At 39.8% G+C, this 72,089-nt stretch overlaps 3 protein-coding genes across 5 annotated transcripts in view; 1 reads left to right on the top strand and 2 right to left on the bottom strand.

Annotated features, from left to right (window-relative positions):
* Positions 1–16,716: 16,716 nt before the first annotated feature.
* On the bottom strand, positions 16,717–55,726 carry gcgra (glucagon receptor a). Of its 3 annotated transcripts, XM_035996778.1 has the most exons (15): positions 55,391–55,726; positions 30,280–30,510; positions 28,838–28,986; positions 28,256–28,352; positions 26,912–27,019; positions 26,703–26,797; positions 26,430–26,524; positions 25,454–25,643; positions 24,030–24,189; positions 23,784–23,844; positions 23,171–23,240; positions 21,528–21,616; positions 21,286–21,430; positions 20,294–20,335; positions 16,717–19,740 (listed from the first exon to the last, which is right to left on the bottom strand). In XM_035996778.1, the coding sequence occupies exons 3-15, from the start codon at positions 28,889–28,891 to the stop codon at positions 19,375–19,377; spliced, it is 1,572 nt and encodes a 523-aa protein (XP_035852671.1). In that variant the 5' UTR covers positions 28,892–28,986; positions 30,280–30,510; positions 55,391–55,726; the 3' UTR covers positions 16,717–19,374. The 3 variants fall into 3 exon arrangements, with proteins under 3 accessions (XP_035852671.1, XP_031168528.1, XP_031168530.1); XM_031312668.2 differs by lacking the exon at positions 30,280–30,510; XM_031312670.2 differs by lacking the exons at positions 30,280–30,510; positions 55,391–55,726 and adding an exon at positions 29,342–30,252.
* A 13,186-nt stretch (positions 55,727–68,912) lies between these two features.
* On the top strand, positions 68,913–69,899 carry LOC116059633 (G-protein coupled receptor 183-like). Its single transcript, XM_031312855.1, has one exon. It carries the CDS (start codon positions 68,913–68,915, stop codon positions 69,897–69,899), a length of 987 nt encoding a protein of 328 aa, XP_031168715.1.
* A 682-nt stretch (positions 69,900–70,581) lies between these two features.
* LOC116059718 (zinc-binding protein A33) overlaps positions 70,582–72,089 on the bottom strand; it is a 3,403-nt gene continuing 1,895 nt past the window's right edge. The window contains exons 5-6 of the mRNA XM_031312966.2: positions 72,056–72,089; positions 70,582–71,946 (exon numbers count right to left, since the gene is read on the bottom strand). The exon at positions 72,056–72,089 is cut by the window's right edge and continues 85 nt beyond it. Of these exons, the coding sequence (XP_031168826.1) occupies positions 71,405–71,946; positions 72,056–72,089 (576 nt within the window). The 3' untranslated portion in view covers positions 70,582–71,404. The remainder of the gene's footprint in view (positions 71,947–72,055) is intronic.

Here is a 72,089-nt window from a genome sequence, read left to right as displayed (position 1 = left end):
ATACTTAATGCTTTATGATTAAATTTGAAACAACTTTGTTCAAATATTGAAAAATAACCCCCTCTGTTAAGTCTTATCTACAAGATTTCGATTGATAAAATACATTTTTAGCTGTCCCTGTCTTAACAGTTGAATCTCGCTTTTTTAATCATTTTATGTGTTTTTTACTACAGCAAAGAAGGTTATGTTTTTGGTTTGGTTTGTCAAGCATGGGCCAAGCAAATTATTTTTCAGTTTTGTTTAAATTTGTTGTTTACAGAGTTGGGCATTTGTGCTGCATGTGGTGTCGGAAAAATCAGAAAAATTGGTTCCCGACTGGGTAAATTCACCCCGCATTAACATAAAGATAGTGAGCGCCCTTCTAGTTTTTGTGTGTCTGATGTGCAAATACGGAAATAAACTGAACAAAACTAGTTTTACTTTAAAATCTTCTGTCTCCTTCAAAAATGAGACTCTACAGGAGAAACCATCAGGTTAATCTTAAAATCTCTGCTCCAGTTATTCATGTTGCTGATTAGGGCTTTTGAGAGAAATAAAATAACTCATACCACGCAAGATGTTTTCATCCTTGAGGGAAAAAATACATAATGGTGAAGATGATGCAGAAAAATGTGCAAACTAAAAATCTGACAAATGAACCTCAATAGATTTTCCTTATATGACCCTTTTCTGGTGATAATAAGGAAATTCTGTCCCCTCGCAGCACATCCTGACACCCCCCCACATACAAAGACACAAATGCACACACAACCACCCTATTATTGTGTCTAAGCACTCATTTGCTTGGATTTAAATTATTTCCCTGTATCGCAATTAAGGTTTCTGATGCTTTAGTCTTTTCTGCTATATTAAAATGCAATAATGATTTTTCAGAAAATGAGAATTGCAATGGTTCACCATTAATATCTGAGAGCACTGATGATGGTATCTACCCACTGATAACTCTAATTACAATACATTGTGTTAATAGTACATTTGGGATCATTGAGCATATTTAACAGCAAGACTCCCTAAAGCCATTTTAAAGAGTAATTAGCATCACTCTGTCAAACTTTATGAACTCTAACTTAGATACACTGCATTTACTCTTCTTGAATGTTCCTCAACAGTTATGCTAAGCACCTTAGTTACTGTTGCTATGCTTGTTAAACTTTCATGGCACATAACCCTTTTATTACAATGATTAATGGCAGATTTACCTTACTTCCTTACTTTTAGACAGGGTCAAACAAAAGCAGGCTTCTCATTGCTAGACTATTGATTTTGATTTTCAGCTGAAATGACTTTTTGACTGAGCTATAGCTAGCTAATTAAGATAGCCTTAGCTCCGTGAGTTGGTGAAAAACGCTGTCCTTCAGAGCTGACTTACTTTAAAACAAGATCCTGTAAAAGGGGTTTTAAATATTCACTTGATAGCAACAAATTATGTTGTGCTAATAGCCAGTGACAATAAAGAAACTAGGACTAACTAGCACTAGTCCTACTAGCCTTTAATGTAAGATCAGACTGTTTTTTAATCTCATTGTACATGTGTATAATGACAATAAAAGGCATTTTATTCTATTTCTTTCAAATAAAAAATCTGTTTGATTTATAGCTTACTTTGTTCTGTTATCAAAACACTTTTCACATTACATGAGAGGAGATTAGGATTAGGGCTGGATATCGTTCTTTCAATCATTTTCATTACCATTACCGATACAGACACCCTGACTTTGATACCGGTTCCTTTTCAATACCAATTTTATAACATCTATATTACAGTAACAAAAAGAAATTACATCACGGTACAAATCTTTTTATTTTATTTTTTTTTCAGTTCCTTTACACCTACGTATGTGACGCACATTGTAATCAAGCCTCTTAAAATACAACAACACACACACGTGCATAACATTGGGTTTTTCCTGCATCCAATCACAAGCATTATCAGATCTTGGTAGATGCATGCTGCATGCTTATTGGCTCACTGATGCAATTACTCCTTAGGTATTTAAATTTGGTATCTAATGAGAAGGAATTTTTCGATACTCGATTTCATGGAGGCAATTTGGTCAGTGCCTAAAAGTATCGAAGTTCGGAACCAGCCCTACTTACGGTAGGATGAGGACTAACCAATGTGTTACTGTAAATGACGCAGAATCTCAGGTAACATTTTTAAATCGCAATTCTAAAGAACTGGGCATCTGGTATGTGAAGCTTCTTCTATAAGGCTACGTTTGAATTTAATCTGCAAGGCAAACTAGTTTTCATTCTCCTGAGGCAAACTAGCTGATGCTCAAAGTGATAATGTGCTGCTGCTGTGTGTGTGTGTGTGTGTGTGTGTGTGTGTGTGTGTGAATTCATTACTGTCTGTGAGGCTTTTGGGATGCCCCATCACCTTTAAACAGTGCAGATTTATGTATGAAATTACTTCACATTGTGTTTTGCAAAATAAATTATAAATAATAATAATAATAATAATAATAATAATAATAATAATAATAATAATAATAATAATAATAATACAAAATAACAGTGCAGATTGGAAACACTTAACCTCAGGGCAGAACATTAATGCCATACATCCATACACAGATGAAGGTACCCAAAGATAAGAAAGACTGGGAAGGCATAGCTGCCTTATTCTGTCTGCCATCAAGTGGTCTGACTGCGTCATACTGTATCTGAACGTTTCCATTACACTGGCTTGATTCCCATGGCCCTTGATAAAAGCCGCAGGGACCTCTGTAGAGCTGACAGAAACTCCAATTAATAAACGTTTAATTAAATTCTAAAGTAAGCAATTATGCAGATTTATATATTTAACTTTCAATATGATTAGACTTGCAAAATATTCTGTCTAAATGTGACGATAAAGTGAGAAAATAAATGAAATGTAGCTTTACATGTTTACACCATTGTCTGTGGGTGTGGAAGTGGGAAATATTGCAACTGAAGATGTAGTTAAAACCAACACTAAAGCTGCAATGATTATTATTTTTATATTAGCAATGGATCCAATTAGTACAAAGTTATAGGTGTAAAAAGGCCTGCTTGTAGGGACAAACCCACAAAGAAATTGCCATATTTCCCCTCTGCTCTACATTTCGCTTGACTATGTTTATATGCACAAAATATGCCATTTTTTTGCAATATTCCAAAAAAGACAATACTCCTGCTAAGCTGTTTACATGGCTAATGAAAATGAATATTCCACTTATATGCTCCTTTACATACTTTTTACACAATAGGATTTTTCAACGTTTTCCACCAGTGGAGGACCTCCCTCTTTTATTCCTTCAACCACCTTTTAAAAAAAGCTTATTGTTGCCATATTTGCGCATATCCCGAATAATAACGGCATATCCCACGTGTCTCAATCGTTAAATGTTACATTTGGAATATATAAACGGTTTACATAACACAAATCAAATTTGGAATATTTTCATATTTATAATAACAGTGGGATATTAGTGTGCATGTAAACATAGTCATTGTTTTGGTTTGACGACCTGCAGCTTACAGTTTTGATTCACTTTCACCGCTCATGTCATTTTTGTGTTTCCAGCTGCAACAGGCAGCTGTTTTCAGCTCCAAACAGCAGTATCAATAGTATGTTGATACTGCGCTGCCTTCAAATGGCCAGAAAGCAATTAATACAGGTTTGGGTCAGTGGGTACACCACAAGGGTGAGATTGACATCATATAATAGTGTACAAATTCTCTAGAGGGGACTCTTTCATTAAAATAAACAGTCCTCTTTTGTTCTTCACAGGTCAAACTGAACCTTCCTTGAAAGTAAATAAAGTAATAAACAGCCTCCAGGTCGCTGAACTCAACATGCAAGTCATACAGTTACTTACCAGACAGCAACAAGTACATGCTTGCCAGCGCTGCCTCATGGTAAAAGGACTTTCCTTGTATTGGGTTCATTGGTGAGTCTGGAACAAAGATAAACTTATAGTCTTGAAATGAGGAGACATGATGTCTGAGAATCTGTCAGCTGAGACGCAGCGTGATTTGCTTGTTTATTGCCAAGGCGCCTGTCAACGATTGATGAACTCCTAAAAATGCTTTCACAACATCTCCTTCGATAGTCAGCTGGCACTGTTATAGCTACAGCAAGTAAATGCATGTGTGGCTAGAATGAATGTTGCAATCAACACGGTCCTTATGTGAGGTGTGGTCCTTATGTGAGAGGAGACTAGATTACCCTTTTACTCTCAGGGCAAAAACCACCAGATGATGGGTGGTGATGGCGCAGTGGATATGACACATGCCTTTGGTGTGGGAGATCCTGGTTAGATTCCCACTGCGATACATCAACCAATGTGTCCCTGAGCAAGACACTTAACCCCTAATTGCTCCAGAGGTGTGTGACCTCTGATATATAGCAATTGTAAGTCGCTTTGGATAAAAGCGTCAGCTAAATGACATGTAATGTAATGTAACAATGCTCAGCTTTTTTCTCCCATCAGACACATTTGCTTTCTGCCACTTACAGTCTGGCTGCATGCAGGCTTTCTGCCTCTGCTTCACTTCAGGAACATGCTTGTTTTGCTTCTGTAGCTTGGACACATACCGAGATGAAGATAAATGGTGAGGCAGACATGGGTTAAAGGACAAATCCAGCGCAAAATGAACCTAGGGATTAATAACACGTGTACCAAGTCGACCGTTCTCTGGGATATGTTTTCATGCTAATCGAATGTGACCAGTTTTAGCCTAAACCGCTAATTAGCTTATAACGCTAGTCGTCGGGGCACGAGTAAAAAGAAATCGCTATTTCTATACCACTAACAAGGCTCAAAATAGCACCACACTTCCACTGAAGCATAATGAGGGTCCCTACATTTAAACCCAAGCATTGAGAACTTTGTAAGTGTACAGACAGTTTATTAAAAAGATAGATTATAAAGACAGTACCGTTCACATATACAGAGGGACGGCATCTTGGGAAAATAGTTACGACCAGTCGAACAACGAACGCCGTGCTTGAGCTTTGTTACTGGTTACTGGTTGCACGGCGTTCGTCGTTCAACTGGTCGTGACTGTTTCGTGACATATCCCAGAGAACGGTACACGTGTTGTTAACCCCTAGGTTCATTTTGCGCCGGATTTGTCCTTTAAGCGTGGATTCATGGTCATTAACAATGAGATGTGGTACTCAGGATATGCAGTAAGAGATGTGTTCCTGGAGGTTCACAGCTGCTTTCGCTTTGCTTATTATGCTGACTTCCTCACTTACATCCTCAAGCAGTGCTCTTTCCATTAAAGGCTGCGCTGGCAATATTGTTTCAATTATCTGTAAGTTCCCCTAAAAACAATATGTATACTCTTAGATCCATTATTTTACTAATAGAGAGATATAGAGCAGCATCAGTTAGTGTATTAACTATAGTAGTTATAACTATAACTATAGTACTATAGCTGTTAGAATTTTAGCAATGATAGCGGTGTGGCTTTATATATATATATAGCAATGATGGTCATTCGGTCCACCACTTTGGTCCGGACTGAATCATCACGTCAATATTCAAGTTTGTCAAATACTTTGCTTTTTGACTGGTTAACTACGAAACTACTGACATTCCCATCAGCCCCAGCTGTAGTGTGTGTTTAGTGCTAATCAGCAAATGTAAGCATACAAAGATGCTAAACTAAAATGGTAAACTTGGTAAATACACCTGACAAATGTCAGCATGTTAGCATTGTCATTGTGCATGTGTTACCATGCTGATGTTAGCATTTAGTTTAAAGCACTACAGCCTCACAGAGCACTAGCATGGCTAAAGACTTGTTTGCAAATGTGCCATTGTTACATAGGCAAAATGCATCAGAAAAGATAAACACTGGTGATAAGACATGCAAAAATAAAAGCTACAACAACCATTGCCAGTTTATCTATAGACCATGTTTTGCCTGTAAGCTACTTCACCCTCAATTATAACACAAACAACATGGCAAACCAAAACCATTAGACTAACTCATGTCTGGTTATAGCCCATCCATCCCTCCATGTGGTTACATACTAAGCTCTTTAGATGCACGTTCACATGTTTATTTTTTCCACCTGGGCAGACACTAGGACAAAATAATGACATACATCACTGTTAAGGAGCAGTCCTTAGCACTTGGGTGTTCATAATGTGTGATAACAAACAGGCAGAGCAGTTAGGGTTAAGAGAAAGTGAAGTGGTAATGTATCCAGCCGAAATTGCTTGTGGGATCAGGGATAAAAACCTTAGACGTCTCAGATTAGCAGAATAATCTTTCTTATTCCTCTGAATATAGAGGCTTGTAGGCGGACTGCAGATAGGATAGCACAGAGAGGCTGTACATTGAGAGGAGTCTGTGGTCAGAGGATGTGGCTTTGTGGAGAGGGGGTAATAGCTTGTTTTGTAATCAGGGCTTTTATACTAGATGGATTACACAGAAAATAAAATGAATGGCTTAGCGATAAATAATTTTTTCCGTTTTCATAGAACAAGCTCTCTTGATTTCCCTCTTTGGATAAGACTTTTGAACCTGTGTATAGGATGAAACTGTGAGGAAAGAGATACAACTTGTAAAGACTAAATAAACTAGACTGGGTAAACCCAGCCCGATCTGCCGGCGATTTGATTTTGCCCTGCAGCTCAGGCTGGAAACCTGTACGTTTATCCATCCTGCTTCCGTTACAAATTTGCAGGAACCAATCACAAACTGTCTTATCCACCTGGCGCGCTATTGGCAGGTTTAACACGATGACGATAGAGAAGCGACCAAGCAGCTTCTTGTTTACATTCAACATAGCAGCCACAGAAGCGCAGCAACCCGTTGATGCCGCTGTCGTTGCTAAGTCACACGGATCGTTGGTCTGATTGGTTGAAGGACTATTGCGTACAGAGTCATTTGAACTATGCTTGTTGATCACGCCTCTTGTGCAGAGAAAATACAGAGCAGACACCCCAGACTAATGTTCAATCTTAAAAGATTGAGCTTGGTCTGGTGATAACCAGACTATATATAAACAGTTTCACACTCAAATATGATAACCATGAGATTCCACTGATCAACTTTACGAGGAGCTGAGACAGGTTTGGCCTTGATATAGATGGTCCTCTATTTTGACTACAAATCAGGAATAATTTACTTTTTAGTAGTTGTACGACTCTTGCAGCAAGTTTAACTTTTATTACGTTTACTCAGTGAATTCTGCATCACTTCTTCTTTGGCCCTTCCCATCCTGTTTTGTGAATGTGACTGCCACTCAGGAGAGCAGAACATGGATCCTGTTTGACCAGACACTAATGAAACGTCTAATTGAAATACATCGTCTGCAAATGACCTCTCTGTGGAGCGTCTCAGTCAGGCTATCACTGCCTGCAACAGTCCTCTGCCTCGGTGTAGCCAGCGGCACCAGGGATTTTGCGCACTCGTGGGCCCTGGTACATGCGGTGAGGATTAATGAGCAGAATTGAATTCAAAGCAGGCAAGTTTCTGTCTTTTGCTTAAAACCACCTGCTTTGTGGATAAGCAAACAGTCCAACTCCCAACGGGTAATAATTCACTTGTTAGTTTCTTTGTTTACATCTCCCAGGTGGGGTTCAGTGTTGAATCGTGAATCAGTATTCACTCACCAAGCTGCTGGGTAAATGAATGTGCATAGAGCCGGGAGAGAGCTTAAATCTCCTGGCAGCTTCTGTTCACTGGACCTGTTTCTTCAGTGTGAAGCTGCAGCAGGTAGCAGAGCAGCGTGATGCTAAAGCCCAGTATCACAAAATACTAGATGGCCAGACGGAAATGACATATATGTTCTTGCTAACACTTTAGTAAGACCATCAAGGAGGTCATGAAACCGTGAGCAGGAAGTTACATTTGGTCCTTCAGGCAAGAGGTGTATCCACGGATGTGACAATGTAATAAGAAGGTCATAGTCCCATTAATAAGGTCATACAGATGTTAAGCTGTCCACTCTTGGTCACGATCGTGGCTTATTGATTTCAGCAGGCAGGAAAATCTATTTGAGCCGGGGCGTTGCTGCTCAATTTGGGGGGTTTATCTTATAATGATGTACTTCCACCTCCAATACAGAGCTTTTAATGATGTAATCTTTGATTCTGATGAGTTATGATAGAGCTGAAATTCAATACCCAACAATTATGATGATGTCACTTTATTATGTTTTTAAACAGAGTGTTACAGCAACTTACAGGCTGACTTTAAGAGAGTGTCTGCTTTGGCAGTTTCATTTTGTTATACCTCTGATAAATACACACAAAACAAATCTCTGGGTTAAAATTGACACAGCACAGTCACCCAGGTTTTCTGACCAGTACCCATGGCTTTAGAACCATTGGGTCACCAATTAAACCCAAGACAATGTGTTGTTTTGAGCCAGCTCAAGTTTTACCTAAAAACTTCCACAAATGTATTGTTGGATGGACATAATGGTGTGCATGTGACATTCAAAATGGCAAATGATACATATTTTATTGTAAACAATAAGTAACAAATAATTACACATACACAGAGTATAGTATATTATACAGTAACAGTACAACCATAGCATACTATTTTAATTTCGGTGACTAACCCAACAATAGATAGATAGATAGATAGATAGATAGATTGATGTAAAGTGTGAGTGAATAAAATAAAATAAAAGATTTGGTGGTGATTTTTAAATGCTTTAAAAAAAAAAAAAAAAGCAAGACTAAGACAGCGCTACATCCCAAAAGAGGGAGCCAAAACCTTTCCATGCACAAAGTCTTGTGATTTAGTATACTAAAACATAGTCTCGCTTTGCCAGACCTTCCTCCACCGCGCTGCGGAGGAGAGTCTGGCTAGTCCACACAGCATTCCGGGATGGGAGAAAAATGTGCTCTGGTTTATTGACATTTCTTTAAACTAGGGCTGTCAAAATAACGCGTTAATTTCGATTAATTAATCTGAGAAAAAATAACGCGTTAAAAAAAAATAACACAGATTAATCCATTCCATATTGACGTTTGACCCGGAGCTGTTCTAGCCACCATTGGACTGTAAAATGAAGGACGGAGACGAGAATGTGCTGCCTGGATCATTAATTGGAACATTTACTTCTAAAAATTCTTCTTCTTAAATCTTCTTCCTGCCAACCCTGGCTACTGAAAACTGGTGCCACTGATATGTCTGCGCTTCTCTCTGATGCTCTGAAACAGACGATACAGCCAACACAAACACCGCTGCACGTGACGCTAGTTAACACTATACTCAACAGCAGCTAACATTAGCCTACCGCTAGTTAGTAGCTGGATTAAACATGGTTAAAATGCTGACAGCTAATGCTAAACGGTGTAAAGTTTGACTGTGTTTTACTGTAGAGGATTCAACACCGGGATGTAACAATCTGTAGCTGCCGTCGGAAAAACAACACAGACTGTGCGTTCAATGAAACTGGTAAACTACAGCCTCGTGGTGCATTTGAAGTTATTGTAAATGTCCTTTTCCCATCTGGTGGTTGTTTTTGTCGTTCAACAGCAATTTACTAGTGAAATAAGTTATTGTTATTGTTATACATTATTATTAAATCATTTAATATTGACCATATGGCCTTAGCAATAAACAAGCCGTTCTACCAACTGTTGTTTAGTACCCTTTTTTTTCTTTTCTTTTTTTTACTTTCTTAAAAAGTATTGGTTCAGGCACCGTTAATTATGTATGCGATTAATTTCGATTAATTAATCACAGAGTATGTAATTAATTAGATTACATGTTTTAATCGATTGACAGCCCTACTTTAAACCAATCACAATCTTGGGCAGTGCTAAGCACCGGGAAAAGCCGCGGTGCAGCTGCAAAATAGCCTCAGGAAGGAACTTGTTTTGGTGGAACATGTGTACGTTCAAAGTTGTTTTAGTTGTGCAACAGAAAACTCAGATTGGACAGATAGTCCTAGCTAGCTGTCTGGATTTACCCTGCAGAGATTTGAGAAAAGATTAACCATAGTCCTCATAAATCGACCGGAGTTTAAAATGCCAACACAAAGGAAGCCCAAGGCAACGGATGTTCGGCTTAAATTTGTGAAATCCGGCGGAATTTTTGTCGGCAACAGAGCAATCCCGGAAGGGGAATGTCGAGGATGTAGACTAACTAAAACAGGACAAACCAAAAAAAAGAAAAAGAAATGATATACATTTAAGAATCAAGCAAGCATCATTCATACCATTGGGAATGAGGGAAGGTTATGGCTCCCCCTGTTGGGATGTATTTGTTGTGCTGGTTGCAATCATAATTAACCTCACCTGTGTAAATTGATTGCGGAATTGCCAGAATACACTAAAGAAGGGGATCTTGCCCAAAACGTCCGTGTGGCAATATTAAAAAGGTAAATTGGAGTGCTGTTCTGCTTTTTTATTGTCCATATTAAGTATCCAGCACCTGCAGTCTCCAAAATCTAATAGTGAGTTGATCGAGTCTTATTTTTTAAATTATTTCTTGCCATTTCTCTCTCATTTAAATTACATCCTCATCCTTTTCTGCATTGAAATTACATTTTTGACAAGCTTTTATGCTGCTAGTTATGCCCCTCATGAAAGGCTTTGAAGGGGTTTCTTGGAAAAAACACAAAATGGTCGATCTTTTAATCAAGATGAATTTATCACTAACAGGAACTTTCAGCTTTGAAAAAAATGAAATGTCTTTCTCTGAGACTTCATTTCCCTGTCTTTTGAATAGAATGGGTGTTTTTTATGCGTTTAGTTTATCACAGAGTTACTGCAGGTCAAAAGTTTAATACCACATAAATGTAATATTTTATTTGTGGGCATTTGTAGGCGAATGTGACAGCGCAGGAGTAACAACCTGTTTGTATTCCAGGGACACAGATCAGATATGATGTGATTTTTTTTCTCAGCTAAGAGGAAAACGTGTTCTTCCGTAAGCCACCAACACCTCACACTGTCTGCACTCAGACTAATTTCCCTTTATCACCCTCATGGGAATAATTCAGTCATACAAGATACAGCCCGTCTCTGGTTCACTGCTAAGGTCAGGCCAGATGAAGTATACACAAGCCTTTGACGTACAGTAGTTGTACTGGCACTGCTTGGGGTAGTACAAAGCTCTCCAGGAAACTCTGTTCAGTTGCCCAGTCGATTATGATCATTCCCCAGAGAAACCATGAAAAACAGCAGCATAAGTTTGGCTTCCCAAATACTTTGGGATGTTTGCCATACACCATAATTGCTAATTTCCTAGAAGGACGGTTTTGTAAATCAGAGTAAAGCATGTAATAATAACTACCCAAAATTTGTTTAAATTGAAATGTGATGAAATGCTGAGCCACAAGAGATATTTCTTGCCACAGTACTCCACAGTATTTCCCAAGTGTGGACATGTGTACAATAAATTGGACTTTGCTAAAAACAAAAAAGCATGCTGAAAAAAGGTTTTTAACCTAGGGTAAAGATTAAATCAGGAAAAAAGAAAACATGGGGAAACATTCGTCTTTTCTTCCTGACCTCACCTTGCAGCCTCTCTTGAGACTCAGCATGAACAAATCTGACTCCTTTTTGCTGCATGAGTTGCTGCTTTGACTCAGATGAAACACAGCAGATGTGAAGTGGTTTACTGACAAAGAAATGGGTGAGGTTCATTTGGGGCAAAGTTTTGTCAGTGAGTGGTGCTCTCGCAGTATTGTCACTTTGAATTGTTGACACACTTTTCAGCTTCAACCTAAAACAACGCATTCTGTCCTTTTGCAATTTAGGAGTTCCCTACCTGTCTGCACACATCTTCCATGTTGTCTTTTTTTGGTCAAATAGAGTGTTTGGTGTGTTTGTTTCCATTTTGCAGTTCAGAGTTGTCTCTGTGAATAAAATGTCAGGCTAATACAAATCAAATCTCTGGTCCATAGCTTAAATAAAAGATGGTACTGTAAGGCAACTACTGTATCACATTTAAAACCATGCTGCTAACTGACAATATGCATAAAGCAATATTATACTGGATAGATTCTGCATCATTATCCACATTAACGTCAAATTATTTTCCTCACAGTCTTATAACCATGTATTATTATCTTGTCCATCAGAGTAAATGAATCAGGGAGAGGCTCAAAAAGTACTCATGTGTCATCTGCTGTTAATGCACTTCAGTGTCTGTGGAAGTCACAAGCTGTCAAATTTATCAAGTCATTTATCAGTTAACAAGTAGGTCAAACTGTGCGTGGATGGAAAATATAACACAGAATAGAAGATTAGAAAAATAGAGTATTTTAAGTTAGCAGGATGAAAGCAATTGAAGGAATCGTTTTTAGCTTTTGTTAAATTGCTTTTCTGAAGAAGCAGAGTAAGGATTTAAATAATGTAATACCTTAATTTAAACCATAAGTGATGCTTGAGTTTTGACCTCTGTGAAATTGCCTTTCTGTCACTGTCATAGTCATTTTGAGGCCATTACAAAAGCAGTTATATCCTGATTTGAGTAAATTATTGTATTTTTTTAATTTCAATCTCCTTTGGAAACGATACGCAAACAGTGGTCGACAAAAGCATTTCTCACTATTCAGCTGACATGACTGCTTGAATTAGGACTGAAATTTTTGAGATCATTTGGGGAATTCTCTTTCTGCTGGGGTTAGATGAGAAGATTGATACCACTCTCATGTCTGTACGGTAAATATAAAGCTACAGCCAGCAGCTGGTTAGCTTAGCTTAGCAAAAGGAGTGGAGACAAGCAAAAACAGCTGGCTCTGTCCAAAGGTAACAAAATTTGCCTCAAAGCACCTCCAAAGCTCACTAGCAAAGTGTAAAAAAAATAATCATTTCATATAATTTATGTGTCGGGCTGTTTCTTGGCTATGCTTCCGTTGGTTGCCTGGCAACTGCTCAGAGGCAAGTAATAGTCCAGCAGTTAACCCCAATGTAAAATGGCGAATTATCGTTTTTACACCTTGTATTTTGTGACTGTTGGACAGAGCAAGGATGGCTGTTTCCACCTGTGTCCATTCTTGTGCTAATCTAAGCTAACCGGCAGCTGATTTCATATTTAACATGCAGATGTGATAGTGGAATCTATCGTTTCATTTAAAGCTATAGTGTGTAGTTTCTGTCGCCCCCATGAGGAATTCTAAGAAATGACAACAAAACTGTCAGCGCATCCACATAACACAAGCCTTACATGATCGCGCACGTGGCCCCACCTCTCCTCCACGCAGTTGCTAGTAGCCAAAGAGGACACGGAGGATTACAAAAACATGATGTACTCTTCAGAAGAGGTAATTATCTTCACTCGAGCTTCTGCGCGAAAGTCACCGGACGACACAATCTTCTGAACATAGCAATACTGAGAGATACAGAGAGAGTTTTGTGGAGCAACTCATTTGGCAATGGCTTGAATGTAACGGACATTTATTAATATCAAAAAGTTACGCACTAAAGCTTTAACCCCGCCAGTAAGCGAATTTCCTAAAATGTCAAAATTTTCCTTTAAAGGAAAATGTCAACTGCCATTTCTACTGTTGTATATCAGACATTTTATTCCCATGACTATTTTGAGCCACACAGCTGAGCACAGAACAGTCACGTGCACTGAAAGCTCTTCTTTTAATCTTCCTCACTTCCCATCTTCTTTCGGCTCAAAGACTCCCATCCAGGCCTGTGAATTTACCCATAGCCACGTCAGTCACTCTGCCTCAGTGCTTCTGCTCTAACCACCACACTATCTGAGATATTGGATTTATTCAACTTATTCTGTGTTTGATGGCGATAATATGATTGCACATTTATTTGATTTAATTTGGCATGCTTGAGACCAGGCCATGCATGGCTGTTTACAGAGTATTAGGCCATGGTGAGGAGGATCTCTCAGATGAGGCTGTGTGTGTGAGTGGTGAGTGTGTGTGCGTAAACTGAGAGGGTCTTCTTCATATTACATGGGGATGTAGTAGCTTTGGTAGATTGGGTTGCTTCGACCCAGTGTGTGTGTACCCAGGGGACTCTGCTGTGCTTCAGAGGGACGATAACACAACCTCTCAAACACAGCTAATGAGCTCTAACAACCTGACTGATGACGCTCGTGCATTAACCAAAATCAATCAGGGTCTTTCTGTCTCTTTGCTCGCCTCTTCTTTACCTTCTGTAATACAGAGTAAATTATGCTAATTTATCCAAGCAGCAGGAAATGTTTTTGTGTAGGTTAGCAATGCTTTTGTATCAGTCATGTCATGTGCCACACTTGTATAGGCCAAGGTAAAAATGATGTGGGAAACATTTGTAGTTTTGAATTATGAAGGGGAGAATATTTAAATGTACCCACATCTACTTGCTGAGTTTTGCAAATTGTCTGCATCACAGTCCATTTAAAAGAGGCAATTACTTTTAATTGTACAACTTCAAATAGTCCAGAACCTATTCATTTTCAGAATAATTAGCATACACACTTTTTCACATTGTGTGTTAGTATTGGGATATTTTTAATTGACTCCCAGGCCTAAAGGGATCAATTAATATCACCAATTTTTAAAGGAACACACACACATTACTGCTCTTAAACATGCCCAAGGACATGGTAATAAAATATACAAATGCTTTTCCAACACCTTTGGATCTTTTGTTATAATTATTAATATTTCTACTGTTTTCATGTGAACTTAAAATGTGAAGTAAATGCTGTAATGTAGGCACCGGCTAACCTCCAATAAAGGATGAATTGGTTAATGCAAACAAGTCCAGTTTTGCCTTATTTTGTTTGCATGAGCTGCTCCTGAGACTGGCAATGGCCGTGCTCACTCTTTCGGTGTGGGTGGAGTGGTGTGATGAATGGGAGCTGCCTGGTTAGGTGGATTTATACGACAGTAAAAGAGGCTTGCAATTGATGACTCTGTAGAGTTTACAGCTGAACAAAGTTAGAAAAGAACAGTTAAGATAAGCATGCAATGCAACCATTGTTTCCTGTGATTGTTTCCAAACAGCCAAAAGTAGATAACCATTTAGTTTAGGGGGTTGGCTTAAAGAGACAGGCGCTAAAATAAAGCGTTTCAGACATAGGGTGAATATAGGTAGTATGAGAAAAATTATGTGTTTTTTTTAAACATAAATTCATGTAAACATGTTCCAGTAGAAACCGAACATACAAATATGAACCTGAAAATTAGCATAATATGGAACCTTTAGGAAACTTACTTTGTCATTCTTCACTTTGTGCTCTTTTGGACAAACAGATTCAAGTAGCCTACTTTACAGTAGTAATTGCTTTTTAAAACCAAAACACTGATATCCTTTGTAATGTAATAATTTAATAGGACCCAAAGTACATGTCACAGATCACTCATACTTTTAACTAATTTGGTAATACTTGCATGTGGTGCATTTAGACATATAGAATTTAAGTAGCTTGGTGACATGGTGAGATATATGGATGTTAAATTATTTACAAACCTTCTGTGCTCTGTGCCTCTCCAACTGTGCCATACTAAGGATCCTGGGAACTGATGATAGCACAGGAGCCACGCAGCTGCCCTGAAAGCCTGTCAGAGAGAGCTTAGGGTGGAGGTTAACACAGTGGCTTTATAGCCCAATCGCACACAATCTGTATGTCCACATCAGGACACATGCCAAGTTCACAGGCATCAGGGAAAAAACATAAACACCACATCCATTGACCTTTCCCCTAATGTATTTACTCCATGTGCATTATGGAGTGCATACAAGATGCTGTTTCCACCACCTCCTATCTTCTCCTCCTCCTATCTCATACCACAAGGACATTAAATTGTTTCATGCTGAAATAAGCCCATGGGGGTCTTTTATTAAAGGATTTTGCGAAACAACATTCTGTGCATAATTAAGGACATGCCAGTAATTTTAAATAAATATTCTAAGGATTTTGTTGTTGTTGTTGTTGTTGTTGCTAATATCACAAATTTGTCACTGGATGTTTCTCTCATAGCTCCATATACAACTCTGATTTTGGTGTGCAGTAAAATGTTCAACCACATTTCATCAGATTTCATACACCTGCTTTTCAGCCTTTTGAAAGTGAGAATCTTGAACAGGTTGCATGGTCTCAGCAGGTTCAGAGAGTATGACCATGTTAATATCCTGTGGTTAAAATGTGCTTTACATTAATTACATTTATGTAAATGCCAGTGATCTGGGTTGCTCAAGCAGATATTTCTAAACCATAAGGTTTAAGAGCAGCACAGACAATGCAGTGAATGGGACAGGTTTTGCCTGCATCTGTGGTTGACATTAGAAAAACTGCACTCAATTCATTTGCCTATTAAAATTTAGATGCACAAATGAGCAACAAACAACCAGGATAGAACCACTGTTTAATCAATTTCTTAAAAATTGGTGCACCATTGGAAGGTTTGGGAAATTTACAGAAATGGTCGGACACAGCCTCCCTAATTCCAACATAGGAAAGGTGTGGTGAGAGGGGTTTTCCGAAGCTATTCGAACCATCCGACAAGCAGCCCTTAAAGATACTGATAAGTTGAAATTGAGCGCTTTTAATAAGTCTGTGTGAGGTGACCTATCCAGTGGCCACAAAAGGAACAGTGTACTATGAAACAGCACCTGACCCCTGGGTAGAATCAATACTCACATCTCTTCTAGGGCAACCTAGCATACAGCCAGCCAGCAGGTCCAGCTAGCCACTGTGCCTACATCAACAAGCAAAGGAAGTCGATCTGCACATGCTTTCTCTTTTCAATTTTAACATTATGAATGTGCACTAATACAAAAGACATACCACGTATATACCTCTTTCACGTACATTGTAATTTATTCTTTCACTATTTGGACAAAGTTTGATAAGCGGACACAATATATGATAATCTGTATACACCTGGAACCCAGTCAGCTTTTACTGATTGGTTCCTCACAGCAAATATACTGTACATACCCACCTTAAAGAGAAAATTAAAAGGAGCATACTGATTTGGGCCCCTCATAGAATACATTCAGACAGAACCACTTTGGTCCAGAAAGGGGAGTGACCAAAGCCTCTGGCTTCAAAAACATACATGGTTATGGTCACAGCTTAAAATACACATTAGTTTGAAATAAAATTAGAAATATTCTTTGACCATACTTATATACCCTAGTGAATACTATTTTACTGACAACATTCCTTTGTTACTGTGTCAGTATCCAAACATTTCGCTCTGGAAAAGAAAGACACTGGAAATTCACCTGTGGGCAAGCAGTGCAGTGTGTGCATCATGCTCCCAGCTCTATTCTGATTATTTGGTATCTACCTGCTCTATTACAATCCTCAGCAGACGCTGTTAAAAAATAGCCTCAGCCTGCTATTTTTTTTTCACCGACTCAACACCAGCACCTGGCTGAAGTGTAAATACACAGAGCTATTATCTGAATGACAAACATGCTGCTGTTGTGCTCTAATTTAGCTCTGAACTACAACATGACACAGAGGAATCACACTGAGAGTAGCTTCCATAATAAAACCTTCCTCATGCCTTATATAGGCATAACTTCTGGGAATATATGCTAGAGTGGAAGTCACAACGACCTCTGACCTCTGCTCTGTGTGAAGCGAGTTGTACTGGTTTATATCAACCCATCGCTTATCTGGCTGCAGCCTATGATTCATTTTACTCCACAATGTGAAATACTAAAACTACACACATTTACACCCACCTAAAAATATACACACACACATACACACACATACATGCCAAGAAACATAATAAAAGCAATCAAATAAATCACCTGTATAAACACACATATAGAAACACAGTATTTAACAATTATAAATTAACATTGTGCAAATAGCCATACATACAAGGTCAAGTTAGTTCTGGCAAAAGGTTTAGCAACTCAAAGATGAATTGACGCTCAGCAGGAGGCTTCCCTTCTTTAAATATAAATGCAATGTATTCAGAAGTAAATGTACCACTGCTAATTTAGGTTTCTTTGTTACTAGAATGCTTAAAAGGTTTTGTTCTACTTTTAGGGTGCAGTTTTGTTCTTAGTGTTCACAGCCCCTGCACACACAGGATAAAGCTGAATATTAAACATTGTTTGTACAGCAGTTTATATCAACAATGTTTTATTTCCGGGATTGTTCAGGTGGCGCCGGACGTCCCTTTTTTTCAGCCGGATGTCCATCACCTTCAGCTTTCTTTGTGTTGGCATTCTAAGCTCCGGGGGATTTATGAGGACTGGGGTTAACTGCTCCTCAGATCTCTGCAGGGTAAATCCAGACAGCTAGCTAGAATATCTGTCCAATCTGAGTTTTCTGTTGCACACCTAAAACAACTTCTGAACGTACACATGTTCCACCTAAACAGCTTTACAGGTCATGTCTATATGCTGTGTATTTTTGTCCTTCATTTGAGTGCACAGTTTCCCCAATCACCTTTCATCTCAGGGGGTTGAGTGGGCTACTGGGTAGAATTTCATATAGTACGGCAGCACATGTGAGTTAGACAACATCTTAATGGCAAAGGGAAAAGAAAACATTTAATGGCACAGAATTGCAACTATTCCCCTTGAAAATACACCTGGCACATTTACACAGTTACAAACGAAGCACTCTGCAGTATCGAAGGTTTAGACTTATATAAAAAAGACTTTTATTGTAAAACACCTAGTCAAGCGATGATCATTTTAGCTTATTTATAAACCACCCCATACCATCTCTTGACCTCTTTTACCGTAATGTCTACACGGAAGCCAGGAATGACCTGGTGAGAGCAGCTGCCAATTTCCAATGTCCCCTGGATGGGGCCACTTGAGCAACACAGTAGTCACTGTAGGTACAGCCTGCAGAATATTTCTTCTTTTTCTGTACATTTTCAGCAAAGCCAGTATAGACAAGAAACCATTTACCGATATCAGAGCAAAGTGAAAAAGGAAGAAAAAAAAACTCCCTACCATCTTGTTTTGAGTAACTTGTTTGGTCTTTTTTGTGTATGCAGTTCAATGTCCAGTTTGCCTTTAACTTCCAGTACCATAAAACACACATTTGATACACAGCACAAATGAGAGCAGAGGCTCAACCAAAGACCCTGTTTCTTTTTGTTGTTGTTTTGTCTTGTTTTGTTGCCGTGTTTCCTATTTGAGGTTTCAGGGTTTTTTTCTTATTATTTTACATGACTTATCTGCCTTGAGATGCCATTGTTGTATTGTTCAACACGAAGCAGTATCATTCACTGTCCAACACACATCTACAGAAATCCATTTATGAGGCTTGCAGCACGTTAGACATCTCAGTGTGGGAGTATGCCGTATTATTCTCTGTTCTCTGGCTTAGAACCGCTCAGTCTCCCAGTGACACCATTCTCTGGGCAAAGAGCGCTCAGCTCTTCACAGCCACCCAGGGCAGTATGTCAGAGCTAGATGAGAGCTCAACACCCTCCAAGTTTCTTTATCAAGTTCTTGTTCCCATCTTCTTTCACAGGTGGCTCTCCACGTTCTCTCTCTGACCCTCGTAACACTGCACCTTGTCTGTAAGGTTGATGTCTTCCAGTAGGGTGCAGTTGCTGATGGTTACCTCGTGAAGCGGGGAGGCACACTGGCCTGCCCCCTTACAGTGGACCATACCGTTGTGGCATCCAGCCACAAGCATGTGCGTCTCCTCAGGGCTACAGACCGGGGAAGAAGTTTTGGCGATGTCCGGGAGATGAGGCAGTCGAGAGACGTGGTTCAACAGGCTAGCTGTCTTTGTGTTGGGGGTATTGCTGTAGGTGTGGCGATATTCCTCCTCGATGTTCCTCCCTAGCTTCCAGCGCTTCCACTTCTTCAGGATCTCCGACTGCACCTGAGGTGAGGACAGAGACAACAGCAGAGGTTATTAATGTGTTAGAAATTCTTCTTGTTCTCTTAAAAAGTAATGTATAGAGTCGCTGGTGTGGTGAATCCGATTCTTTAATCCGTGCGCATGGAAGAAGACCTGAAGTGTCCCTTCAGAGTAGCTGTTTATATACATATCTTTAAGTCACCAAAAGAACAACAGTTGCTGTGCTCATGACAGGAGATTGTTTGAGTCATGCATTCTACAACATACATTTCCTGAGCTCCTTTCTTGAAATCACACGTCATGTTTATGTACTTCACACCTCCCTTTGCTGTGTAGAAGAACTTGCCCCCTGGTGTTATCTCCTAACTATTTGTCAGGAAAACATGATCCTTTGATAATATGAGACTTTGATCTTCTGTCTCTCAGCTAAAATCCCTCAGACTTCATCAAGCTCACTAATGTAATAAGCTAGAATCTACAATCTAAAATGTTTATTTCCCCACATTAATTTCATGATGGGAGAAAAGCCGGGGTTGACCAAAGTGATTTTTGTCGTGCAGTTGAGGAGACTCACTTCTTTGTTGACAAAGCAGTACAAGATGGCCACCAAGAGACCCTGTGGAGACAACCAAAAGTGAGTCACTCCCCTATCATTAAGTCATGACAGCTACAATATTCACTCACACATTATTTTGAAAATCCAATGTTTGAAGCTATGAAAACTTGACGCCATGTGTTGTAGTGCATCTTTTGGAGGCAGTTGCAAGTTTGTTGCATTATGACAAAACCACTGAGTGCAATCACATGCACATTAGAATGTCTTCAGACTTAAGTTGAAAGTCTCATGGCTGCACCTGTCGTCTTGTCGCTCTCTTCATCAAGGCGATTCCCCTGGTGATTGGCTGTTATCTTGACACACGTCATCTGTATCCCCTCAGCAAAAAGGTCACTGTCATTATGTCCCAGTGTGACACAGCCAGTTAGCAGCACAGACAGCAGTACATTACGTTAATGTAATCCCTCCTGACACATGAGTAAATACAGCTCTTCTAAGTTGTCTGGGGGAAAGGAAACTCAGACAAGCAGCAACTTCTGAACGGATCGCTGAACAAGCATCTAATACGACACTTAGTCAAGATGAAAGAATAACTTTTTTATGTTAATTTGGTATAGCGTGAATTTTGAGATTTGGATTTGATTAGCAGATAAATGTAAATCTCAGCTGCAGTTGTGCGTCTTACACTTCTTAAGTTAAGATTGACTCCAATGTAAGAACAAAGGCTGTGCTTTAAATTTTCTTTTTTATCCTATTTCATCATGTCTTACCCCATTGCTCAGTTCTCCTATCTCTCCCTAAAACACATTATATGCTTTCTTTTTCAATGTTGTGTCAGTACAGGAAATACAGGGGGAATTATGAACCATAAGATGCCTCATCAATGCCTCAGCTCTCACTAGAACCCCTAAGCTAAATGGCGATGCTGAGTTGTTTCATAATCGGTGTTGTCGTTGTTCTCGAAAATGTAAATAGATGCTTTGGTTCAAGTTCTTTTTTCAGAGTCCAACCTGGAAGGAGGAGAAGAAGAGGTCGCAGAAGAGCTTGGTGAGACGCAATCCGATGGTGGCCTTGGTGGACTCGTCTGTGACAAAGATAAAGATCACCGGATGGATGCCCAGCAGAGGGATCAGGGTTAGAGTCGACTTAGCCAACCTGAGATGGATGGAGAGGGATGAGAGACAAAGACAGAATAAATGGAGAGAATAATGTAACGTAAAGATAGAAAAACTGTTTTAACATTTAGACTCACCTGAATTTATAATCTGTGTATCTCATTTGGTGCGCTCGAAGTTTTGACACAAGAATTTTAATGATATGGATAAAGATAAGGAAGTTGATCTGTGAAAGACAAAGACACCAGTGTTGATAATCACAGTTTTAATTAGATGACAAACAGATCTTGAAGGCCATGCAGAAGGTTTGGTTTTATGCGCAAAGGTTTTGAGACATTGGCTGACATTGGCTGCCACCCCCAAAAACACCGGACATTGTATTTGAAAAACACAACAGCAATGTGTTTTTCCAGAAACACAGCATAATGCACACACTCAGAAAAAAAAGTATTTCTAATGAAAACTGTTGAACAGGGAAAAAGGAAATCTCGGATGAAAAACTAAAAAATTTGGCAGGCAAAACCAAAACTCTCTGCTTGGATTAATACCAATAATGGTAAGTACGAAACATGTTTTTTTGTGGTTTGAGTAAACTGACCCTTTATGATTATTAAAGCGCATTGTGAAAGGGAACTCCTTCACAGCAGCTGACATTTCAGGAAACAGTGGGTGTTCCTCAAATGCAAATCACTTATGACATGACCTTTACATTTACAATTAAAGTTGTTACTGGTAATTTGCAGGTGCCTGAACAAAGGAAGTGAAAGGACCTAATTTGTACAGTCCAGTCATATGTCTATGCATTTTGTGATTAATAGAAACATTTATTTGCAGTATTAATACATTTTTTTTCAGTAAAACAGCTGGAATTAGCAAAAGTTAGATGCCAAAGAACAACTCACAATTACACCAGTATGTACCACTTAAGTTTCATGATGGATGAAATGCAGCTTTCTATATCTCCTATATCTCCTTGTCCTCAAGATTATAAGAAAACTGATTTAACTACTCCATATACTGTATATGCGTTCACTGCAATGTGACAGTATCTTTATATGTATGTATATGTTATTTCATATTTGCGTAGACTTTGATCTTTGATCTTTCAATAGCAAAATCACATATTCTTGCAGCGGCACACACACATACAAGTGTTTACTACTGAGTGAAATGTTCTACTGATGTACAACATACTGGGATCAGGGAAAAGAGGGAAACACTGAAATGGGAAGCCGCCCTCCCATCTCTGCGACAACTCAAACACAGGAATTCCTGTTAGATACAGGCCACTTAAAAGGAGGATTAATGCATGGAAAATGCCAGGATGTCTGTGTAACTGGCCGGACATATGAGCATGAAAAATTAGACTTATATAAAGGTCAGAACTGACCTTTTGTAGAGCACGCCTACAATAAAGGGCCTGGTCACACGTATGGAAAGGGGTTAGCTAAACTGTGTAGTAGCAAAAATCATATTTCTTTAATCCGAAAACCTTTGACTCTTAAGATGTTTCCCCAGATGTTTGGCCTAAAGGACAGACATCCTTTTACACTTCATGAATAAATGAGATGTGTTTAATATTGTATAGTGCATGAATGGAATGAAAAAGTGGAAATGCAGGAGTGGTGGGTAAATATGTGGGTATTTTAGGGTAATTGCACTTTTTTGTCAATGTATTGTCAATGCAAAAATAATAAGAAACTTACAGTATATGGCAAAAATGTAATGGAAAAATAAATAGTAGATAGCAACAGAATGAGAGCGAGGAAGGGGAAATTACCACAACTGCCACCAGAATCGGGGAGCGGATGATCCACCAGTAATTCATGTTTATATTTTGCTCCCAGCACCTGAAAAAAAAAAGCGTTGGAGCAAAGATCAGTCAGAGACAACCAGAAACACCTCCCATGCTTTCAAACAAGGCTCACTCTATTACACATTTTGTTACACTGTTTTGCAGTTCTGCAGAAGCAGAAAGCTTTCCTCTCCCTGGATGATGAAATGTGAGAGACTGACATGCACCGTCATGGGTTTTTTAAAGTTTTAGTTAACAATGCAATGTATCCTTAAGTGTGTAGGCTAGACCCCAAGAGGTTGCATAATAAATTTTGGGAACATGAAATATTAAAAACGTGCAAACACAACTGCTGTTCTGACACAGTTTCCATATTTGGCGTCCTGCAGAAGATAAAAAAGTGCCTGTGTGAGAAGTTGAATTCCTCCTGTTAAACTGACCGTGAACTGATGAGTATCACCATTTAAGAGAAAGACCATATTTTTTTGGAATATGATGATATGATGTGCTGTCAGACAAAACTGTCTGATGGGTCTGATGGAAGGAGTGAGGAAATGGAGAAAGAGAGGGAGAGAGGTAGAGTGCTGTGGAAACTTACTCTTGATTTTCATACAGGTATTTAGCTATCACCCAGGGCACGAGGAATATTAACGGGGTACCTGTAAAGAAATAAAAGCTGTCTAAATGCAAAACAGTCATATTGTACACCAACTTTACAGCTGTTCACATTTATCTGCTTTCATTTAATTTTATCATCATACAGCACCTTGCATCCCCTGACGTATTACTCCACACAAACACACACTCCCACACACAAATACACACTTGCAGACACCCAGCTCACCCCAGCCAATGCACAGGTAGATTTTGAAGTAGTTCCTCTCTGTAAACACAGTGATGACCAGGAGGTTGTGGAGGTAGATGCCTTCCACCAGCAGCCAGTAGCTGTTGGCCATGATACTGTACTGCATCATCACCATGGCGATGCGACAGCTAACCACTGTCTGCAAAACAGCAGAAAAGTTTATTTTACACATGATAAAATATCAAGTTGTCTGCTGTTAAACATTATTTAATGAGAGTGATGTGAATGGTGAGATCAGTGCTGTGGCAGGTGGGAGCTCATTCTGCCGCCAGGATTCAGACAACAGCAGCAACTATAAACCCAGTGTCAGCTAGCTGTGACCCCCAAACACAAGCACTCTACACATCAACTCATGTGGCTGACCCTCCCCCTGTTATGAATAATTAGCTGCTACAGTTATATTTGTGGTTACCATTACACTTTCACAAGAATACCATTCCATTTCTATTCGTACAATTTACTTATTTAAAGAGTTGTACTGTACTGTTATACAAATCATAATTATGGCAGCACATACCAGGTCACATTCTTTGTACACTCTTTAATAGACCTTATGTATGATGTTTTTATATTCTATTATTATGCACTACGGATAGACTGATTATCGTCCCTGGCCGATTATCGGGCCGTTTTTTTGGCAGTTTGCAGATTATCAGTATCAGCGTTTTTGCCTGATAACCTATCAAGTTAATTAATTAAAAAGTGTGCTACTTTGGCTTCGCCACAGTTCTGTGTCTGTCTTTCTGCTTTGGGTTCACTCACCACTGAGTCTGACTTAATGTATCGCCCACAACACTATCTGACTATCTTTTACTGTGTATTATGTTCAAAGTTTCTAAATTATAAAAAAAAATAGCTTAAAGCATTTAACATAGTTTTGTGTTGGAGTTTGTTACATTCCAAAAACCTAATTTTGACTTAAAGATTTTAATTTTCACTGTAAATGCATATCCGTTCCAAATATTGGTCATCGGTTTCATTAACTACTAATAACAGGTATTGGTATCGGCCTTGAAAAAACAGTATCGGTCGACACCTAAATTATGCATATTATTTATAGGGTATACAAACATAATGGCTGCATCAGATAACCAGCATGGTAATGAGTACTTTGATGCAGACCATGGTCCAGTTGTAGATGAAATTATTAAAGATACAAATTTGCAGGATTGTGCAGCTTTGAGTGTTTTTTGTTGTGTTTGGCATTGTCCCAAGTCCTCAGGGATTGTACATGGAGGGAAGGTAAATGTTATATTTCAATTTTTAAAATTGCAAAACTACCCAGGAAATAAAACTGCACTACTCTACTTTAGACACTACCCTCCTCTAAAGAAAAAAAAACACATAACCCTGTGAAACACCCCCTTTTATAGCTTGTTGCTGAGCTGCAGATCACTACTGACCTCATTGTTGACCAGTAGCTCCACCGGAGGCATCGATGCCCGGGGGAATCCCTGCTCCTGGTCACTGCTGAGGTCCTGCGATGTGATGTTGGCCTCCAACAGAGCATCTTTGATGAGGATAGACAGTGCTCGTAGGATGAAGGAGGCAAACAGATTCATGTGGATGTTGTTCCTCATGCAGTGCAGTTTCCTGACGAATGAGAGGCAACAATGGTCTACACAATAGTCTGTCTTTTTTTCACTGTAATCATTCACAGATAAAGTTCGAGGTTTTGGGAAATAGGGTTATTCACTTTCCCACCGTTGAGTTAGATGAGGAGATTTATACCATTGCCATGTCTGTATGGTAAATATACTGTAAAGCTACAGCCATCAGCTGGTTAGCTTAGCTTAGCACAAAGACTTTAAACAGAGAAACTCCAACACCTCTGACTAATTATCGTGTTTGTTTAATTCATACAAAAGTGCCAAAGTGTAAAAACATCAATTCACTGTTTTACGGGGGATTATAAACCAGACTATTTCTTGGCTGGGAGATGTTGCCAGGCAACCAGCAGAGATTCCAGGAAGTTACTGTTCAGAGCCAAGAAATAGCCAGCAAATGTCATTTTACACTTACATATAATGTGTTAATTAGTGAGATTTAGAGGTGTTGGCAGGCAGATTGTGTTAGCTTTGGACAGAGCCAGGCTAGCTGTTTCCCCCTGCTTTCAGTCTTTGTGCTAAGCTAACTGTTTGCTGGCTGTATTTTTCTCATGACTCTTATGTATAATTAATGAACAGATATGTATGTGACCAATCATTTCATCTAACTCTCCACCAGAGAGTGAAGCGTATTTCCCAAAATGCTTAACTATTCATTTAAATGTAATGTTCACCCTCCCTGCTGTGTAAGTTTGATGCAGATCAGCTGGAATTGTTTCCTGATACTTTACCCCATTTCTTAGAAATTATTTCAACCAAAAATCCTTATTACCTGAAGAATATAAGGATGCCAAGTGCCAACACCAAAGCCACCAGTGATAAGGAATAGCCCACTGTGTACATGATTCGAATATGGCCATAGTACTGCTGCAAATTAAAACAAACACATTTTAGATGTGATTCCTTTATTTAAGAGGAGTAGTTTCAGTTTTAACAGTACACATTGCATTGCATGTGCTCTTTAAATGAAGTTAATGCAGATAAAATATAAGTCTATATTTATTGTCTAATGCACAGGAAGAATAACAAGAGAGACCTTTCTTACCAGACTTGGATCATTCGAGTCACACTCACTGGTATTCTTCACAGTCACCCACTGGCCGTTTACATCACATTCCTGATACACCATGCCACGTTGAACTAAACACACACAAAGACACACGGTCTCTGTGAGTTACTAGACAGTCCAGTCATTATGGACAGGGCAACATGCCCGCCATACAGTGGGTATCTCCTAACTCACATGTCTCTTACCTTTATGGTGCCACGGCAGATACCACGGACACGACACACTGACGGTGGTGTTGGGAAGTCCATCGGGCCAACATGCGTAATTGTCAAACTCCCTGTTGCACACGAGGCCTGGCGATAATAATAAAAAAAACAATGGCCGATTTTTTTTTTTATACAATCACAGCCCTTACACACTATGCTTTGTTTAAGTCTGTGGCTTGGAGAGGTTGTGGTCTTGTGGTCATGGAATTACATCTTTGAAGTGATGGCTGCTGGTGGCCCATTATCTGTACACATCATGGTATTTCATCTGACTTCAGAGTAAAGTCCTCCATAGATGACATTCCGCTTCTACCATACCTTTCATCTTCTCAGAGGATGCAAACAGTGTTGGCTGTTAGTATATGGGCAGGTGGAAGTTCAGGTGTATAAAGTCCCATTTCCTCTACGCCTGCTAATTCACTTTTACACTCATGGGGTGACAGGACAGATGTATGAGTACTACGGAGGTGGTGTGATTTTGTGTGCAGTGTGGGAAGCGGACTTTTGATGAAGTTGGAGCGTCACTGTTCTTTGCCTCTATTCCACAAGCTAACAGGCCATAATGCAACTGAAGAGCAGCATTCGACATGTAGTTAAACACTGTGGATGGAGCGAGGAAGCAGAGAGTGTGGTGCAGCAAATAAAAAACTGGGAGTGGCTGCAAGCAGAGTGATTTTACAATGGTTTGAGCAGGGATAGTCTGGTGACAGCGCGCAACCGAACCATTACCAGCACTACTGCATTAGAAAGTTGCCACTGCACAACAAGATGAGGCTAAATGCTGATTTTCTCTCTGTGAATGCAAATTATATTAAAAAAAATAATAATAATAATATATATATATATATATATATATATATATATATATATATATATATATATATCTTTCATATTTCATATTTACTCTCTCAGAAATGTTTAGGATTTAGTAATCATAGGTTATCATAAAGTTGCACTTCATTGTTTCTCTGGATAATAACCTTAATGCCTACAATGCCTAAAATCAACAATTTTATTTTACCAGTGGCTCACTACTACTTGTGTGTGAAAGGTGACAAACCCATTGACAATTTTTGGTGGAGAACAAAAACAGAGGTAAAAGGAGAGAATATTGCACTTACATTCAGCAGGTGGCCAGAAACACGACTCCAAATAAAAGCTTATATGTTACTCCGTATATAAATGCTGTAACTGTATGCTAACAAGTTTTCCATTTCAAATGTAGAAGATGATAATATGCCAGGTTTGTGTTTAAATATTTTTTTTTTTTTAAGTTATTGTAGGTTTTACCATTGAAAATTAGCTACAGTATGTTCAGCTTACCGGTACTTGGAGGGTCTCGGCTGTTGTTGCGAACACACTCCTCCATGTACAGTTTCCAACTCTCCTTCAACTTATCCAGAGAGGCAGCAGGAGACACCTAAGGAAACAATGGAACACATGCAACAACAAAGTCCAGTTACACGATGAAGGTTATTCGCCTCACACAAACCATGAAGACAAAATAAGTGTGTTATCTGAATTGGCATTCATTTGTTTTACTTCACTTCATATATACAGTAGCTGTAAACAAGTCATCTTTAGGATGGGGATATAATCCATCAAGATGAAGCTGTGTATCACTCTAATGCGTTGTCTGTATGGACAGGCTGATCTATTGTACACTATAATAATCATGTCATTAAAAAAGGGGGACAGTTTGTATAGGCTTCCACACCACAACTCTCTCTGGTTTGTTTCAGAAGGCAGCAGAGCTAAAGAAACAACTACCACCCCCACACTGTTAAGGCCAGTGACTAATGGAGTTCACAGACTTACATGGAAGCTGTTTGCCTCTGGGAAAAAAGGATATTCATGTATATGCACCTTTTTGTGTGACTGTGTGTGCATGCTCTCGGGACTTACCTCAATGCTGCAGGAGACAATCAGCATTGCTGAAAAGAGAAACAGCCGTGACATCCCTTATTCCTGCTGTTGGTGCTGGGATGGGATACTGCAGGAAGGGGAAAGGGTTTTCACCTCATAAGGGGGCTTATTTACGCTCACCGCACTGCCTGGATGACACAGAGACACACAATCCATCAAAGTTCATTGTAAACACACCACTTATTACCTCGGCTCAACTTGGCCACGCGAAAAAGAGGAGGACCAAAACAGGAAAAGGCTGGGTCATAATTACAACAAGATCCGATCAAGGTGTACATACAGCAGGATGGACTACCCAGAACTAGACATGTCCAGAACATCAAACGCACGGCCTCCAGGAAATGCTGTTTGTCCCAGTGATAAGACAGCTGTGGCTCAGCAGAGCTGTACTCACCCAGGAACTCACCGTTCTCTGTCCACCTTCATCTAAAGCCTGTCAGTGTTTGGCCGAGTGTGTGTCAGCGTGTGCCAGAGGTCACTCACCTGTCTATTGATCGATGGTGCAAACTCCCACTGAGAGATTGGGTTTGAAGCCAGAGAACGGAACGAAATCTGAAACGTTTCTGCAAAAAACACCTTGACCATGGAAACATTTTTGGCTAAAACGTTTCAAATTCCATTCTGTTCTAGTCTTGTGGCAGGGAGGAGGATGGGCTTGTGGTGATGTGTTTGGAATTGCTTTTGTTTACTGGGGGTATGGTGTTTGTTCAAGAGATAAGAGCACAATGTGTCATGACAGATGTACAGTACGTAATGTGTGTGTTCAAGAAAGCCTACATTCAAAGCAGAGACTTTTTGTTAGTGTTAGTTTTGACTGAACATGTCAACAAGCTTCTAAAGTCTGGGTTGAACTAGCCGCCAGACGCTTCCAGTCACAATGTAAGTATCCACCCTATATATTACAAAGCTCTACTGGAAGTCAGACTTCAGATGATATCTATATCAAAGAACCATGCTTTCTTAATGCCTGTTCAGTGTAATGACCACAGGATGCAGTTAGCATTAGCTTTAGTACTGACTGATTGCCCTGGGCGCCTCAGGGTTCAGAACTACTCTTGTCTGGCCTGATGTCGGGTCAGACCCAGTACAGCTGAGATCACAGCACTGACTCTTTTCCTCCTAATGCCATCAGACATGTTGAATTCACAATTCAGTTTCCACTGCTGTTAAACTTTATGTACTGAGTTATATATCAACATAGGTGGCTTAAAACAGAGAAGCATATCTGGTATGAGATGTCGGCCTTGATTCAAGAACTCAAGGATATGTTACAGCTCATTAGGACGTTAAAAGCACATTCTCTTCATGCTTTACACTAATTCCATAAAAAAAAAAAAAACAGCCAAATTATGTCAATCACACCAGACTGGGCATCAAGCTCTGTTAAACCAAACCTCTGTACTGTAAGTGTAAGTTCTTACCAGAGAAAGTTCTTAGGCATCATTCTGTGAGTGCATGACATTTAAGCATGTGTACTGTCCGGGTACATTAGAGAGGCTGACACGCATGTGGGTGAGCACATGCTCCTGATCATACGGCTTCCCACAAACACATAAAGAGATTTCCTAACACACCGGTGGGCCTGCACCACTTTCTGCAACTTAGCACCAAGTAGGAGCAATGATTAACCAGACTCAGTGCTCGGTAGAGTCCTGCAGGAGGGATGTTGAAAGGGAGAGAGAGACAGAGAGAGGGTATGTCAAAATGAGAGCGCAAGACAGAGAAAAAATAAAGAGTTTCTCAACCCTTTCTGACCCCATTTTTATGTCCCAACACTAGTAACACTGGCCACATATTTGTAAAGTTTTAAGCAAAAATGTAGAGCCCACATCACAAAAAATCTCTTGAAGTGAAGCGTGTCCTACAATCAGGTGACTAACCGCGAACACCACACTGAAAACACTTCTCTGTTTAATCCTACTCTGTGACTTTAAATTACACCAAAGGTCCTTCTCTTACCCTGCTTCAAATGTTCACATCACAGATGTGGCCAATTTCTGCTTTGATTCATTTTGTATCTGCATATTTTTTAGATGTAACTTCACCAAATGCCCTAAAGCTGAACTCAAAATAGGGCATTTCCTAAAATAAGCATTCACTGCTTGAAATGCTCACTGCTAAAAAAAAAAAAAAAAAAAGCCAGAACATGAGAGAAGACACACCCTGAGGATATATGTTTGTGAGTCTCTTGTGCTTTATTTGTGCAGATTTGTCACGTACATGTCTGCTTGGATGCCTTTAATGCAGGACGATGGGAATCACATCGGCCATTAGGTGGGAGCTGGAATGGAACTAATGGGCTTGAAGGTGTGAGGCTAATTAGGCTTGTATATTCTGCTGTTATGATATCCTGCTAGAGCTACAGCTCTGGACTCCCAGTAAGCTGTGAATTGCTCGGCTTGAGGATACAGACCCATCAAGGTCCTCTGGAACATGTGTTGTTTAGCCCTGAGAGCGCTCTGTTCCAGGAAATAACCTGGAGCTCTTATCTCTATTGTTGCACATCTGATTTAAGAGGTGGAACGATGGCTGAGAGTCAGGCAGAGCCAGAGGGACCTCTCAGATAGTTTGGGCCTGTTTTCTTTGGTGTTTCTTATCATGATGCAAGTTACCAAGTGTCACCTCTGCCTGCGGATGTGTTCAATGTGTGATGCTTTTTTTCAGACAATTTTAATAGAAATACTAAAAGGTCATTGCTCCCTTTGATTGCAAGGACAGACAGCTATTTGTTTAAATAATGCCTGGTCATTTATTAATATTTCTGTAAAAAAATACACTGACAATCACAAATGAATGACGCAAATTCCTTGAATGTCCCAAACAACATAACAACTGCTCTTTGTTCAAGTGCATGTTGGATGGCTCAATACAATGGCCACTAACAATAACTGTTGTTTGTTCGAGAGTACTTACCTTTAATTTGATTACACTGTCTAACAAATAAAATTACAAAAGGGGAGTATGCGTGCATGAATGCAGGTTGAGGGGAGCAGGGTTAAAAACAAAATCTCTTGGAAACACAATAACTGTCCGGTTCACAAAATGCCCCAGAGCAACAATCTATCATGCAACGTTCCAAATGCAGAAATGCTAGTAAAGGCAAAACTCTCCTGCATCAATCATCTTATACAACTTTACTTGCCATTGATAAGGCCTCTGGGTATGTATCATTACTGAAGCATCGTTCACTAATCTAGCTTTGTTTCTGAAATATCTAACACAGATCTCAACCGAATAGATGCAGCATAACTCTAAAGCTATACCACTTTGTGTATTCTGACTAAATAAGCCATGGCAAAGCACGCCACGCTCATCATACCTTAGGGCTGCAGATGTTACACTAAGTATGGCATTGCTGGATGAGAGCCTCACTATCTGATAATGGGGTGAAGCAGAGTTCAGAGGAGACGGAGCATAATGCTGCAACATCTTCTGCGACTTGGCTGCTCCAAGGAAGACGGGAAATAGTAGTAGTAGATCCCCTGGTTGGTTTTGTAGCTGAAAGTCCTTCAGCTGTGAAGATTACATTTACAAAAATCAAAGAGGAAGCTGCTCATTGAACTCAGACTAACAACAAAAGCCCATTTATTTTGTTGGAGTGTGTGTCAGTGTCAATGTGTATCTTAAACATGCATGAACACTGAAAGCAGCCGCTCTCATCCAAACACATATTGTATGTTGTCTCTCTCTATGAAATAGCCTTCTCCTTTTTGATCCTGAAAAACTGCTGCCAAGTCCTGAAGTTAACTTTCAATGTTTTATTGCGCAACAAAATCAACCCAATTATCTTCACCAATAGCCGACAGAGCTTAAGACTTTTGGGGGAGATATTACTTTAAATGTCTGTATACAAAAGACTTTTACCAAGTCTGCATAATCCAGGACGTGCCTGTGAGGGATAACAGCCCTAGTTAAAACATATTGCACAGTATATACATTCTAAGTCTAATGCTAACAACCAAGTAACCATGCTCATCATGGTTGTAGCCTAATTTGGTCAGTCTGTCTGGGGGATTCAGTCGTCAGAGGATATCATATGCGCTGCTTGGCTAATCGTTTGCCGCCTGCTGGCGTTTCTCTGCTGAGCTGTGTTTGGAAAATGTGTCAAGTCGAAGGTTTTGCTCATCCTCCGCCTCTTAGGCAGACGTCTACATTTTACCTTTTCCGTGCCTCAGTGAGTTTTGATGAAATGGTTGCTAAAGTGTCCTTTTTTTCCCTGCATTGGTGAAATATTCCACAACTGAGTTTAAGCTGCTCTTACATGCTGCATGCATTTTAGAAATGTGCTCAAAAGCAACAACGTGACATTGTACAGTACTTCAATGAATATGCAAGTCAAATGTGTCAGCAGGTACGCTGTACAACATTGTGTTGAAGGATCAGCACACTCACTTGATTATTCAAATGCTTTGTGTTTGCATAGAACTTAGTAGTCACAGTTATTTCACTGCTCCGGAATATAGTAGTTCATTATCTAACTTTTCCAACATCTATGAAATAATAAAATCTGTACAAAAATACAGAGGATCACTTAATGTTAATAGTAACACACAGAAGTAACACAACATTTAATTATTCATCACCTGTCTCCTCTCCCTAGCTTCCAGAGATGTTTTAGTGGGAGGAAAACATAAAGTATTAACAGCCTCCAGTCAATATATAAAAGTTATTTTCATTGGCCAACACCCAAACTATTTTTAATTATTAAACATGGACCGGAAGAAGATACTGTGTCTATTTTACACAACAACGTGATATGAACAGTAGTGTGTGCAACATATTGAGATAGTGTTAAGCCTAAAAAAAACATAATACAGTGGTACAGATTTCAGCAGCTGTGTAATGTGGCTAACCTCTGAACTGCTCGAAATGTTTGTCATTGACCCTGTTACAATGTGAGGGAGCAGAGTGCGACTCACCTGTGTCCCATTTGGGTCACGGCTCCGGTGACCCAACTGCTGGATGCGACAAGCCTCTTCTGAAAACATTCTCATTCTGAGGTCACATCTGATGCATGTGGGTGAGCAATGACAAACGGTTGTATAACATTTGAGATGTACCTGTATTGTGTAAGTGGGAGTGTGTGGGGCTTTTCTGCGTTGTACATGCGTGTGGGAAGAGTTGGATGCTGTTTCATACACTCTTTCATGGTGTTTGTTGGACCTGTGATCTGTGCCTGCTGTAAAGCAACATCAACCCTACAGGGAGCCTTTGCTTTTCTGTTACCATGTTCACCATCCTACACTGTTTCTGTTGCATGCACTGAGTCGTCCAGTTTAAGTTTAAGATGTATAGTAATCATCACTGCAGAGGATGAGCCCACATTGGACTTTTTAAAGATTAAAGAAATAGACTGATAAATCATATTATTATGATATTATTTTATTACCTCAGCAATGAGGTTATGTTTTTGGTTTAATATCAGTATCAGTCTAAAAAAATCCAGTATTGTTATAGTAAGAAACAATGGGAAAACTGAATAACGTGGCTGTTTGTTTGTAATTTAAAAAGACAGTTTACCCCAAAATCATAAATACATTTTTTTCCTCTTACCAGAAGTGCTAGTAACACTGGGCAACTCACATCAAAAACCGTCTAGACTGATAAATAACATTACATGTTAGATGAAAAATATGTTTTTTTTATTTTGGGGTGAACTGTAAATTATGAAATAATTCAAATTTGAATAGTAAAGTCATAAGAAAAATACTTCATCCTCTCACTATTCAGTCACTAGTCATGACAGAAAGCAGGGATTTGTGCTGGCAAAATGGCATTTCTGTTGGCTGTACAGTTGGATTATTTTTTTTTCCTCATTGCGGTTGCCCAATGTGTATTTTGGCAACTGAAGTCTAAAGGCCAGTGCAGTTTTGATGCTAAGGATTACAGGTTTTTTCTTATATCATAACTACATGTCTCGTCATCCCTTCATGCTGTTTCTGTGGTTTAAACCAGTGTTGTAGTACTCAAGATCGGTCTTAGTCTCGAGACCGGTCTTTTTAAGGTCTCGTCTCGGAATCAAATGCATTTTTACTCGGTCTTGTCTCGGTCTCGGATAAAGAGGATTCAGGATTTTATTTCAAGACCGGTCAAGACCACAACTGCAGGGATTTTACTAATTTGCCTGTGCATTGTCTAATTTATGCCTATGTGTTAAAAATTGCAAATACAACCAATAATTTGACTTATATCTAATTTGATATTGTAAACCCCATTCTCCCTGCCCCCTTTACACGCACTCCCAAGAAAGTGAATGCGGGAGACAGGAGAAGCTCTGGCTGTCTAACACAAATCTGGTCTTGGTCTTGACTTGGTCTCAAACCCTCAAAGTCTTGGTCTTGTCTCGGTCATGCTATACAGTTTGTTATACAATAAATCCTCTCTCCCATTTGTTACAGTACATTGTATGGCCATAGTCAAACTGTCCCTGATTTCTGCTACACCATGAATAAGAAGAAAATGTGTTCCTCCCTCCAAATCTGACCTAATCTGCCCGCAGCTGCTTATTTCAGTCGATATATATTGACGAGGTGATTCTTCAGGCCCCACGCAAAGGCATCAGTTTCCTCCTGGGAGAATCTGTTGTGGGCTCTTTATCACAAAACTGTTAAGATTTCCATTACACAAGGCACACTGCTTTTATAAAGAGGATTATATTGATCATGAGCCAAGCCAGGACAATCACACCTCCTGATAACACAAGCCAACAATTTCCAGCTGTGCCATTGCCTCTTAACTAAAATGAACAAAGATCAGTTGCCTGAGATGACAACCAGATTAATTACAGACCACTATTGTTGCCAGTTTGAGCAAAGAGCCGGACCACCATCCTTTAGATACTGTCTGGTCTCAGCTTAGCTCAGCACGTATCTTATTTGTTTCTGCCTGTGTACTTGCTGATATTATTCACTGGCTGGCACAAAGACGCAGGGAAAAGGACTTGAGGAAACGTCTGCATAGTTTGTATTACTTGCACTGTTCTGTGTAACCTTCTTGCTCCAACTACAGATCCAACCTTTAATTTACATCTCATCAGCAGTAAAGCTGGCCAACACAGCAGACCTCAGCCACTGCCAATGTGTCAAGCCAAAAGTACAGTCTTATATGTCAGACATAATATGCCAAGAATCACAATCTGAGAAAATGTAATTACACTGAAAGGAGCTTGTAATAGTATAAAGGTGACAGACAGAAACACTGCATTCATTAAATGGAGTGAATGCACCTAATTAACTGGTAATTTAGAATAATACGAGTGAAAGATAGTTCATGCCAGTTTTGAGTGTTTTGGCAAATTGCGTCACACAAAGCCAGGATGGTCAACATTGCATTTGCGTGTGTAAGCAGAGAATCTCAGTGCATGTAATCCACCCAGGCAGTGAGAACATTTACTTAAGTGCATACTTGAATGAAATTATAAGGTACTTGTACTGTACTTACGTATTTTTATATGCAACTTTACACTTCTACTTCTACTCAGGGAAATATTGTGCATTTTACTCCACTATATATATTTGACACCCACATATTCAATTACTCTGGCTGATTGGACCTTTAGTCAGGTTAAAGGTGGTATGATGTCACCAAACTCAATGTACTTATTAGAATGATATCAGGGTAAGTTTTCCCACATATAATATAAAAAATATTGAATGCTTTTATACAATATGATGCATTATTATTGATTTAACTATCAACCATGATAACAACTAGGCTACTTAGAATGTGCTTTACCTAAACCTGCTACAACATTAAAATGCTGTTTATACTTTAATGCATTGGTAGTAACACAAACATATCACTGGCAGAGTCCACTTTACATAATGTGTATTTTTAGCCTACTTCTTATACTTTTAGTACATTTTCCTGATAATACTTACCTACTTTTACTTTTATCTTTAAACACATGAATATGTGTGAATTAAGCAAAGAAAAGCATCTGAATACTTCTTCCAACACTGCAACCAGGTCAATAATCACAACCAATAACTGAACCCCCCTGAGCATCAAAATGAGGGACCATTTATAACCCGAATCAATTCAGCTCCTAAAAACTCTTATATCCAGTGGAAGGCTGCTAAATGAATTCATCAGGGCAACAAATGCAAACCAGTGATTTGTGACTGTATATTTCTATAAGAGCAGCATATAAAGCACACAACTAGAACAGCATTTCAGAATTGTCTCTTGAGAATGAAAGGACTGCTTTGTCACAGTTATAAAGCTCCCTGTGACATTTACACCAATTACCTGAGACTTGGTATAAACAAGCAATTAATGAGCAAAACGAACACAGCAATTGCACCTATCAACACTTGCAAGTTAGCATGACAAGTCAAACACACTGACTCAACTATCAAGGAATAGAAAACAATGTGACATTTACTAAAAGCATTTTCCTGTGCCAAAAAAGGATGGTAAGGCTGCTCTGTTTGTGGTGTCAGCAGAATTGTATGTGTGAAAGGATGTAGCTTGATAAATGGCCAAACTGGTTGTTTGTTCCAACAGCTGAGTGATTCAATGATGCTGCTTTTATTACTTTACAGTAAAAGTCACAATTATAACTACAATTTTATCTTCAAACATGACTGGCAGGGGCTTTACTTATGATGCTCTGACACTGTACAACTCCACTTAGTCCTAATAAGGGCTGGAGTTCAGGGACAGGAGCCGCTGTTTGACGAACAAACACTGTGATCAGAACCACATGATAAACCTGTCTAATTAAGTCCGGTGGTAAGTGGATCTGTTCAGGGAAATAAACAGATTTTAAGGACAAGGGAAAACAATCCCTTTCACTTCCTCTTGACACAATTTCTCCCCAAGGGAAATAAAAAAGTTTCTATACAAGACAAATCACACCACAAGGAGTAAAATAAGACTTATCAGAGTCACAAAACAGATCTAAAAAAAAGAGCCACAATTAACACAGGTCAATAATGTGACTGCTCCTGATATATGATGTATGTACTGTACAAGCGACTGATGGGATTATAAGAAATACCATGAACAAAAATAAGGAAATAAGAACAAAATAAACAATAGGGATGAGACATATAGAAAGAGATAGAGAAAAAAGACATAAAGGATGTACTGTAACTTACTTGACTTCCTTTCATTGTTGCCACATTCAGAGATATTCCCAATTTGCACTTTTTTCACACGCAAAAACCAGCGTCATTAAATGTTAAATATATATGTTCAGCAGAAGACCTTACACAAGCCCTCATACTCTGTAATATTTAATGTTTATGAGATAACTCTAAATAGACCTGCTGAATTATGAAAGGGATTGTGTGAGCCCTACACCATGTGACGTGACCTCTTTGTGTAGCCACATCTATTGAACGTCAAGCTCTTATGGATACTAGCAGCCAGTGTTTATGTGTAGTAATCCCCTGAGCTCCTCGTCGCTGCTCTGTCACTCCGCCATAAGCCTGGAATCTATCAAACACTTGGTTTATCATACACAGTGGCAAAGCTGCACAGCATAGTGGACCCCATACATAGATACAGTGAATCTCTTAAACCTTATTAAGCGAGGCAGTACAGCCCCAAAAAAAGGAGAGGCCGCAGGGGAAGAGTTCACACTGTGTGCTCAAAGGCTGCTTAATAAAAACACAGACATGGGACATTTAAAAAGAGGTAACTAACCATAACCTTGGATATTTTGCACATTAGTGCACTTGCAATCCTGCTCTGCATTCATGACTGAAAATGCACCATTAAATTAGGTAAAGAAGGTCAAGGAAACAATAAAGACAGTCAGTGCAGACGATGGTTTCATATGTTTTTTCTGCAGTTTCATTTTTATGTCACATTACATTACATTACATGTCATTTAGCTGACGCTTTTATCCAAAGCGACTTACAATTGCTATATATGTCAGAGGTCGCACGCCTCTGGAGCAACTAGGGGTTACCTGGATCTCCCACACCAAATACATGTGTCATATCCACTGTGCCATCACCAAACCAGTTGCTGTTTTTGCTTTTCTGAAACATACACATCACATCTCCTCCTGTGCATCAGGAAAGAGGGACTTTACAGAACCCCCACAGAAGCTTTAAACAGTCGTAAAAGCATTCATGCAGTAGATGTTGGTTGAATCACTCCTGTAATAGAGAGGATACGGCTGGTATTGTTATATTTTATTATTAGTACCACCAAATCCCCTGAGGAGAGATCATAAACACAAAATTGAATGTATACCACTAACAAGTCTGTGTAGCCTCAGTTTGATGTTTGCCCTCTGGGCCAAAACTTTATTGCTATAAGATTGTTTCACTGGATGACAAATTGCTTTGATACAATGAACATAACCTGTTATTCTGAAAGACCTCCACAACTGCATTTTCAATACCACCTGCTGAAAAGGGATATACGAGACATGTTCATTATGACATAAAGGGGGAACTCAGCTATAGAGAATGTACCAGGTTGTAAACATGTTTTATATTGCTGTAAAGCTGGGCATTTTAACATTGGGTCTATGGGAATTGACTCCCTTTTGGATCCAGCCTCAAGTGGCCACTCAATAAACTGCAGTTTTTGGCACTTCCGCATTGGCTTGATTTTTTTAAGCACCGGAGGTTGTTGCTTGGGCTAAACCACAGTCTATCTATGGGCTAAACCATGGATGTATAATAAGAACTGGATATGTTGTCGCTGCTCAAGCTTTGCTGTCTTTTTTTCCAGTGGCCACTCACAGTATTGCAACAATAAATTCCCCTGCAGCCCAAAAAGGATTTTCCCAAAAGGCCACAATTGCAAATATTTTGCCAGGACACCTCGAACTGCAAACTATGTTGATTAAGACTCTTTCTATTATATTTTTAATCAATGGACTTTTAATATTTTTAAAGCGATTTAAAAACCTGTGACGTCACAACAATGTGACCTGGCAATAAGAAGACATCCAAGATTGTTCATAGTTGTTAATCTTAAAGCATATTCTGTTGGTATAATGGGGGGGGGGTTTCCCACTGAGAAATATAAAGTAAATTAAGGTGATTTGTCTCGATTTCACTTGGCTCCCACAGTTCCCGCCCCTTCACTAATATATCCATGTTATCTCACTCCATTTCCACCTCTTAGCATCTGTATCATCATTTATCTAAATTAACTCAATTCCTCATTACCACTTGGGAGAGATAAGCAAAGTGATATATCTGCCATTCCATCTTCTCAGTTATACACACATTACGCTCTGCCACTCGCTCTTACTCACCTCTCAAAGACACCCACACAAACACACACTTACAGTGTAGATGCTTAAAGCCATCATTATGTAAACTTTGCCTCAAGTGTTCTGTCATTCTCCTAAAATAATTTTGGTTTGCCAGAGGTGTCTCCTTTGTGTTTTTTTCATGCATAGCTAAGTTGTTTTGTTTCTGTCTCCAGATGCTTGTTAGCAACAAAAAAACAAGGGTGCTTTAGTGTATTTCATTAAAAAACCGTCTCTGTGAGTGTAAGGCAAGTATGGTAACGCTTTTGTTCTGTTCTGAGCAGCAGAGATGCATAGGCCTCAAGTGACATGTATTCTCCCATGATGGGTTCACCTGTTGCAACTAAACCCACTTCTGAATGAAATAACCACACAAACAGTCTGGGGTCGCAGTAACAGACGTTATCTTCAGCCTGAGATACACAGAGCTGATCCATGAACGTGGACTGTATGTCGCCCAACGCTTCTTGCCTGGTTTGTTTTCAGACATTTAATTAGGCAGACAAGACCTACGGCGTTATTAGTTCCCGAGTCTGTACATCAGAAAAGAACATACAGTATAACACATCCTACCTCTAATCACTGCAGAGTACTGGCATGCACTAGGCAGCATCAACATCTTTAGACATTCATGAGAAAGTGTGGCAAACAAGATATTAATATGTCACGCAACAGCAAGCAGTAGTGAGAGCGAGGGAAGGAAAGCAGCTCCAATAGCTGTAGATGTAATATAGATCAAGAATGCTGAGAATAAATCCAAAACCGCCTACAGTCTATACATTTCATCTGGGGGGGTTCTGTGCTGAAAAAGTCGACTGACTAATCGTTAGGACTTTCATTAAAAAAATTATTATTTAAAAAAATATATAAGAATTTAACAGTATTTGATTTTGATATCAAAGAAACAAGAGAAAACTCAATAAAGCAGGGTGAAAATCAGATTATTAATAAAGCAAACATTTGCTGCCCAAATCAAACATTAACCAAATGTATTCTTCACTTTCTATCAGCATATTTTGACCTGTGCTTGGACACTGTTTACTGCAAGAGGGAAGCAAAGCAAGCTTTCGATGTGTGATGGATAGAAAATAAACTTTCTACTAATCTTTTTCTGGTAATTTTTTAGACACAAACTGGTTAAAAAAAAAAAAAATGAAATGATGAGCCTTGGAAGTAGTACAGCAGTACAACATAGCACAGTCAGTTTGCTGTAATAGAGATGTGTCACAGCTGCAGTTATGTCAGCCTGCAAAAACACTCCTGTTAGAAACACTTAGGTGGTTCTGTAATGCAGGTAATGTAGTTGGCAAACAGAGACTAATTAAGCAGTAAAACAGATGAGCACAAAATATACACATGCACACACACACACACACACACACACACACATGTTCGTTTACATCTATCCTAATGAGGACCCTTGACTGACTACATTTACTCCCAATCCACTAAACCTTAACCATCAGTGCTTCACGATGAGTCTTTACATTTACACAATTCTTATTTTACATCTAAGCTTAGGTCCTAACTCTAAAAAAAATGTATTTTGAGGAGGAATCACACACAGAAAAACTTTAGGCACATATCACTGCTGTAGATGGATGTATCTCCCTCAAAGCTTCGCTGGAGAAGTTACGCCCTATAGCGAGTGATAACCTAACCTTTGGATGGCTGTTGTGTGATGCTGTCTTGAGCTCTTGAAAGACCCTCTGCAGTTGAGCACGGGGCTGTGGAGAGCATGAATAATAGAAGCAGTGTGTTGATTTGTAATGAATATTTGAAGTGTTTAGTTTACATCAACGCAGCGTAGCTAATGGAAGCTCTTTAAAGCAGGAGAGGAGGTTTGACAGGTGTCGATGAAATTCTTCTAGATCTCTTAGTAATTACAGAGTCAATGTGATGAATCAAATCTCTTTACTTCATGTGACATGGCAAGACTTTCAGAGTGCCTTGCCTTATGTATGATCAAGTAAACAAAAGAACAACTAGCATCATGACAAGGCTGAGTCACTTATTCATCAATTCATCATGTCCAAATGCCAAAATCATTACATTGAGTACTAAATCTAAAATGTAAAATGTTCATTTCCCACACAGGAGAGAGCTGTAAAGGTGACAGCCAGGCATGAATCAGCGTGCAGAAAGAAGAAGCCAGCGAGTCGGTCAGCTACACACAGGTGATGGGGGTCATCAAAGAAAAATAAATAAATGCCCTGCTCAGTTCTGAAGGTGTATACACAGCATGATGAAATGCCAGCAGATAGTGCAACTTCAAACAGACTTCATGTTAAGACTCAATACAGACCAAATTTTAGAGGACACTCAATTGCATTCAACTGAAAAACTGATAATTTGACATGCCTGGTTATTGCATATTGCATATATATGCATATTGTTATCAGCATAATATGAAGGTTTAATGACTGAAAATTAATCTAATGATCTACTGATTTTAATACAATGTGAACTTTTCCACTGCTTGTTTGTGTCACATCTTTGCTCCGCAAGCCATTCACATGCATCTACAGCATGTGAGTTTCAATACAGAGAGGTTTTTAATGCATCACTTGGCCCAAAAAGACCTCACAAACTTGCCTCAAACTTTTTTTGCTCCAAGGATGGCAGTGTCAGTCTGCAGCAACTATAGTATGGATTGCCATGACATTTCATATAGACATTCATGTCACCCTCAGGATGAGTTGTAATCACTTTGGTGGTCACAATTTCAATTTGTAGAATACTTTGATTTCTAAGAAGAAAAAGAACATCAAAAACCAGCGTCAGCTGAACTTTGTGTTCAGTGCTACATAGAAAATGTTAGCATGCTAACACGCTAAAATAAGATGGTGAACATGATAAACATGGGCTTTGAGTAGGGCCGTTAGGAACGACTATAAACACTTTGGTTTGACGAGGTTGGACAAAGTTCATTGGACGTGAACTAATTTCCTAGCATGCCCCAACCTTAAGTCCTGTTTTTCCACAGAAACTGAAATTTTAGGAGCAGGGTGTGACATTACTGCAACATCCATCTCATAGATAACATAATTTACTGATGATGAAAAAAGAATCCATTTGAAGAGCAACAGAGTTTGATCACACACAGTATCTTATAATGCGCAGATGGCTGGCAGGATGCCTGTCAGACATGCATACATAATAATAATGTAAAAATTATTCTTGGAAAAGATGGGGTTTTTTTTAGTGAGCCAAAAACAGTATTTCAAAGTTTGTCAAATGCTTTTGTACAGAGGGTTGATTAAGTCACTAAAACCAACACTAAACCGTGTGGGCGTTTCCTGTATTTTTGTGACAGCCCTCAGCAAGGAGTGTGTATGTGTGTTACATGTGTGATGGAGGTCAATGTCTCCCGCTGTGTACACAGCATGTGGAGGCCCACGTCCCGCCCCTTGGGTCAAAAACACATGACATCAGCAGTCTCTTTGGTGACGCAGGAGGACTTGTTGTTTTTCAACTCTCACTAACAATTACCACCACTGAAAACTGAAGAGAAAGGCTTCATTCATTGGAAGGTAACAGACAAAAACACTCCTCTGGAAGATATTAGTCTGACACTACTTTGACACTGTGTGCAATTCAAATCCCTTCCTTTATGTCAGCCACCTGTTACAGCACTAACTACAAGCAGCACTGTAGCAGTGTTCACTCCTACAATCAATTAAGCACATTTGGTTATGTGGTGGAGGTTTAAGATAAGTGTTATGTTGCTCTCTTAAGGAAAAGTTTAAAAAATATGATGAAAAATCACCTAACAAAGACCATGAAGACCACAATTTTGAAGTAACAGAATTGTGTGTAGACCTACTTTAAAAGAACTTTCTTACCAAGAGTTGGATGAGAAGATTGATACACTCTCGTCATTAGGACTGATATCAATCTTCTCATCAAACTTTCAGTAAGAAAGCCAATGAGTGTATAACTTCCAGCTGTCCAACTTCCAACTGTCCAGCTGTTACATTAAGATTGTTGAAGGTTTTCAAATCACACCGCGGCACCTGAACAATCCCGGAAATGAAACATCGTCGATACAGACTATATTTAATGTGATATGACACGCTCTGCTCTTTTCTTTTATCTATCAATAAAACAAAAGTTGTTTCTTCCAGATGCATGTCTATGTCCTATATATTCTTATTTCATGTCTGTAGAGCATTATTCTGAAGTTATACACTTTGACTATCTCTCCCAGCAGTGGAAAAAATCTCCACTGTGGATACTGTATGTTGCAGTAACTCACCGTGTATGAACTGCACTCAGGCATACCATATCTTGTATCAAAATCACATACAGTACTCCTGTGCCTATACACAGCTCATGTGTATTTTCAAATTAATCTTTTCCCCAAGGCTGGAGGAAAAGTAAGCCAAAACTACCCCTGTGGTTTCATCATTTTTAAGTACTGGCACATTTTCTGGTTGAGGTCTATTAGCCAAATGATGATCTAAAGCTCTGTTGGAAGCAAATACTCTAAAGTCACAATCATTTCATGAGCAATTTAGTGAAAGGGTTGTTCGGCTTTACAGATTTTTTGAAGTGTTGAAAACAGAAAAAGAAACACTGTGTTGTGTAATGATTGACTGAGTTTCACTTCAACAGTTGCATACCCTGCTGGTTTAGAGCTTTGCAGTCAAAGCTACGGTGGCCGTATGAAACCCACGCAAATAGACAAAACACAAGCAAATTAAGAAAACATCTTCATAAATTTGACAACACATGCGCAGCACTTAGCAAACGCGCTGCAAATACACACAACACAACCAAATACACAAACGCTCTGCAAATACAGAAACGATGCAAAAAGAAAAGCACACAATCCCCGAAAACAAATGCAACAAAAAAAACTGCTGCATCCAGATTAAACAACGGAAGTTCTCCAGGCCTCTAGGGGGGGCGCTAAGTGGAACAGCTTGATTTTCTGCCCCACTGAGAGAGAGAGAGAGAGAGAGAGAGAGAGAGAGAGAGAGAGAGAGAGAGAGAGAGCCGGGGCATGTTCAATCTCAGAACGGTGTGCACCGTTGTGAAACGGTGTGCAACGGCTTTGAGATCATAGACTGTAAATATTAACACTATGTTTTATCGGAAGCATTTTATTAGCTGTGTTTGTCGCATGAGGACCCTTTTTAACGCAAACTACAGCGATTCTTTCCATTCTTTCAGATGGAAACACAATAACACATGCCTAGGGACATAAAATCTGTATGACAATCAGTCTGCTCCTTCTGGGTATTTTTTTTATTGGAAATTACTATAATCTAAAAACAATGTGCTTTTTTTACCCTAATTTTAGATTTATTCATTATTCCTGCTATTATTTGCTTTAACCCTTGTTTGTATGTTTTCATTTGTGGTGTGAAGCAATTGTAACTTTAAGAAAGATTGTTATTATATTAAATACTTAGAGACATCAAATTGTGGGACAAAAGCAACTGATGTCTTCGCCAGACTTTAAAAACGCTTTATGTGGAAACGTCTTTATACTTGTGTAATAATTTCACTCAAAAAGGCGAACAATCACAATAGAGAGAGTAGAAATGATTAAAAAATAAAATGTTCACTCTAAAATGAACGGTGGACCAGAATTTACAGCCAATTTGTTTCTGGCTGGAGGGAAGTTGTCATGTGGACAGCGTGCGACCCAGGGCCAATGGTAAAGGCATGGTTGCGACAGTTTCCAGTTGAGCAGTTGATGAGATAAAGTGACTGTTGTTTGTGCTCTGTACTGGGATAATAGGCCGTGTTGGGGAGAAAAAGGAGCTACACTTGACCCTCGACCCACACATGTTGCGAGAGAGGAGGGGTTCTTTTTAATGCCTCGTAGTGTGGATCTGAGCAAACAGCAAATGGCTCAATACCGTTACCTCCTCCAGGGTTTACAAAGCAGTTCAGAGAAAAGTAAAACCTTTTTGTGTTCTTTTATCTTCCTGTGTCTGCCTGGTATTGAATCTCCTGTGTTGAATGTTTTAACTCTACCCTGCATGGAAATGTTTCTGTGTGCACTAAAGAAAAGAGGAATTTACTTCCCACAGGACTGTCAGGTTAAGTGAGATTTGAGCCAGATATGAACACTTTCAAACTCTCAAATCTGATCTACAACTTGACCAATAGCGAGAACAGAACCGTGAACAGTGCACATGACCCCTGTTCAGTCAACACTGGAGCATGTAGGTCGTTCATTAGTGAGTAATCATATAAGCCACATTGAGCCTGATTGAGTGATTCATCTTGGAGCAAGACAGCACAAGTGATGTGTTTCCATCATCACAACCCACTGGCTGCTCTCAGGCCAACATGACTTATCTGAGTCCTCTGACATAATTCCAGTCATGACCTCTGGAGTATGAAGCTAGATATCTCAGTCCATCGACAACTCATAAGCTCTGATTGAATTTAATGGGCAGGTTGATTGTCTGTAGAGTGCTATTTACCAGAGACCCAAAGAAGTTAGGTTTAAGTATTAACATATGGGAGGGAGCACTAAATTATTATTGGTCCACCTGATTGAGCTCAAATATCAAAGGCGTTTTGCTTTCCACTCTCACTCCCATTCCTTGTTAATTTTTTATAATCAAGGGCGTTGACAGTTTAATTTTTGGGACTTCAAAATACTAATAATATATCACAAAAGTTGCTGTTTTTATTATGCAATCCTAGGTAGGTCACCCATAAAAGAACCAATGTCTTGTTTCATCCTATCTGACATTTCATGCCAAATTAAGCAACACAGACTTTGGAGCATGACATCCTATAATGCCTGCAATAAAGTTTCACTCTTATCAGCTCTGTGTGCCTTGAAGTCTTCAAAATGGAGCTGTTTATTAAATTTTACAGTCAAACTGAAATTAAAAAGAAAAACCTAAGAAATCAGTGTGTGGGCGTGAGTTTTTCGTTCTGACTGACTATGCTGGTACTGTAATTTGATAGGTCAAATGTCTGTGTAGGCGGGCCCAAAAAATAATTCATTAAATCCTACATGGGCAGTGAACCAGCTGGGGTTGTTAGCTGTTGCTTTTTGCCATCTGTGATTTGAGCACTCTGGGCTAGATGTACGTACATTTGCGAAAGTAGCGTTATCAGCGCCATGGCCAACCTGCAGAAAGCACACGCCGTGATACATCAGCTTATGTCGTATTTACCAAACCTGCAGTTCATCGGGTAATCAGCGCCTTTCTCCGCCCACTATACCATAAATTGTGCGCATTTAAAAGCGCAATTGAATGGCCAATGTCAAAAAAAAAAGAAATCCTGCTTGATGTGTGTCATTTCGGCATTAGTGGTGGGGAAATGTATGTATTGACTAGTGCGCTGTAGCAAAGTGTTAAGTACTTGCGCTATGATACGGCTGAGTGCAGACTGCGATATATGTTTGAAATTATCCTGATGCCAATATTTGTAATGTAACGAGGAGTTTAACAACTGCTGGAATGGAAGTGAACGCTGAGTCAGAGATTCAATGTCATCTTTGATTTCTTCCAGTAACTGTAATATGGCTGCTTAATCTGTAATGCTTAATGATTTTGTGTTCACTCAACTGAAAAAGTGTGATCCTTGTGGCAAAAATCTTTTAAGTTCGTCTCCTTGGCCTATGTCTTCGTCTTGCTCGGATTACTGCTGCCATTTCACCAGGAGGCATATGCGAAGAAACTCGCTTGTGCCTGGTTTACACCTGCTTTTAAGAGGCGGAGAATTTTCACCGCAAAATAGAGGCGCGCTTTCACAGGCGTTTTTTGTACATACCACGGAATACATAATTAGGCGCACTTTACGCTTCCCCTCCTATCTCTTTATGGGAAACTCCCACTTTCCCCTTGACCCTCCCGTGAATGCCTATGCATGACACGGAAAAGCACAATTTGCCATTTTCAGCTCCCGCGACAGGCAGTCTGCGCTTTTACCTTGCTTTTACGCGCACGTTGCGAAACAAATACGCCTGAAGTGGGCGCAAAAGCGTTAGTACATCTGGCCCTCTGTATGTTACTCCATCTGAACATTTTTATTTTCTGAGTGAAATACAATGTTATCAGCACTATGGGTCCTTCCAAATGTTAAATGTTGTAGCCAGATGTCTTTCATCACTAATAACTGAAAAATTCAAGAAAAACTTCTTGTATCAACATTCGTGGGCTTCAGTCAATAGCGCACCATGGAAACTGGCAACATCTCCTAACAACGCCCTCAAATGTCAATCTAACACTGTCATAGGAAAACACCTCCCCAGAGACAAATATGTCCAAAATATGAATTTATTCTCTATAAAATAAATATGCAAAATAGCCACACTGTCATTTTAGTTAAACATAAATTTAAGGTATACAAATTTCTGTTTGAATTATATTGGGGCCTGTATGTTACAATGTGTGAACCAATATTGTGCTTACGTTATAATGATACTTGAAATACGAAAGGCATTGTTTGGTACTTCTTCCATCCATCCATCTTCTTACGCTTATCCGGTAACGGGTCGCGGGGGTAGCAGCTCCAGCAGGGGACCCCAAACTTCCCTTTCCCGAGCCACATTAACCAGCTCCGACTGGGGGATCCCGAGGCGTTCCCAGGCCAGGTTGGAGATATAATCCCTCCACCTAGTCCTGGGTCTTCCCCGAGGCCTCCTCCCAGCTGGACGTGCCTGGAACACCTCCCTAGGGAGGCGCCCAGGGGGCATCCTTACCAGATGCCCGAACCACCTCAACTGGCTCCTTTCGACGCGAAGGAGCAGCGGCTCTACTCCGAGCTCCTCACGGATGACTGAGCTTCTCACCCTATCTCTAAGGGAGACGCCAGCCACCCTCCTGAGGAAACCCATTTCGGCCGCTTGTACCCTGGATCTCGTTCTTTCGGTCATGACCCAGCCTTCATGACCATAGGTGAGGGTAGGAACGAAAACTGACCGGTAGATTGAGAGCTTTGCCTTCTGGCTCAGCTCTCTTTTCGTCACAACGGTGCAATAAATTGAGTGTAATACCGCACCCGCTGCGCCGATTCTCCGACCAATCTCCCGCTCCATTGTCCCCTCACTCGCGAACAATACCCCAAGGTACTTGAACTCCTTCACTTGGTACTTCTTTGATTTCATAATAATCAAAAACAGTTTTTCTGCAGAAACTAGTTCTCTGTAGCAGCAATTCTACAATGAATAAACAGGATTCCCCTTTAAAGGATGAGCCATTATTAATGACACCAACATTATCAGCTAGCAGGTATTGATTTAAAATATGAATGGATAAATTAATCTCTCTACTTCCCTTAACAGCTTTATGCTGTGCCAGCTTTAACTACAGTCACTTTTGAACCTCATACAGACTGGAACGATATCTAATCCTCAAACTGTTCCTTGTGGGACTTTCTCAAACAGTTTTAGGCTGGATTTAAATGTTTCGGGTGCCTGGCTGATAGTCAAAGGGAATGTGGTGAATCTTCGTGCTGTGAGGCTGAAATAGCAAGCCTCATACAGAACCAATAATGAAATGCAGAGATACATTGGGTTTCTGCAGAGCATTGCATCTCTGGTCATGCTTTATTTACGATATTAGGTTTCTTATGTTCAGTGTGTGTGTGTGTGTGTGTGTGTGTGTGTGTGTGTGTGTGTGTGTCTGTGTCTGTGTCTGTGTCTGTGTCTGTGTGTGTGTGTGTGTGTGTGTGTGTGTGTGTGTGTGTGTGTGTGAAAAAGTGGAAAACAGAGTGACGCAATGTTTTCTGACTGTGGAAAGAAAACACTTTCTAAAACACAAATATATATATATATATATATTTTAAAAACCATTTAAAAAAAACTTTTTAGCTCATTTTGATGACAAAAGCTCATGTGCTGTCCTTTTGACCGGCGCTGCAGAAACAATTCGGCCTGTCTGCCATGCGGGGCGTACAACTCTGTCAGTTTGATTAATCTTGTCGTTTTCCCACTGCAGAGCAGGCAAAACAGTGTCTGGATTTGTTCACAGGGGCAGGAAGGTAAGCCGTTGGCAGCCACCCATACCAAAGTGAGTGATGGAATGTGTTGCATCAGGGCACTGCTCAAAGCACAATCTGCTCTGGTCTATATGACGTGTTTAGCCTGATGTATCTCGCTGAAAGCATCCATTAAAATCCCCAACAATGCTGTAAGGTAACCACTGTGTGCGTCCTCCACTTTCACCAGTGATTTCTGTTGCTATAGCAAGTGTATCTGTTTATTGCTCAATAAAATAATTAATTCGATTTTCCCCTAGAGGTAAAGAGCTTGTTTCGAGAAGAGGTTTCATTAAAGGAACTGAGAGTTGCTCTGGCACACTGTTGGGTATACTTGGGATAATTTAATTAACTCTTAACTTATCCGTTTAACCCAGCACGTGCCTAGAAGTTAGGACATCAAAATCACCTATCAAACCGTGGCTCAAAGCAACGTGGGTGTCAATGTCTATTCAATAAGCAGTAAATGTTTCCTGCTGCTAACAGGAAGGGATTGGTTCTGATCCTTCCCATTCAATTGTGTATATAAATACTGTATGTGTTCATAGACAGTATGTGTGTGTGTGTGTGTGTGTGTGTGTGTGTGTGTGTGTTAAAAATGTGCTTTTTGATATTTGAATGGTAGCAATGTGGTCGGCTCTTGTTTTATTCAATATCATTTGATTCAAGAAGGTCAAACGGTATAAAAAAACTATTGAAAACATTTTTCTACACCACTAAAAAAATCAAAGTATAAATTGCAGATTGGCGAGAGTACAATTTTTGTTTACTTACTATTTTTTGGCTCAAGAGGTGACTGCATAATCTCCAAGGGGATAATTTTTTGCATGTATTTGCATGTTATTATTTAATTTGTGTTTGCTCACGTAACTATTTAGTGTGTACACATACACACATACATGTGTGTTTACAGACAAGGTACTATGAGTTGGATGGCACACATGGCTAAGTGGAGCCCAGCGGCGGTATCCAGACCGACTCTTATCGCCTCTCTGTAACAATCCAGAGTGACAGCTCTTTGTAGTGGAAGCTATTCTTAGCTTGGGTCCTGGGTCCATCGCAGGAGTCCATTGGAACCGGAGTCTGTAGATCAGCACAGGACGTCTGTACACACTTGACGGCTGCTGACACTTACAATCCACTTCACACCTGTCCTCCGCACCACCACAGGTCATCATCCAGCTGAGGATCTCCTGATCATCTCTCTCTTTAGTTCCGTCTCTTTTGTTTGATCGCTCAGTCTGTCTCTTTGTCTCTCTGCAATTTGTTCATGTCTCTTTCTCCTTCAGCTCTATAATCTGCACTACAGCCGATGAAAAGTAGACAGGAGCACAGCAAGAGATAAGCAAAACCAATGTGTTTCTCTCTTCTTAACTATTCATCTCTCTCTCTCTCTCTCTCTCTCTCTCTCTCTCTCTCTCTCTCTCTCTCTCTCTCTCTCTCTCTCTCTCTCATCTCGTTATGACTTATGCTCAGGAAACTACAAAAGGCAGAGAGACATACGAGATATGTCATCCTTTTTCCTTTCTCAAGCGTTAAGTCTGTCTTTTGTTCACCTCTCTTTAACTTCAATCTTGCAACGTGCCACTCGTGTAGTGCAAAACATCATCATGGGCTGACCAAATGCATTTTCAAGTGTTAGATAGAAACGTGTCTTCCCTCTTTTCAGAGTTAAATGCTTGAATAGTGGCCATCAACTGTGAAGATGTACAGTACACTTGAGTCCAGAAACTCAATTGATCTCCGTCATCCTTCCATCCCATCTTTGATTTGATTTGTTCCTCACTGAACGCCTTCACCATATTTCTCCAGCAGCCACAGTTACCGCAGACACAAAGCTGAATGTTTACAGAAAAAAAAAAATCTTGTCTCGGCAGCCTGAGTACTCAGCGAGTTACAGATCAAAGACGTGCCAGACAAGGAAACAAGAAGAGCCCTAAAGTGCTTTGCAGACAGAGCTGTGATATATGTGCATTATGGTTCATAAAGGTTCACTTTGGTTTAAATCGAGATACACAATTAAACATGTTGTACCGATTTAACCCATATTATTTTGACATGTGTGTTAGCTGTTGCAATTTTTCAAGAGAAAGAGAAAACATTAATAAGCCTGGGGAAGGCCTTGCTTTTTTACAAAATGAAACATAAGTTCAGCCAACACCGCCACAATCATTTTTTTACAGTCCCTTATTGAGTTGTAAAAGTTTATTATCTTAAAACAGGTTAAAATAATGGCACTGCTGTACGACTATTTCTACTTTAATACAAATTACTTTCTTTCAAGATGTTTATATAAAAAACATTTTCTTGATTCTTTCACAGTGATTTTTCAATATTTGAACACTCATTTCTAGGCAAAGTCGTGAAAGATCTGTCTTGAAGGTTGAATGTAAGACCAGTTAAGCTTGTTTTATGGTTCTGCGGAGGCTCCACGCAGAGCTTTCGCCGTAGCCTACGTAAGTGGCCTGATGTTTATACTTGTGCGCTGGTGTGTGCATCGAGCCGGCATGTGTGTGTGTGTGTGTGTGGGGAGTGGGTGATAGAGCGAGGGATCAGTGAGAGAGTGACGGTGATTAGCTTCAGAGCGAGTAGACTCTAGAGTCATAGTGAGAGAAAGTGTCAAGAAGTTTCTCCCCTGTGTTTTCTGACCACGGTGGGAAATCTGTAGCAGGAAAAGTTAACCCTCTCCTTGATTTCATGTTGTTTATGGAGAAGGAGAACCAGGAAATGAGTCAGTGGAAATGCAACGCTACCAAGCCACGGACGAGCGACGTGCGTCGCTGCAACGTGCGTCGCTGCAACGTGCGTCGCTGCAACGTGCGTCGCTGCAACGTGCGTCGCTGCAACGTGGTTGCTGCAATGTGTAGTTACATTTTTCGAGAGGTGCACATCAGGCTATGGCGTAGGGTCCGGCGTAGACCCAGAGGGGTCTGCGGGGTACGCCGTCGATTCGACACAGAAGCATAAAACGGCCTTTACACTTTGAGACTGTTGCTTGCCCTGTCATCATGTATGACATACAAAGGTCAACTGTAACACCTGTTATTATTTATCTCTGTGGCTTACTGCGGAGATAACATGCACATGTAGAGATTGGTTGAGACCACAACCACCTCACTCTAACAAAGTACACATCCACAACATTTGCTATCAGCAGTAAAGTGATATAACATCAAAGGTGATCATTGTGGGAAAAAAGCTTTTGTTTTCTAGACAGAAATGTGCAACAGGAATAGGTTACCATATAAGCACAATTACTTTAATGACAAATCTCAGCTGAGATCACACTACATGATACAGATGCTGTTTTTCTCAAGGCACAACATTACACAGACAGAGAGAAGAAGAAGAAGAGTAGAGTTACAGTATTTGAATATCAGTACATCTTTTCTCACATGAAGTCTGTGGAAAAGAACTCCTGAGGCTGGAGTCAGAGAGTCTCATATGGCATACAGTTCTGACATACAGCACTCTTAAGAGTGAAAAGATCAGAAAGCACTCACTGCTATCAGTTTTAGCCCCTTGATGCCAGATCAAAGGCAGCTTTTCAAATGCATAATGTGTTGCATGCATTTGAGGGTCAAATTAGATGTAGCCTGTGAACAAATGCAACCTTAATCCCAAATTGATCATTCAACATTTTCATCCACATATACAAAATGGAACTCACAACTAAGAAAAGTTCACCCAGCTGATTGTAGTAGCACTTAGAAAGCATACGATTACTTTATGCATCTCAAAACTGCACTAATGTCTGTTTTGTATGCATTGAAGCACCTGTACCGCCCGCTAATGTTTGCAAATTACCACTAAAGACAGCATACAGCAAGACATCACTTATTCATAGAGCGCATCTGTATGCGAGGCTTCAGCAAGAAGTGTGCATCTCTTATGTCACTGCAACAGATGTGTTAGTTTAGTAAAGAATGTTTGTTTAGCTATGTGTAAGAGGTGTTTACCTAACAATAGGCACATTTGCTAGCCACATTCTGTGCAGTGAAATACAATATGCACAAGGGACTGAGACATGTTCTCTCACTTGGTCTAATTAGGATCAAAATCCCTCCCAGACAATTAACTCCCCAAACAATTAAATTATGTATTCAGTGTTAAAGTGACACAGAGAAGCACTAATATGTTTATTCTGCCTGGTATATGATTAGACATGTTTTTCTAATGTACAGCACAGGATGCCCATGATAAATTTGCCTTAAAATTGCAAACTCAATCGTAAAACAAATGTATAAATAAAAAAACGGAAACATGTCATGTTGAAATTTTTTTTAAAGTCTTAGTTGTTTTAGGCTTGAATAGGTTTCATTATACTGTGTTAGAAAAGCAACTCTTTGCACAAAGAAGGCAGAATAACTCAGTTATTCAAAACAATGTTTATTTGTTAGATAGTATTTTGTTCCACAATCCTAATCTTACATTTAGGATATCCAATGTGTTTGGGTTGAAAGAGCTTATGTGGTCTGTAGAGTGCACTGCAGCCTTTGTTATACTTTGTACACAGGGTGGACATAACACCAAAAACCCATTACCACAGAATGCAATGCACAAAATTTACAACATCAAAATGACTCTGAAGTTCAATCGTACCTCTCATGTATTGTATTTGTAATATTTCCTGCAAATATATCATCTGTGTTTATTATTATGTTCATCCCTATGGAGCCAGATTCTTTTTTGCAGCTCATTAAGCAGCTACATTATTATGTAGTAAAGTAGGTTAAACAGATGTGCCTGGACGTTTGTTTAATAAGAAGAATATGTTTCGTTAATGCAGCAATAACTGATCTTGTAACTAAATTATGGTCATGTTTTTCACCAGTTCTGAAGCCCAGATAAACGTCTTTTTATTGTAAAGGACATTGAATATAAACTGCATTACAGTATTCGTGAACAGTGAGGGTCACATTTACCTTGTAATCCACTTAACTGAAACACACAGACAAGGAGCAGCAGACCAAGTAGGCTAAAGATCCCTAGGATTGTTTAGATAGCACGGCATTTCAACAGGAGCAATAAGTGACACTGCAGTTGCTGGAATTCTGATTTCAGAAATTAAACTGTGTCCTAACATGTAGCCTACCCCACGACACTAGCACAAGCCTAATGGCCAATAATGTGTCTGCGGCTCTCAATAATGAATTTGTAAACTAAGTCGTATCTAGTCGCATTTCGAACTAAAACATATTTACAATCTCCCTATAAAGTCGAAATTCTATTGTGAGATTTGCAGCTTAAAATGTGTTTCAAAGTAAGTGATACTGCAGTTCACTTGACGCACACGTGGAAATATCATCAAACTAGATGAAATAAATAGAAAACAAATTACCGTTGACAGCACGGGATTCCGCTGATTTCCACTTCGCTGCTGCTCATCTTCTGGGGAGCATCTGGCTGACAGTATTTCCTCTCAGTTCAAGTGACTCCGCTGTAATCCAACTTTCAAAATAAATAACCGCCTGTGTTCTGCTTCGGATAAAGGTCCAGTGTCCTGTCAGCGGCTGCAGAGAAGTGAACTGTTTCTGGGTTTAAATGCAATGGGTTAACATGGAAATAAAATTTAAAAAGTAACCTAAACGGTTGAGCTCTGTGGTTGTAGTTGGCACTGGTGGCTAAGAGAGCGCGAGCCGCACTGCTGCTAACTTGCGCTCTATACCAGTGTAGCCTAAACCCAGGACCAGGGGTGTGTGTGTGTGTGTGTGTGTGTGTGTGTGTGTGTGTGTGTGTGTGTGTGTGTGTGTGTGTGTGTGTGTGTGTGTGTGTGTGTGTGTGTGTGTGTGTGTGTTTAGTTCTTGACAGTTTTTTGCTGAAAGAAGGACTTCTGGTTTATTGTTGGCTTGTTTGATGTTTGTTTGTTGTCTATACACTGTTTGTGCATGGAGGGCACTCTATAAATGTGATGCAAAACATTAGTTAAAAGAAAAGATTGATATTTTGGGAAATAAGCATATTCACTTTCTTGTCATGAGAGGCTCAAATAGCCTAAGCTGCTACCAGCAGCCAGTTAACTTAGCTTAACAAAGTTTGCCACCAGCACCTCCAAAACTCAATTAACGGCCTCGTATCTTGCTAATCTGAACAAAAACAGTTCAATCAGGAGAGACTTCATTTTGAGGTTTAACACTCACAATCTGGGAAATTTCTTGGTCCTATAACCAACTAATCAATCACCTCAGTGAACTGACTGCATATTGCTCTGTGAATAAAATCCCGCCTACAACTAAATGAAAAGGAGGTGACGGCTGCATGTTGTTGCAGTAAATCCCTGAACAAAACATTTTTGTTTGTACTTGCAAAACACACACACACACACACACACACACACACACACACACACACACACACGCAAACACAGTTTTAACATGAACTTTGCCCATAAACAGGGTTCAAGGACCTTCTGCATGTGTCAATAAACTCTACAGAGCTAAAGCAAAGAACTGGACAGAATTCTCCCTCAAATATAATATTGTTAAATATTATTCATCCATTTATAATACATGTCATTAACCCTTTACCTTTTCTTTAATTTGTTAAATATTTTTTCTTTATTTGCTATATTGATAGGAAAAGCAGCAGCAGTGTGTGTGTGTGTGTGTGTGTGTGTGTGTGTGTGTGTGTGTGTGTGTGTGTGTGTGTGGACCCTGCCTGCCTACCAGCGCACCTGCCTTCAACCAGCTCATCACCTCTCCCAGTTCTACACACACCTCCCAGCCATCAGCTCATCAGCCCTCCAGTATATTAGCCCACGCCTTCCTCCCACTCTTCAACTGTTCCCTGTGCTCCAGAATACCTGTTGGTCTGCCATTCTGCCTGCCCTGCACCCTGCCACTCTCCATTCCTCCTCTTCCCTCCGTTGTCACTAGTTATCCCCTTTCTTTAACCCATCTCCATCAACGGTAATCGTTGCAATGAGGCCTGTTAACCTTAGCATGCATCCTTGTCGGTGTTCTGCGTTTGGGTCCTCCTAACCACATTATAACACTTGATGAGGAACATGAGATATGCAAGAATATGCCTTGATGATGTTCAAACAGCCTCGAGCCCTGTGAGGCTTCAACGTCACACAAAATGCTACGATAGTGTCCACCAGGCAGGCATCACTGTCTATATATTGAAATGCTTTCAAATCAGTTGGAAATAATGAAAAGTTCAGCCAAGAGCCAGATGTACCCCCCCCCTCCCGTCCCCTGAGAAATTATAAATAACAGCATCTAAATTATCCTATAGCACATTCGCTATTTGACTATAAATTAAAAAAGCATTTCGCTTACATAACTATTTGATCATGGCACCATCTGTATCTTTTTTTTCTAAAAGCAATCTATACACTATAAAGAGGAATGTCTGATAATGTAATACCAACAACTGAGACATATTTCTCATTCTTTAAACAGACTCTCAGGGTACAAAATGGAAAATGCATTTGCACACTAACGCAAAAGTGTTCTGCTTGAAAATAGGAATAGCCATATAGTATTAACCGTGTGTGTGTGTGTGTGTGTGTGTGTGTGTGTGTGTGTGTGTGTGTGTGTGTGTGTGTGTGTGTGTGTGTGTGTGTGTGTGTGTGTGTGTGTGTGCACTTCTGTGGTTTTCAGCGTACATTCATGCAGCCGTCCTTTCGGAGCAGCATCTGTTTTATCTCCTGCACAGCGAACGGCTCCTCTTCTGCCTCCTGCAGCTCCAGATATCTGGAGGGGGGGGGGTCAGGAGAGCGGTCTCCAGGCCATCCAACAGAGGGAGCCAGTAAAACAATGCCAACTCAGTGAGACACAGCTTAATTAATATTTACAATGTGACACATGGCTTTTGATGCATAAAGAGACACACATACACAAACATAACTCTCTCCCTTTCTCTTTCTCCACTGTCTCTGCTGGCTGCTATCTCTACATTTTCTGCCCACTATCTTACAGCACACACATCTGTCAGCAACTGTATGCAAGGTTAATATTTGAAGAGAGAAATAAGTCCCTCTGCAAAAAGTAATGTAAACATGGGATGTATAGTTGAGATAATTATAATGTTATCTGGTTTTGGAACAGGTTACAAAAGCAAAGCCTTGATAACAGAGCAGCCTGAAGCAGGTTTTTACAGTAAGTGGCTGCAACAGGAACTATTTGAGTCACATAAAATATAACTTTCCCATGTTGTCAAGGTGTTTGTACACATCAGAATAAATAGCAATATGTTAATTTCACCAGTGGGACACACTGTTGCAGAGATAAACTTGTGTTCAGACAAGGTTAAAAAAAATCTCTGGTACACATTGTTTACTTCAGTCAGTGAAAAAGTTCTTAGCTGGCAGTGGGTGTTGGTGATAGTGCAGTACATGGATCAGCTGTGGCCTCACCTCTGGTCCCTCTGGTCCCTCGGAGACAAACTTGTTTTCAGAATCTGGTCATGCTATTTGAGTCTGGCCATTCAAGTGGCATTTGGCAGGATCATCTTTTCCATGGCGGACAATGAGATCAGTGTGCTCTGGCAAACTACAATTCTTTCATAGTTTTAAATTGGATTGGAGGCCTTTGACATAATGGTTTGTTTTTTGTTTGTTTTGTTTTTGTTATTTATACACAGTGATTGGCCAGTAACTGGCTTTACATTTCAGTTCATTCAAAGATAACTGCTGTGTCATGTGGGTTACATCAGACAATTGAAATACCATTCTATGTTTAATGCTTCACTTCATCATTATTCACCACACCATTCATCTAGTCTTCCATTCATCTACTTCAACGAGGGAGCATCAATTAGAGCTTTGTTAAAGTTTAGAGAGTTGAGAGTCATTAGTGTAAGTAGTTAAGTGACTGCAATGGCAAAGGGTAGGTGATGTGATAACGAATGATATAACACACATACATTCCCAAACTAGGCAACTTGAAGCAACATACGAACAGCCAATCTGTGTATGTTTCCATTCAAGCCTTTACATGTCGCTCAAGTGATGGCCTGAGTGTTCATCAGCCAGATTTCCATCAGCAGTAAAGGCAGGCTGTTCAGAGAGGGGCTGCTAGATACAGTACAGTACAGTCATGCTCAAAGACTATCAGCTCTGTCCTCTGACAGCCAGCTGGCCAGAGCATGATCCCGTCCAGGGGAGGCAATGACAGAGACCAGAGTGCGCGCCTGGGCAGCACTTCAACTCTCCGTCCACAGGGTTAAGTGAAACTATGCTGGGCCCTTTCTGAATGCAGGGTTCATGGCATAAATGATAGACAGGCTTCAATGTGCCATTATTATTTGCACTTCTCCGTCATGTAGTTGTCCATGTGCACATCAGTAACACATTACTTTAACCCCTTAACACAGGAGGAGGTAAAATGGTTAAAATCCACATCAATAAACATTTTAAAAATATCTCAAATCTTCTTACACCTACATTATAGTGTGTAATTCTATAATTAAAACACCAATAACAACAAAAGGTTTTGTCTACGGTTCTTGGTAGCATTGATGTCATGCACTGACCATAACAACAAGAGAACACAGGGACCACAGAAGACACTGCTTTGGTGTCTGTTGGGACCAACATAAACTTCAGGCAAGTTTAAAGCCCCTTAAAACTTGGATTTAAACCCTACATTTTCCTCTATACCATTAACTATTCATGACTAAATAAGCAACAATCAAAGAATTGAAATCTGCCATGTAGAATAAACAAAACTGTTCCAACTTTGGCAAAAAATGTTGTGTTCATGTAGGGCTACATCGCTCACATCAGGGCCTTTAAAGTTCAACATAACCCACTTATCAGTGAAAAAATGTTACCTTTCCATTTCCATTTTAAGTTTACGCTGCATTGCAGGGCATCTTTATGGAAATAAACTACACTTATTCATGGACACTAGAAGTTTGGTTTCTTTTCTGGATGACAGGGTAGCTCAAACTAAGTGTGTATAATTATTCTGAGAACAGCGACAGGTGTTTATTCCTGTGGACTATAGGAGGTACAATAGAGACCAGCAGCTCCTGTCACAGAGTTGGATCACGTCCCTGAGTGTAAAAATAGCCATTTGGCGCATGGTGTTATCTCACTATCTTTTACTCCCCCTTGTCCCTCCTTTGTGTTGTAAACTTAAAGCCATGCCAACTCTGTCTCTCTGACTTCCAGCATTGTTGACATTACAGAAGAAGTCACATCTCTCATCAAAGACTTGAATTCAATTCAATTCAATTCAATTTTATTTATAGTATCAAATCATAACAAGAGCTATCTCGAGACACTTTACAGATAGAGTAGGTCTAGACCAAACTCTGTAGTTTACGAAGCCCCAACTATTACAGTGGTTGCCTCAAGAGCAAGCATTAGCAGTAGCTATTGCAACAGTGGCAAGGAAAAACTCCCTTTTTTGTTAGGAAGAAACCTCGGACAGACCCAGACTCTTGGTAGGCGGTGTCTGACGGCACCAGTTGGGGGAGTGGTGAATGGTGGCAATAATAGTCATAATAAAGATAGTGAAACAGTGATCACAGTGGTAGTCATAGTAGTTCATGTCATAGTAGGGTACAGCAGGGCGTTACGGGGTGTAGTGTGGCACAGCAGCCTGGGTGGACGCGGCAGGACGCAGTCGGACACTGTGGGGAATCGCAGAGCGTAGCAGGGTGTAGTAAGTCCATAGCGTCAGCTGCACCCAGGACCCTGGTGTAGGTGCCACCCAATTCCAAGGCGATGTTCTGGGTGAAGAAGAAGCAAAGGGACTCCGGGGAGAAAACTCCCCAGAGCTGAAGGCTCTGGCTCCCATTCTACTTTTAGAGACTCTAGGAACCACAAGTAGCTCTGAGTTCTGGGAGCGCAGTGCTCTAGTGGGACAATAAGGTACTAAGAGCTCTTCTATGTATGATGGTGCTTGACCATTTAGTGCTTTGTAGGTCAGGAGAAGGATTTTAAATTCAATCCTGGATTTTACAGGAAGCCAATGCAGAGAAGCTAATACAGGAGAAATGTGATCTCTTTTGTTAGTTCTTGTCAGAACACGTGCTGCAGCATTCTGGATCAGCTGGAGGGTCTTGAGGGACTTATTTGAGCAGCCTGATAGTAAAGAATTACAGTAGTCCAGCCGGGAAGTAACGAATGCATGGACTAGTTTTTCAGCATCGTTTTGCGAGAGGATGTTCCTGATTTTGGCAATGTTACGAAGATGGAAAAAGGCTGTTCTTGAGGTTTGTTTTAAGTGGGCGTTAAAGGATAGCTCCTGGTCAAAAATGATTCCTAGATTTCTGACAGTAGTGCTGGAGGCCAGGGCAATACCATCTAGGGTAGCTATATCTTTAGATAATGAAGTTCGGTGGTGCTTGGGTCCCAGCACAATAACTTCCGCTTGAGTTTAACATCAGAAAATTGTGGCTCATCCAGGATTTTATATCTTTAATGCACGCTTGAAGTTTAGCTAACTGACCGCTTTCGTCTGGCTTAATTGACAGATATAATTGGGTGTCGTCTGCGTAACAGTAAAAGTTAATTGAGTGTTTCCTAATAATATTGCCTAGAGGAAGCATATATAAAGAGAATAGAATTGGTCCAAGCATTGAGCCTTGAGGAACGCCATGGCTAACTTTAGCGTATTTGGATGGTTTATCGTTAATATTAACAAATTGGGATCGCTCAGAAAAATAGGACTTAAACCAGCTTAGTGCGATTCCTTTAATGCCAACTAAATGTTCCAGTCTCTGTAAGAGGATGGTATGGTCAATAGTGTCGAATGCAGCACTAAGATCTAATAAGACAAGTATGGAGACAAGTCCTTTGTCAGCAGCAGTTAGAAGGTCGTTAGTGATTTTCACCAGTGCCGTCTCTGTGCTATGATGCATTCTAAATCCTGACTGAAGATCTTCAAATAGACTATTTCTATGCAGAAAGTCACACAATTGATTAGCGACTACCTTCTCAAGGATTTTGGAGAGAAACGGGAGGTTAGATATAGGTCTATAGTTGGCTAAGACCTCAGGGTCGAGGGTGGGTTTTTTCAGAATAGGTTTTATCACAGCTACTTTAAAAGACTGCGGTACGTGACCCGTTAATAAGGACATATTGATCGTATCTAGTAATGTGGTATTGACCACGGGTAGTGCTTCTTTAAGTAGCCTCGTTGGAATGGGGTCTAAGAGACAGGTAGTTGGCTTAGCTGAAGAGACCCTTAACATTAATTGTTGGAGGTCTAAAGGATAAAAGCCGTCTAAATAAGTATCAGGTCTTATCGTTCTCTCTAGCCCTCCTGCGCCCAATGGTGAGTCATTAGAAGCTGTGGGCAGGCAGAATTGTGGTTAAGTGGTTTATTAGTCTCCATTAAATAATACAAACCAGACAAAAAAGCAGCCCAGCAGGATTTTCCTTCTGAAATTCATCCAAAAAGCTCTTTCTGTGGTCAGCTCCCATGATACATTTTTTCAGTCTTACCAAAATGTCTCACAGTCCATTGCAGACAAGCTGCAAAGGAAGTATCTTTGCTAACAAATGATTTAGCAAAACATAAGTTAGGTTATGTAGTTTTGGAGAAACATTAACAGCCACATAAAACTGCTGTATTCATGACTGGTTTGTGTTACATTGTTGTATCTTAACTGATGCTTTTGTATTCTGTTCAGAAGATCTCTGAGGTCCAAGCTCAAACCTTCAGTGCATCTGTTGCAGTGGGATAATGGAGACTAAAACAAATAATGTATGCATTTAAGTATAAAGTAAGCAAACCATACACAATATTTTAAAATAAACAATAACCCTATTGTTACTTATTTCCAGTCAGTTAAGTTGCAAACAGCTATTTGTATACCCTGTCATCACAGCAAAATTTACAACAATCAGATCCTCAATTAACAGTGGAAATTCTCTGTCAGCATTATTTGATTTTCTCCAACAGTTAAAAACAGTGATGATCAAAATGATTCAATAACTGCTGTATTGACTCAAATCATGAACATCTGTTATTCTACACAAAGCCGTAAATCATCTTGAAATGGGTCTAGTGTTTTTTCTATCTTGAAAATGCGCTTTTTTAAACTGTACTGCTCTGACATGAATCAACAAACTGGATTACGTTTTAATATTAACCCGTTATTATGACACACTGGGTCAAATTTACAGTATACTGTCTTCTTGCTCTTTATGCTTTTTTAAAACTTAAAATTACTTAATGACATCTTGTTGTTTGATTCCGTAATTAACTCCACTTAAGAAGTGATTGCTAAATGAAACTGTGGGTTGTTTGTTTGTTTTTTGGTTAGCTGCCTCAAAACTAAAGGGCCATAACTTTGGCGATTACAGCATGTTTAGTGCCATAATTGTAATGATGGGTGGAAAGCTGGTGGGATACCCATTCTTCCTATTTTGGCTACAGGCCATTCAGTTAGTTCCGCTGTATGTCCACGTCCAAATCCCATTAAGGAGTCAGCTCAGTAGCTGCTCTCCCAACACAAATGTCTGTTCATCCTCTGGAGCTCAGCAGCACATTCAGTAAATGCTGACATTCATATCATCAAGAAAAAAGAAGAAGAAAAAATGACAGCTGCACTGATATTGAGACAATCTGTTGTAAATATACAATGATGTAACATAAACTAAAACGTTAATGCTTTAATTGCTGCCCTGTGAACAATTGCTGTACATTAACATATATTATTTAAAAATAAGTTTTTTCTTCTGTTTCTTTTCTCTCTGTCGCTTTCTTTCTGCTTCTGCTTTCGACTTTCACACACTCATTTTTGATTGATAACAGTTCTCCAGGATGTGTGCTTTTACAAAAAAAATCAGTCCTGTTTCTAATTCCAGCTCTTTTTCTCCCAGCTGCCATGACGCACATAGGTTTCTGTTACAGCCAATTTCATCTCTCACAACCATTACAGAGAAGGGCAGAAAGGGAATAAAGAAAAACAGAGGAGTTGTGTAACCATGTTTCATGTTTATATCCATATGAGATCCTTTATCTCTACATTTCTGTTGTTCTGTCTTTGGATTCCTTTTCACTTTCTGACATGTGATTTAATTAAACACTAGACAACAGATTTTTAGCACCATGGGTGAGCCAAAGCTTCGGACTGTATTCACTGCCGCTGATTTCGACCAAAGAAAAAGCCATGGTTGTGAATGTCATAAACAGAACAAGTATGTCATATTTAATGACTTAACAACACTAGGAGTATGCATAGCTGCATTACACCTGTATGAAGTTTACGATGTTTTCCGTCTTAGTTTAGCATGTTAGGATGCTAGAATTTGCTTACTATAGCACCAAACATTGAGTACAGCTGTTGTTGGGAATGTTATTTTTGCAGGTATTTGGTCATAAACCAAAGAAAAAGAAATACAATTTTGACCTGATGGTGGTGCTAGATAAAAAAATAAAGGGATCACCAGGTGATTACAGTTCATTCTTTAGTATAGTTGCCAAGAAAATTCATTCAGAACCACAAATGTCAACGTCATGGTGGCGTTAGAGGAAAAGTCTGGGGAACACCAAAGTCGGTAGCATTCAGTAGGAACCATGTCTGTATAAACATTCATGGAAATGGATTTTAACTTGTAATCAGAGTGCTTCAGATGCTTTTTTAGACTGTCAACCCACACCTTGGACTTCCCATAATTATAAGCTGGACAGTCAAATTTTTTTATTCTTACTCAATCGATACCTGCATCTATTTGACGCTGATGACACTGGATAACTCATAACTCTGTTAAACCTGTACTGTTTCATGCTAACAGTGTATTTACAGAGTGGACATTTTTCACAGAGGACTAAATATGACGTAATATGTCAGTTATTGAAGTACTGATACTACTTTAGTTTGAAACATTGACCAACGCAGCTTGTGAAGCACATTTGCAAATATTTTTTACAAATATCATTGTTACATTTTAATTGCATGAAAATAGATGGTACTGTTTCATGATATTCTTTTCTATGTTCGAGCTAAAGATTTCATTATGTGGTGACCCAGTGTGTGCGGATGGTCTCTGCACAGCGTCAACAACGACGCATATTATAATTTTGGTTTTGGCATCTTCTCCGCCCACAGGGGAATATATGCAAATGCAAGACCCTGACTGAGACCACTGCCTGCTGCAGCAGTGCCCCTTTGCTAACATTAATATTTTGAAATAGGAAATAAGAGAAAGAGGGAGAGGGAGAGGCTTCCTAACAGCATGATTTTAGAATGTGTTTATGTAAGATGTGACTCAACTCTGTTACAATTACATGAACCACTGGAGCAGGTCAGAATACATCCTTTGTGCCAGTGCCTTTTTACATAAATAGATTGTTCTTGATTAATTCCTAAAAAAAATGTCAAATTGAAGTAGATTTATTTTGTCTTGTTTATTGGATTCAAAACATATTCTATATGTAATTATTTGATTTCAGACTGTGTTAGTTGTTGTATGTTCCTACTTGCCCTGTAAACACTGACACCGTCGGTGATACATGAACATTATGTTGAGTTATTTTAAATTGAAAGAGACAGAGGTACCAACACACTAAGCAGAGGGAATATACATATATACATACATACAGGAGCATTTTAGGGAAATGTGCTAAATACAGAACAGAACCTAAAATAAGAGAGTAGAAAAGAGTATATTATACACAAAACTGCAGCTGGTAGCAGAGACCCACAGTTTATGATATCTGGTTGGCAGTACTTATACTAAGTGTTTACTGAGTGGGAGAAAGTAGACCTGACAGATCTCAAACTGTCCTGAGGAACTTGATATAATGTGAATATCATGTCATGTCTGCAAAAGCTTTAAGGTTTGTTAGTGAAACCCTGCTGTCCTCATCACCTAGCTATGAATGAAGTGCAGACCACTACTGCCCCCCTGGACCAAAAAGAGGTAAAGCAACCACATGAAACTATCCTCTTCTTTCAGTCTCTCTTTCTATCTGGTTGGATTCTGACATCAATTAGACAGTGGAGAAATGTGGGGTTTGTCTTTGTGTTCTCAAGGGAACAGAACAACTTCTCAGGTATCAAACAAAAATTACTAACTAACAAAAATCACTAAATCACAAAAAATAAAGTGTCATCTCAAAGGTAAAACTTAAAATTTGCAAACAAAATAACCTATTTGTGTAGTCATAAATTAAAGGGCTTTTATTTGTTTGATATGCCCTCTGTTTCTTTCTCACTGATTAGTATTTTGCTCTATTGATCACGTTTAGTGTTGCGCTCCCAGCTTTCTCGTTTGCACTTCCAGACTCGTTTGCAGTTCTGGCAAAAACCTCTTGCGTGGGCGGGTCTTTTTAGGGGTCCGTGCGTCCCCATTGGCTAATGGGTAACTCAATCTGGAAGCACAAACAAGAAAGCTGGGAGCTCAACTGCAAACGAAAACAGCCCCTGACCGTTTTTTAGCTTACTTTATGTACAGTTAGGTACTTTAGCCGAGTAGTTCCCAACCAAAGGTTTTGGCCCCCCTCCAGTAGGTCAGGGAAATAAATCCTAGGGTCGTGAAATGAGTAATGGGGTAGGAAATAGGGAAACAACAACTTTGCTACACAAATTTGTATTCATTTTATTTAGGCCACTTTTCTCTAATCATTGGCCTTGGAACAGTTAAAGTATTAAAATGTAGTAGGCTATATTTTGCCTCTTAAATGTAGTACAAGTATAAACTAGCAGAAATGGAAATACTCAATTAAAGTACAAGAGCCTCAATATTTGACTACCAGATCTTAAAACATGCCCCCTTTGTTGTCAATATGGTTGCTGAGAACACTGAAATCCAAAACTCCAGGAGATCCTCCCCTCTGGGTCAGCGTCAAAGTCACGATAACTTATAAATGAACAACTTACACACACACAGATGTTTGACACACACTGCGTCATACTACAGCACCGAAGAATATTCCACACCGGTGAGTAATAACAATACCATTTGAACTTCTAAAAAGCTCCATAGGTCAATTACATTTTGGAAATGGGTTTTGTTTGACAAAGTTTGTGTCTAATCAAATCATTTCAATCAATATATGGCCTTAAAAGAGGGATAGGACTGCCTAATTGTCGAATTTCAGTTGCATCAGTTTGATATTATTTACTGAGATTAATACAATACATATATCGTATTACAATTAATGTCAACCTAGAGAAATGGTTAACTCCATTTTGCAAATAATTGTGGATAAAACAATGTGGATGAATTGAGTTTAAATGGGTTTCCCCTCACCACACGCTAGTGGCAACTTCAACATCAGGGACTGGGAATTTTTATATTCTCACTGATGAACAAATATCTTTGTGCATGGAATAATTATACTCAATAGCAAATTGGAGTATTTAATGTGTCATCAGCTGTTAAAGTGTTTTCCATTTTAAATCTTGAGTAAGAATATCTCAAATATCAACTCAAATGTAGTTAAACTGAATTTATCCTCATTGTTACTCAAACTGCAAATGCAAGAAAGACAAAAACAGAAGAAAAAAACAGATACTAAAATAATTAATTAATAAATCTTTTACTATAATTAATCAGTGTTAACAATTTTAAACGGTAACAATAAATGAAGAGAAAAAAAGTTACATTTACATTTTTAACAAAACAAGTCACATTTTCCAAATATAAACTGAGCTTTGAAATATACAATGAAAACAGTTCATTATACTGTAGGGTATTCTTCATTATACTGTAGGGTATTCTTCATTATACTGTAGGGTATTCTGCCTAATTAAATGCTCCAAAATACTGTTTCATATTCTTTCTTTTTTAATTTGGTTTTTAGTAGATGTGTGCCTGAAGAAAAACACAATTGATTAAGTCTGCCATCTCCAGGGACCATCATCTTGACAAAGAGAGTCACTCCTCTGTCTGTGGGATTAGCCCCACAGGAGTGTGTGTGGCCTGAGGTGGAGCCGGCAGTAGAGAGAGGTGCACTGAGGGAGCGAGGGCAAGAAAGGTCCACATTAAACGAGAATAGGCCCCTTGATGGCTGTACAAGGAACGATCACAGCCTCTGGCTCCAATAGTCCATTCAGTGGGGGGGAGCTCAGGTGTACTGCATGTGAAGACTCATGCAAATCAGCCTGACTCAGATCTTCTGTAAATAGTCCCAGAGTACAGAACAAAACCGGACATTTAGGGCATGTATTAAAAAAAGCTTCCATTTGTGGTCCTCCTGTAGGGGCCAAAGACAGAGACACTGAGCTCAAGGCCAAGGACACCTCTAATGGTTTCCTTCATGTCTGACTTCAGTTATTATTCCATCAATCCAGCCATTATTACATTTATTTTCCAGGTTATCATATTCTGCTCAGAAATTAGCTTAAGGAATAGCTAAATGTCAGAAAACAGGCTTTTAAGAGCTCCAGGAAATTACCAAATTGCCGGTGCCCTTACTAACAACAGTCTTGAGCAATTGTTTACGTGCAGAATATGAACCTTGCCATTTTAATTTGGGAATAGCTGCCCTTTTATTCTGCTGTGAAAGGGTGGGGCTTTTAGTATGAGTCCCTTAAGTGAGTTAGATGTCCCTGTGTACGGGGGGGTCACGCTTCCCAGAGGAAGATCCACACAGACACAATAACAAAAAAACAACCTGAGGAGAAGCCCTGACGGTGTTTGTAACGTGTTTTTGTTGCTGTCTCAGTTTCACTCTGCAGCTTATTTAACTCTACTGAGAATAAAATTCTCAGCAGATTAGAAACAAGAATTCTAATGAACAACAGTATGTTTGACATGACACCGGCTGTATAATTTTTATTGAGCTAGAAAACAAGATGAAGTATGAGTCCCCTAGATAAACACTTGACTTTAATGGGCAATTGTATTGTGAGTGAGTGAGTGCTGTCTAGAAGATGGTAATCATGTTGAAAAACTCACCACTATCCTTATTGTTCTCCCATCAGAGTCATTTTGCAGTTACAGAATCATGGAGAGAAATGTATCTTCACCACTGAACTTGACCTCTCTCCCGACTCAACTCCCTCTAAACACCACCGCTGACATCAACGCCACAGCAAAACCCTTCAGTGTGTTTGACAACTGCGATCATCAGGTAGAAGGCATTCTCTTTGACCTGACCCTGCAGTGCATCAACGTAGTCGTGGGAATCCCGGCCAACTTACTTGTCATTGTCATCCTCATTCACAATCGCAAAGAACCCACCACTTCTGACATATTCTTGGGCTCCCTGGCCTTCATGGATGCCTACTTTAGTGCCATGACCCCTTTAATCTTCCTTAACTTGTACTACTGGCAGAGCAAACAGATGTGGTCCGCCTTCAAGTTTTCCTACGGTGTGAAAGACACGAGCGGGCCATTGTTTCTCTCCTGTATCTGCCTAGATCGCTTTGTGGCTGTGCTCTTTCCAGTAATGTTTGGGGAGTTTAAACACATTAAGTACAGGTTAAGCCTCTCAGTGCTGGTATTCTGCCTCACCTTTGCCTACTCTGCAGCCAAGGTTGTGGGAGGCATCCACAACTTTGAGAAAGTATTCACCAGTGAGGTCTTGGCAGCATTTACTTGGATGGTCTTGAGTAATGTGTGCATCCTGTGGGCCCTGAAGAAGTCCCGTGGTGCAGGGAAAGATGAGATGCACCCCATGAAGAAGAAGGCCTTCAAGACAGTGCTGTCTATCCTTTGTATCACTGTGTTCAACTACCTGCCACCTGTGGCACTGTTTCCTTTCGAAAACCACTACTCCCCTGATGTGTTTCGCTGCTACGTGCAGCCTGTGGGCTTCGCTTTCCTCAACATCAGCAGCACCATCCAGCCACTGGTCTATCTATCCCGTCTGGAGAAGGTGCCTTTCCTCTCAGACACCTGCGTTAAGAAGTGCTGCACCTGTGTCTCTGCAGAGAACAACAAACCCCCACCTGCTCATACACATGTTGAACCTCATGGATGCTCAGTTTAACATCTGTCTTTTAAGAAGAGCTGTGAGAGAAGGAACTGAATTCTGTGAATACAATACAACTGTGAGTGTGGTTTTGTAACTTGTCTTTAATTTGATTATTTTCCAAATATGTGTTTAACTGAATAGATTTTAAGGGAAAGCAAACCTGAATATGCATCAATGATGAAGTGGAACACCATCAACAATCAACATTTTAATTTCATGTTTAATAAACTGATAATGTTGAGGAATATTTATCTCTAAAACCAGCACAAGGTTTTTGTTCAAAGTCTCCACTGTAATGAAAGCCTACAAAGTATTTGTTTGACTTTGGCGCCATCATGTGTTCAAAAGAGACCAATAAACTGAATGTACAGTCTGACCCCTGTGTGTGTGTGTGTGTGTGTGTGTGTGTGTGTGTGTGTGTGTGTGTGTGTGTGTGTGTGTGTGTGTGCACGCATTTGGCGTGCATGCGTGCGTGTGTGTGTGTGTGTGTGTGTGTGTGTGTGTGTGTGTGTGTGTGGTGTGTATTTCTTAAAGTGCATGTTGCTGAATTAGAAATATCTCCCTTATCTGAGTGAAACATAATACAATTATCATTAATAGAAGAATCATAGAACACTTGCACAGCAGCATCATTCATTCAGATATAAGTCACAGGCAATTCAAAAGAATACTTTTACCACACACCAAACCCCAGTTATGGACTAACATAAAACTTCTTCATATTTAATTAAACATTTTCATCAAATGTCATCAAACATTTGCTCTCCCGTACTCCACCACAGTGAGCACTGTATATTTAGTCACTTATATTAGCACTTTTTTTTCAGTTAACGGAATAGCTCTACATTTCTTATTTGTTTTAAGTTAGATGTTAAGGCAAGTCAATTAATAGTCCAAATTCACACTTGCCTCAAGGGGCTTCACAGTCTGTACAGCATAACAAGACCCTTGATGAGAACATTAATGCCATGTCAGTAAACATGTAGTTAGAGGCAGCAGCTGGTTAGCTTAACTTAGCACAAAGTGTGAAAACAAAGGGAAACCACTAGTCTGGCTGTGTCTGAAGGTGTAACACCTACGCTGTGTACAGTTTAAACACACAAGATACAATTAGTGAGCTTTGGAGGTGCTGGAAGAGCCAGGCTAGCTGTTCCCCCGTTTTCAGTATTTAAGCTATGCTAAGCTTAGCGAACCGGCTATTGGCGGCAGCTTCATATTCGTCAGACATGTGAGTGGTATCAATCTTCTTATCTAGCTCTCAGCAAAAAAAGAGAATAAGGGTAGGCCTAGTTCCCAAAATGTTGGACTATTCCTTTAAGGAGGAATAAGTAACAACAAAGGTGACAATGTGTTTTTGAAGCGGAAAAATTACTTGGATAAAGAAATACTTTGCATGCCTTCTGAAAGAGAAAATAACATTACAGCTAGTCAAACCACCAATCCCATTTAATTATTTTACATTGATCTCATCCATCAAAACAGGTCTGGGATCATATTATCTTACAAAATTAATAAATCCTTCATCCTTGACGCAGCATTGTCACAAGTACTTTCTCTGGCATTATTCTCAATGGATGACTGCTCTGTGTATAAAAATATGGAAGTAAAGTTTCTGTGAACATGTGTGTGAATGCATAAAGGAGTGTGTCATCAGCAGGGTCAAAGAAAGACATTGTCCCTTTGTTGTAATCTAGTTTTACTTTGACTTGTTTGGGCGCTCTTGTAATTGTCAGTGGGGTGGGTGGCGAGGTCATTGCCCTGAACTCTCCGTTCCTGAAACATAAAGTCCAGAAGCCGTTCTCAGGCCGAGCGGAGATCTCAGAGTTCCTAGGTACAGACAAAGAGGCCACGCCGAGGAGCCAGTCCTGATTACTTCCTGTTTCCACGACCCAGTGGTGGCTTCCTGAGCCCAGTGCGTCCATGCCTACCACTTCAGCACTGATGTGGAAGCGCTCTGGGTTGTCAGGGCAACAGCTGTGCGTCTTTGAGTAGTGGAGGGAAGTGAGGTCGTCAGACAGGATGAGACAGGGGTGTGCTGTGTTTGGGTCCAAAGTCACAGGAGCTAAAAGACAGGATATTAGCAGAAAGATTGATATGTTAAACAGGGTTTGGGTTGTGCAATTCTACTCTTTCGGCCTCTGAACCTGAAGATAACAATAGCATATACTCACTATAGTCAATATGGTCCAGTATTTTCTCCCAGAC

This window comes from Sander lucioperca, chromosome 21, assembly GCF_008315115.2.
Source record: "Sander lucioperca isolate FBNREF2018 chromosome 21, SLUC_FBN_1.2, whole genome shotgun sequence".
Classification (NCBI taxonomy): domain Eukaryota; kingdom Metazoa; phylum Chordata; class Actinopteri; order Perciformes; family Percidae; genus Sander; species Sander lucioperca.
Note: the sequence above shows the minus strand (reverse complement) of the source record. Positions and strands in the feature narration are given on the sequence as shown.

Excerpts from the sequence above, each read along its gene's own strand:
- gcgra (XM_035996778.1), bottom strand. The coding sequence starts at position 28,891 with ATGTCACGGCTGTTTCTCTTTTCAGCAATGCTGATTGTCTCCTGCAGC. Across the intron at positions 25,644-26,429 it reads GGCATCCTTATATTCTTCAG|GAAACTGCACTGCATGAGGA; the intron begins GTAATAAGGATT and ends CTCATTCGTCAG. Across the intron at positions 20,336-21,285 it reads TCTTCTTCTCCTCCTTCCAG|GGTCTCTTGGTGGCCATCTT; the intron begins GTTGGACTCTGA and ends TTGTCTCCACAG.
- LOC116059633 (XM_031312855.1), top strand. The coding sequence starts at position 68,913 with ATGGAGAGAAATGTATCTTCACCACTGAACTTGACCTCTCTCCCGACT.